The sequence below is a fragment of the Cajanus cajan genome, chromosome 8 (assembly GCF_000230855.2).
Source record: "Cajanus cajan strain Asha chromosome 8, NIPB_CcT2T_4, whole genome shotgun sequence".
In the NCBI taxonomy this organism is placed as follows: domain Eukaryota; kingdom Viridiplantae; phylum Streptophyta; class Magnoliopsida; order Fabales; family Fabaceae; genus Cajanus; species Cajanus cajan.
In genome coordinates, this window is record NC_138524.1 from 9,207,076 (window position 1) to 9,268,023 (window position 60,948).

General features: G+C 30.0%; 7 protein-coding genes and 1 long non-coding RNA gene across 15 annotated transcripts; 3 read left to right on the top strand and 5 right to left on the bottom strand.

Annotated features, from left to right (window-relative positions):
* Positions 1-4,391: 4,391 nt before the first annotated feature.
* Positions 4,392-9,890, bottom strand: LOC109798793 (aspartic proteinase 36). Of its 2 annotated transcripts, XM_020359190.3 has the most exons (10): positions 9,439-9,888; positions 8,981-9,110; positions 8,594-8,844; positions 8,173-8,400; positions 6,909-7,071; positions 6,686-6,762; positions 6,473-6,569; positions 5,653-5,719; positions 5,194-5,265; positions 4,392-4,829 (listed from the first exon to the last, which is right to left on the bottom strand). In XM_020359190.3, exons 1-10 carry the CDS (start codon positions 9,651-9,653, stop codon positions 4,669-4,671), a joined length of 1,461 nt encoding a protein of 486 aa, XP_020214779.1. In that variant the 5' UTR covers positions 9,654-9,888; the 3' UTR covers positions 4,392-4,668. The 2 variants fall into 2 exon arrangements, with proteins under 2 accessions (XP_020214779.1, XP_020214780.1); XM_020359191.3 differs by lacking the exon at positions 8,173-8,400 and having other exon boundaries at positions 9,439-9,890.
* A 12,976-nt stretch (positions 9,891-22,866) lies between these two features.
* LOC109798617 (cyclin-dependent kinases regulatory subunit 1-like) lies at positions 22,867-24,759 on the bottom strand. 2 transcript variants are annotated; one of them, XM_083062443.1, is made up of 4 exons: positions 23,833-24,759; positions 23,649-23,739; positions 23,468-23,528; positions 22,867-23,118 (listed from the first exon to the last, which is right to left on the bottom strand). In XM_083062443.1, the coding sequence occupies exons 2-4, from the start codon at positions 23,699-23,701 to the stop codon at positions 22,966-22,968; spliced, it is 267 nt and encodes an 88-aa protein (XP_082918569.1). In that variant the 5' UTR covers positions 23,702-23,739; positions 23,833-24,759; the 3' UTR covers positions 22,867-22,965. The 2 variants fall into 2 exon arrangements, with proteins under 2 accessions (XP_082918569.1, XP_029127236.1); XM_029271403.2 differs by having other exon boundaries at positions 23,649-24,759.
* A 1,071-nt stretch (positions 24,760-25,830) lies between these two features.
* LOC109798872 (uncharacterized) lies at positions 25,831-30,279 on the top strand. 2 transcript variants are annotated; one of them, XM_020359292.3, is made up of 5 exons: positions 25,831-26,110; positions 26,851-27,825; positions 29,026-29,073; positions 29,343-29,779; positions 29,874-30,279. In XM_020359292.3, exons 1-4 carry the CDS (start codon positions 25,931-25,933, stop codon positions 29,754-29,756), a joined length of 1,617 nt encoding a protein of 538 aa, XP_020214881.1. In that variant the 5' UTR covers positions 25,831-25,930; the 3' UTR covers positions 29,757-29,779; positions 29,874-30,279. The 2 variants fall into 2 exon arrangements, with proteins under 2 accessions (XP_020214881.1, XP_020214880.1); XM_020359291.3 differs by having other exon boundaries at positions 29,343-30,279.
* Positions 30,280-32,411: 2,132 nt separating this feature from the next.
* On the bottom strand, positions 32,412-33,865 carry LOC109799097 (recQ-mediated instability-like protein). Its single transcript, XM_020359596.3, has 4 exons — positions 33,648-33,865; positions 33,464-33,575; positions 33,278-33,339; positions 32,412-32,804 (listed from the first exon to the last, which is right to left on the bottom strand). The coding sequence occupies exons 1-4, from the start codon at positions 33,765-33,767 to the stop codon at positions 32,691-32,693; spliced, it is 408 nt and encodes a 135-aa protein (XP_020215185.1). The 5' UTR covers positions 33,768-33,865; the 3' UTR covers positions 32,412-32,690.
* A 4,787-nt stretch (positions 33,866-38,652) lies between these two features.
* On the bottom strand, positions 38,653-42,072 carry LOC109798533 (GDSL esterase/lipase At5g22810). 4 transcript variants are annotated; one of them, XM_020358860.3, is made up of 6 exons: positions 41,759-42,072; positions 40,908-41,175; positions 40,663-40,793; positions 40,064-40,297; positions 39,666-39,921; positions 38,653-39,114 (listed from the first exon to the last, which is right to left on the bottom strand). In XM_020358860.3, the coding sequence occupies exons 2-6, from the start codon at positions 41,143-41,145 to the stop codon at positions 38,921-38,923; spliced, it is 1,053 nt and encodes a 350-aa protein (XP_020214449.1). In that variant the 5' UTR covers positions 41,146-41,175; positions 41,759-42,072; the 3' UTR covers positions 38,653-38,920. The 4 variants fall into 4 exon arrangements, with proteins under 4 accessions (XP_020214449.1, XP_020214447.1, XP_020214448.1 ...); XM_020358858.3 differs by having other exon boundaries at positions 40,908-41,178; XM_020358859.3 differs by having other exon boundaries at positions 40,908-41,313.
* LOC114915917 (uncharacterized) lies at positions 39,791-41,501 on the top strand. Its single transcript, XR_003804143.2, has 2 exons — positions 39,791-39,930; positions 40,034-41,501. It is a non-coding gene; the product is annotated as an uncharacterized LOC114915917 (long non-coding RNA).
* Positions 42,073-43,807: 1,735 nt separating the features above from the next.
* On the bottom strand, positions 43,808-49,291 carry LOC109799093 (putative phospholipid:diacylglycerol acyltransferase 2). Of its 2 annotated transcripts, XM_083062699.1 has the most exons (7): positions 48,288-49,291; positions 47,660-48,195; positions 47,157-47,379; positions 46,469-46,749; positions 45,758-45,929; positions 44,912-45,177; positions 43,808-44,688 (listed from the first exon to the last, which is right to left on the bottom strand). In XM_083062699.1, exons 2-7 carry the CDS (start codon positions 48,058-48,060, stop codon positions 44,217-44,219), a joined length of 1,815 nt encoding a protein of 604 aa, XP_082918825.1. In that variant the 5' UTR covers positions 48,061-48,195; positions 48,288-49,291; the 3' UTR covers positions 43,808-44,216. The 2 variants fall into 2 exon arrangements, with proteins under 2 accessions (XP_082918825.1, XP_020215181.1); XM_020359592.3 differs by having other exon boundaries at positions 47,660-49,291.
* An 8,415-nt stretch (positions 49,292-57,706) lies between these two features.
* On the top strand, positions 57,707-60,684 carry LOC109798924 (UDP-D-apiose/UDP-D-xylose synthase 2). Its single transcript, XM_020359359.3, has 9 exons — positions 57,707-58,113; positions 58,202-58,294; positions 58,372-58,479; positions 59,067-59,181; positions 59,273-59,406; positions 59,511-59,612; positions 59,740-59,832; positions 59,930-60,065; positions 60,144-60,684. The coding sequence occupies exons 1-9, from the start codon at positions 57,850-57,852 to the stop codon at positions 60,254-60,256; spliced, it is 1,158 nt and encodes a 385-aa protein (XP_020214948.1). The 5' UTR covers positions 57,707-57,849; the 3' UTR covers positions 60,257-60,684.
* Positions 60,685-60,948: the final 264 nt, after the last annotated feature.

Consider the following 60,948-nt stretch of genomic DNA (forward strand, 5'->3'; position numbering starts at 1 on the left):
CATTAACTTGAATTAATGAAACGAAATATCAAATAATTTTCAAATGTTTTAAAATTTATAGATTTAATTTATGCATTAATAACTTTAAATTCAACAGTTAGATTGTTAAAATTTGATGTAGAACATGAATTATTGAACAGAGTAAACGGATTCCTCCCCTTACTCTTAGATTATATATACAAAATTTTATATTAATCCAAGTTGATTTGATACTTTATTCTTATAAAATAAAATTGATATAATATATATATTTCAAAATATACTAAAATATGAACACTTTGATTACCTTTAAATTCTTGTTCAATTTTAACAAAATTTAATATACACATATAAAGTGAGATAAATTTTCAATATAACGATTAGATTTATAAAATTCACAATTAATTAAAATTATTGAGCGGTTGTAATATTTAGTAAAAATTACACTGGTATTATTATATCCCTCCTCATATATATATATATATATATATATATATATATATATATATATATATATATGTACTTATTCCAAGAATAAGTTATTAAATAATTTATGTTTTATACTAAATTTTAACGATATAATCATTGAATAAGTTTTTAATATATAGATCATGTTTGTAATTTTTAAAAAAAAATTAGAAAATTATTTGATACTCAATTCAAATAATTCAAATCAACGTATAAAATATTTTCACGATTATCGGTCAATTTGAATTAATGAAACAAAGTATTAAATAATTTTTAATTTCTTTAAAAGTTTGCAGACTTGATCTATACATCAAGAACTATTAATTTAACTTTTGAAGTATGTTTAAGTGTATATATATAAAGAGAGTAGGAATTCACTTCCTCTAAGAGTAAGTCTACTTAAATTTATTTCACTCAATAACTGATATTATACATTAAATTTTAACAATTGAACTGTTCAATTATAAGTTTTAATGTATAGATCAAATCTATAAATTTTAAAAAAATAAAAATTATTTAATACTTCATTTCATTAATTCAAATTGACAAATAAGGTATTTTATAAGTTGATTTGAATTATTAAAATGAAGTATCAAATAGTTTTTAAGTTTTTAAAAAATTGTAAACTTGATCTAAACACATAAACACAAATACACAGATACAAACATAGACACATAAACATGCGCATGCACACGTACATGCACATACACATGCCCACGCACACAGACACATAGAATATAAGGAATCCATTTATTCAAGTAAATCTACCTTAACTTTTATAAACGTAGAAAACTCAAAATGAAAATGGATGTGCACCTATTTAATATTTATTAAACTACTAAGAAAAATTGTTTCGGTATTTGACAAAAAAAATATTCCTTGTAAATGAAAAAACAAAGAAATTTTTTTTCACATGCATATTTACAACTTTGGAAATTTACACCTCATTTTGTCTTTTACAAGTTACAACAATGCAAGTCATTTTCCCACATAAAGGTCACAACCCTCACTTAATGAACAATCATTTATATTTAGAATTTCCTCACAACAATACCTTTCTCTTACTACAATAAGAACATATTTAGGTTTGAAAGTATTTTTAAAAAAAAATTATTAAAAAATAAAAAGCATTTTTCAATATAAAAAAATCTAAAAATGGCACATGCAGCTTTTGCCATGCTCACCGGCCAGGTTTTCGGTAATGCATGCTGGACAAAGAATTCAAGTTCGCACCAATCATTTTCAAGTCCATGTTGCTTGCGAAGATCTCTCTCACTCAAAATATATATCATTACACCGTTAGTAATATATTTTAAATTTTTATATTTAAATGCTGCAGTTGTTTGTTCGTTACACTCTTATTCACCCACATTTTATTTTCATACTATGTATACTTATTAATTTTAAATTTAATTTAATAGTTATTCTAAAATAATTATTTATCAATAGTCTCAAATTACTCTTATTGACAAACAAAATACTTTTTCTTAATTTATTTATGTATTTAATTCATTATTTTAAATTTTATTTCAAAATTAAATTTTAAGAAGATATTAATAATTTAAAAATAATTTTATATCATAATATAATTTATTTATTATACTAGGAGAAATACAATAAACCTATTTATTTGCCTATGGAAGTTTATCTCTGCACCACTCTCTCTATTTATACTTTATAATACACATCAAATTGTTAATTTGTGTTATATTTAAGACCTGTTTATTATTATTATTATTGAAGCTTGTCAGATTGTGGCTGGGTAGAGATACACAGAGATTGAATGAGGAAGAAGTAAGTGCTCTTTTAAGGGCAACTTGTAAGCGTCCTCATGAAAGTGAAAACTATATCAAACAGGTAACTTTGTCATGTATTGTATGTGATGTGATATGAGTGTTTTTCTGGCAATTAGTATTTTACTATTTAGCAGGTTGTAAGTCAGCGAAATTCAACACTGACAAGTATGATGGAGGAACCAGCATTGATTCATGCTCGTGAAGAAATCATTCAACATCTTTATAAATCATATAAAGATCCTAAGAAAGGAATTGTGCATTTGGGAATGATCAGGTACTGTGATTGATGTGCAATTGCCTCTTCTGTACGTGAATCCAATTGATTTTCTTCTCTCTTTCTCTTTAGGGATTTACTTCGGGCTTTCCATATTTCAACTGGGAATAAGCCAGAGAGGATTATATTCTACACATAGGAATTGGTTTAAACTTAATGTTATGTGTACTGGGGAATGGAATACCCCTTGGGCCAGTGCACAACTTGAAAGGGTATTCGACTACAAGGAAAGTCGGACAGTCATCACTATCGAAGCCACGTCATCCTAAGCCGAGCAACCACCCAAAAGTCACGAAGGCTAAAGGTCGAGTATCAATTCGGCTAATGCATAACCCGAAAGGGTATTCGGCTATAAGATAAGCCAAATACTCCCTATTATTGAAGCCACATTACATTAATTTTGGTTAGATAATAGAGGTCCATGTCAGCCTAGATTAAAGTATAAAACTCAAGTTATTAATCCCTTAATTAAAAAGGTCTGTCAGACCCAAATAAGTCACTATAAATACAATATTGATGAGACAGAAAGACAGACATGATTATTTAATACTACAATATTTATTGTTCTGTACCGAGTATTGACTTGAGCGTCGAAGTGTCTTTGCAGATACCTTTCCCCCTTTTCGGGACAAGGATTCAGGAAGTTATCACCTGAGCTTAGAAAAAAATCAAATGTCAGAAAACATCAACGTAAGAGTATTTCCGAGAAGAAATCATGTATTGTGCTTGCAATGTACATATTTAATATAAGTTTAATTGTACTTTTTATCATCTAATTTTCAAAGTTTTGCAACAATATTAGTTGATTAGTGATGTGATATATTATTAATTAATAGAATATATTGATTGTTAAAGTGAAACGTTGACTACTAATATAAGTTGATGATACAACATATTAATAATTAGCATTTTAAGTTAATAATTGATGTATCACGTTAATGATGAATTAATGATAATAAATACCTAATTGATGAAATAATAAAATTTGCAAAAAAAAATTAAAAGTTTGGTCACAAACTTCTCAAAATTATGAGAGATAAAGGTATATTAATATAGGGATGCGTAGCAAGTTTCAGAAATTCACAATTATCATTATTTATTTTTTTAAATGAAAGCATGCTACCTTTGTACTTTACACACTATTCTAGTACAAACCATTAAAATAGTGTTGGTAAATTTTAATCATAGAATTTGGTGCAAGAGAACTTAGTTGTTGTTTGTAGTGTAATTCAATGAATTTGATATTAACCACGTACAAAATACGAACTTCAAAATTATATATTTTCAGAATTTTGGTGAAAATCTGTTATTGTATAAATTTCTGTCTCTTCACTCGACTTATTCAAGCATCACGTCATCTGTGATGAACTCATGTCACTTATTCATCTATCACTATATTGTTAGAAGTTGTATCTTTCACTCATTCTAGTAGGAGAAATATTATCAGGAAAATAATTTGTAAAAAAAAGGGAACATTTTAATTTTCATAGCCGATCAAATTATTTATATTTTTATTAATTATTAATAAAGCATAATTTTTATTTTCACAAGTTTTTAATTAATACTTGAACTTATTTATCAATCATCGAGAAATGAAAGATAGAAGAGCGCGAGAGGAGACAAACAAGAGAAAGAAAATTTTCAAATTCTTTATTCTTTTTTAAAATTTTACAATTTTATGTAAGTAAAATATTTTGATAAATTATTATAATTTTAATTTCTTTATAAATTTTCTCTGTAAATGAAATACTTCACCACAAGACATTTTAAATTCACCAAAAAAAATAAATTATTCTTGTAAAATTATTCATCCAAACACACAGCTAGGAAAATTAATTTCTCTAGAACTTGGGAAAAATTGAAAGAAGCTGGCATAAGTATAACTTGTATTTGCGATTCAATCAATAATCATGTTAATTTACAATGCTACCAAAAACAAAACCCTGAGAGACATGGCTAACCAAAAAAGTGGTAAATAAGCACCTGAAGCTAAAACAGACAACCCTATTGTGCAGAAGAAAAAAAACCAAAAACAAAAAGAAGCGATAATCAAAGTAATAATGTGTGGTCTTGCCGATTGCACCAATTATATGCCGGCAAGAGAATATACATAGGAAAAAACAGAAAATGTGTTACAATTCGACATATATGTTACAAGAATAGTGTTATGTGCATGAAGAGAGCAAGGAACAGTGTCTTTATCAACATGTGAGGTCCATCACGTGAACAAGTGCTGCCATTTATCTCTCCTGCATCCACAAATTCACTTCTTCCCCTACCGGCTGATGCAGACACATTAACCGGCAATGAACCTACATTTATGAATTTATATTGAAAAAAATATATCAGAATATAATGTAGCTTAAAAAATATATACAACACAAACTTGACTTTGATTCTTTCCTATCCTAAAGATACCTCGGAATTCTCAATAAGCACTTATAGGAGAAAGAGAATGAGAAGGTAAAATGAATTAATTATAAGTTAAAATCAAATTTTGGAGAAACTAAATAGAAGAATTTATATAAATTAAGTTATACATATTAATTTCAACTTATGAGAGAAATTTAATTCATATTATCTTTTAAGTGTTTATTCAGGAAAATTTGTCTAAATTGAATCTAGAATCATATGTTGTTTGCAATGTGCCTTCAATGTAGTCATTTTGAAACTTACAGTCATAATTAGCCCATCCAATGCGCTGACCAGCAAGATCATAGACAAATATTTTGTCTTTTAGTACGAGGTCTGATGCAAAAAGAGGATGCAATGTTGTCAGTATCATAATTTTGAAGAAAACATAACATGATAGTTACCCAATCATAAACGAGAACAATATTTGAGTCGATATTCTGGCAGATTGAGAATATACACACACTACAAGTTCTAGAATTTAAGCCCCAACAGCAGCAAGAATGTAAGGATTATAATTTGATTATATACTATTTGTGGGCATGTATAAAAAAAATAATCAATATAAGGATTTCCTTTCTAAATGTAAGCTTTAAGATCCAACTATTGCTATTTGAACTTCAATCACATGAAAAACTTGTTTCGTGCATCCTTTTGATATATCACCAAAGTCCAAAAAACAGCATGGATATAGGACCTAAAGTTTCCAAACTAGCATTATACCTCCTAGAATAGTTACACTTTGACCCGGGATTTTCTGAAAGCCAATACACCAAACTGATCCCTCGCCCTGTAGAATTACGCAAATTAGAGAAAGAATAATAGTAAGATGTATATGAAAAATAAAGGCAGATATTTAGTCAAAGCAGCAGCCAAAAAATGACCAGAAGAACAGGGAAGTAGCTCTGAGATGTGTCCTAAATAAATGATAAAAGTTCAGTTGTAGAAATGAGAATTAGAAGAGACATAGCAATTTCCTTCTCAAACCCTACCTTTCATGGAGCATCCAGAAGGGAGTTAGCAAGGCATAAAATAATAAGACAAACAAATATAAGAAAACTACAAAAAGAACTTAACAGAAGTTGCTAGCGCAGGATAATTTTGCTATACTACAACAAATGATTGGATATAGGTTTAATTATCTTTTTAGTCTCAATAGTTTCATAAACTTTACCTTTTAGTCTTTATGGTTAAAAACATTCTATTTTAGTCCCTATACATACCAATTTTATTTCCTTTTTAGTCACTGGTGTCTATTTCTATAAGGACTAAAAGGAAAAATTTTATGCAACTATAGAGACTAAAAGGAAACAAAATTGGCATATATAGAGACTAAAATATAATATTTTTAATTATAAGGACTAGAAGATAAATTTAATGAAACTATAGGGTCTGAAAGAGTCATCAAACCTTGGATATATCATATATGTACTATTAATATCTTCGTAAATCATGTATTCAATACATTTTTTTTTTAGATAATGTATTCCATGCATTAATCCTAGGATATTGAATAAAATAAAATTAGTGTTTTAATACTTACAATATAATTCTGCGGCATAAGGTAGTCCTGTGGTCTTAAAACCAGAGATGCACCACCAGCAAAGTTCAGACTTACTTGCGGGAAAATGTCAACATTACTAAACACAATATAGCCAGAAAGAGATAGATAGTGTCAAAACCTTTTATATTTAGCATCCATACATGAAAGGAATGTCAGAAATCAACAAAATATCAATGAACAGTTCAACTTAACCTGGAGGTGGTTATTAAGTAACACTGATTTCCCCTGGAAAGAACACTGCGTACAGATTGTGGAATAGCAGCTGTAATCTGCATCACCAATAATTTCGCTGTTATTTATTGATAGTTTCCTAAGAAGAAAAAAATAATGTCACTATTGTCAATCACACATGAAGAATCAACGCATTATCTTTATTTATCAATTGGACGAAAAGAAGTTACCTAACATAACTCACCGCATTGACAAAGGGATTGTAAGCCTCTTCTGCAAGGTATGCCAAAGTTGTTCCGGAATCAACAATGGTACCTCTGTTGTTTGATGTAGCAAAAACTGCAGGATCAATTGGTAGAATTTGGCCATTAACAGAGATGCTCTGAAGATTTAAATTGTAATGGGGCCTGAAATATTTGCCAAGAAAGCAATTAGTCTATAAATAAATACCATTCTTTCAAAGCCATTTCAATACAAATAAATTTTTGTAGTAATATGTTTGAATTAAAAAATTCTTATTCAACTTCTGCATAATATTTAAGTAAGCCATAACGAATGCAAATTGTTGGTAAAAGAGAAAAAAAAAATGTAACCATATAATAGATAGTAAATCTAAAATTGTGCCTGAATCACTATTTATCTATAAATTCCTGGTAAAAAAGAAAACTCTTATTGTACCAAATGACACCAATTAAGAACTACGCACCCACTGGAAGGAAGGTTGACTTAGATGTTTAGCTGTCAAGCTATTCAATAATTCAAGGCTTAAATCAATAAACCAAGTTTCACCGACTTGAGGTAAAGATTAGGCTTTATACAAGTAGAAATCAATTTAAGAGTATCACCAGCTTAAACAAGAAGTAAATGACTCTGATTCATGATGGAACATGTTTTCCTTCTGGGTTTTGATGGCTGATTTCAATGTTTTTGAGGCTTAACCATTAGCACAATATAAAATAAATAGGATCACTTGATCAACCACTAACCCATTAATGAAAATTCCTTGACCTTACACAAGGCAACTTACCAAGAGCAGGCACCCAAGTACATTGCAAATATTGAAAACATTCTATCCATCCCATAGTTCTACAGCTGTAAATTGGTAAAGCGAAAGACCATCAAAGTGCCAAATACTTATCTTTAGGTGAACATTTTCACAATCATATTCCTATCTGGTGTGCTAGATATTATAAACTGAGATTTTATTTATTTGTCTTATTAGGCTCCTACGAATAAGGGCAAGAAGCTCCATCTGCTTAACAATTTGCCTTTTCAATCTCATACAAAAAAATCAACAGAAGTCAATACTTCAGAAAAAATTTCAATATTCAACTCAAATATATAATCCAAAGGATAAATATCATTTTAAAATTTCACAAAATCCATTAATATAAGTTGCATTTACAAAAGAATCCAGGCTATAAAACAGCATGCATACAGAATAAGTGGACTAAATAATTGATATGAAGAAATTAAAATGTAGCATATACTCTAATTAATGAACGTACTGTGATGGAACAAGTGGACTAAAAACTATGTTTGGCTCCACAATCTCACCAAGAACCAATACGCCACCCCCACTATTATCTCCTTTCAGGCAATGTGAGAACACTCTTGGCGCTATTCCTTGCGATGAGAGCTGGGAGATGACAGACAACCCTTGTTGCCCAAATCCAAATATCCCGTCAACCGCTCTATCAGACTTTGTTAAGTCCCCAGTTTGCTGGTTGCTACAACTGCTCCATAGCACATTATAAGGCAATGCTTTTCATGTTTAAACTATTAAATACAAAAAGGGGGTAGGGGAGTTCACTAAAACATAGACATGCTACTTTTAACCATTTCAGATTCATGATACAACAACAACAACAAAAGTCTTATCCCACTAGTTGAGGTCGGCTATTTCAGACTCAAACCATAATTGCTTACCCAAAAACTACGGATGCCGAAGAATTTGTTGTCAAGGATCCCTCAAAGATACTGGCAAAGTGCATCAAGTCCGACACATAATAACCTGATGTCCCACTACCATCTCCATACTGGAATGTGTAAGTGCACTGGTTGCTCTGACCAGAACAGCTTGCATCTGAGGACTGTACTCCATTCCTACACCTTCGGTCCGAACAAGATATCAATGAAGATGTTGATGAACTCCCAGGGTCAAAGTAATTGAGCTGAATCTGCAACCAAATCCAGCAATGATGATATTCAATTACTCACTCACAAATCCCAAAAGTGTATCCTTTATCTTATTGTTATACTAACTGTGTACTGAATCAACTATTTAATAAATAGGGAATAAGGAATCAAATTTACTGGGAGGCCACTTGTCTGGGGACAACCATTGCAGGACCCACAACTAACCCAGAGAACATCACTGCCAGTGTCAATCTGCACATAAAATTCCCTTGGAGGAGTACCCAATTTCACCTTTGTAAAGTAAAGCCTGGAAAAACCACAAATTTAAAAAAAAAAAAAAAAAATTGAATCAAGAGTACAAAACACAAAGGAAAACAAACATAAAGAAATTCAAAAACCATACATTCTTCTACTTTATACAATTACAAAGAAAAGTAGAAAACTCTTTTTTTAAATTAAAGCATAAAAAAAGTTCATAATTGAGAGGCACATGAACAACCAAACCACTCAATCTTTTTTTTTTTTTTTTTTTCAATTTAAAACACCAAAATAACTCATTGGATGACACCCAAGAGAGAAATTGATCGAAAAAGTAGATAAAAAAGCAAAATTGAAAAAAGGGGTGATAGAATTACCCGACTTGTGAGGGATCGAAGGTGCCTTTGACAGGGAAATTGACAACGTAGTTAGTAGACTGCAACATTCTACGATGTCTGAGGCTGTCCCACGCTCTGAGCTGACTCAGCTCCACCCCGTGATCCGAAGGGAAAGCTCTTTCCAGCGTGAGGGTCACCGGGGAGGCGGAGACCGCCGCCAGAAGCGCGGCGGCGAAGAGAAAAGCGGCGGCCATTTGGTGTCGGTTGGAAAGCGTGGGAGAAGGGAAAGCAAAGTGGAATTGAGAGAGTGATGCTAATGGAATATGAGAACAAAAAGCAACGCAGCGCAAAAATTGGTGTTGATGTTTGTGTACTTCATGATCGTGATTCTAGAGAGAGAGAGAGTGTTGTATTCTAAGTTCTAACTTATAACCTCAACGAACGAACCTGCAAGTTACAGATTGCAAGTTCCGTTCAAATAATGGATTACGTAAAGTTTCTACTGCTGCACCAAGACTCGCGCATTTACTGTCAGCGCTACATTCCTTCAAATTATTTTTTTCTAATTTATAAATCATATTGTATACGTCTCATTATTAATTAGTTAATTAAATATATCGATTTATATTCATCAACTAGTTTATAAAAATTAATTTTGTGACATATTCTTAAATTAATTACTTAGTTTATAAATTTTTATTTAACATGAATTAATTCTATCAGGCACTTGAGACAGAATTTGTTGTTTATGATAATTTACTCAACAATAAGTCAACAACATATAGCAATAGTTAGAGTGGTAAAATAGATTAGTTTGATTTGATTAGGTTCATTATGTTATAGATTTATTAAAAATGAATTGAATTTAACTGATTTATCAAATAAAATTGAATTAGATGTTTTGTCTCGTCTTGTCTGATGGCCTAAAAAAAATTTAAAAAAAAATTAAAATTTGTATTTTTTTAGATATCTCTTATAATATATTTATTTTTCAGCATTTAAATGAGCTACATAAATTAGAGTACTTGAATAATAAAATAAAATTTAAATTACAAAAAATTTGATTTATTATATAACAAATATGGAATTTACTGTATAATAATATAAATATAAAATAAATTAAATACATAACATAACACTATACAATAAATTATAAATTAATCATATAATAAATATTATATAATTTAATTATACTTAATATTAAAATAATAATAATAATAATAATAATAATAAATTAATAATTAGGCGAACCACCCGGTGAATGTATCCCAATTGGACAGGCCGACATGTTAAAGAGAAGCGATGAGATAAGTTATCCAATCCAATCTACCAATTTTTGGCCTACCAACGTACCATCCTAGTTGTAGTAATTTGTTAGTACATGCTAGGCAATTATTCAAGCAAATATTCAATGTTTAAACTAATAGGCAATTATTTCTCTTAAATAATTGAACCAAGCACACGCACTTTCTACTCGTTGATAAGTGCATCTGTGTATGAATAATTTTAGTTTAAAGTGTCAAATTCAACTCTATGATTTAACTTCTGTCGTTTATGTCAAATTAACGGCAATTATTGCATTAAGAATTTTAAAGATAATTTTAGTGCGAAAAAATCAAGTAAAATTTAATGAATTTTATCCAACTTTATAGTAATGTTATAAATTTTAAGATTTTTTTAAAAGATTTTTAAATTTTAGATTTTAATTAAGATTTTATAATTCAAATTTTAATACATTTATATTATAAGATTTTCAAGGATTTCACACGGAAATATATATTTGCAATATTATAATATTTAATTAAAAAAAATAAAATATAAATAATAAAGAAAAGTAAAATTAGCATAAATTTTTTATATTTTGATAAATAATTATCTCTATCTTTTGATAAATAATTGATTTTAATGTTCCTAATTAACATTTCTTCACACATCTAAAATTATATCAGCCTTTAACACACATATTATTTTCCATGCACGTAAGTTTAAACAATAATTTAACTTATAGCCTTCATTAATTAATAATATTGAAGATAAAAATTCATCCACTAATTTAATTAAAAATTTATTTAAATATCATTCTATGTGAAAAATTAGATAGAGAGTCTTTGTCTTACATCATGCTAATGCTACAAAGTTGCACCTTATACAATAGTGAATTCTGCCCTTTGACAGAATAATGGTTTTGCTCCAAGCCACCAAAAAATTAGCCACAACTAGCATGCAACACACAAAATAACATCCATACATCACTACAATTTATTTTCATCAATAAAAACAACATGCAACCATAGAAAGGGCCAAAGATCATCATTTTCTTCCATATGAAAATTTCACCTCATCAAACTCAAAACTTAAAGAATTTCATCTTCAAATTCAATCAATACAGCCACAAATAATGTATAATTCAAGCAAGAGTTAAACAATTCATTCAACAAAAAAAATTCAAGAGTTTTCCCTACCTCAAATTGTCCAGAAAAGAGGTAAAAAGAAGGAAGAACGAAATCCCCAAAGAATTTCGCATGATGACTTTGAGTCTTAGATTTTCAATTTTAAAGACTTTGAATCTCTACACAATTACTCAATATCACTCAATGGAAGATCGTAGAACTCTCTTGTGAACTTATAAGAAGAAGGAAGAAATTTTGAATTCATATCTCATCTTTCTAGATTTCTTAAAAAATTAACTTATAAAATTCAAATCTTAAGAAAAACTTTATATACCTTTCCTAAAACTTGGTCACTTTTAACTTTGACTCAAAACAACTCCTAAAAAACTATACTCATAAAAATTCTCTAATTCTTAAAATTTTACAACTATAAACAATTAATTACAATATTAATTAAATTAATAAAATCAACAATTACTAACAAAATTTACGGTGTTACAATTTTTTTTTAGATAAAAAATATTATATGGTTACAACAAGTTTTTACTTTTGAATAATTTTGAGTGTAGGACAAAATTTTGCCGCATGGTTTATTCAATAGTGAATTTGTATAGTTATCATATACTCCATCCTTTAAATTGTAGTCATTTTGGAAACTACACATGAAAAAAATATATTATTTTTAATTTTCTTAAATAAAAAAATATTGTATGGTTCCAACAAGTTTTTACTTTTGAAAGAATTTGTGTGAAGGACAAAATTTTGCCCTATGATTTATTCAATAGTAAATTTGTGTACTTATGCATATACTTCATCCTTTTCTTCCTTTAATATGTCTCGTCCCATAGTCATTTTCAGAAACTACATGTTAGAAAAGTATTTTACTTTATTTTTTTTAACAAATTAAATATATACTAAAGAAATCTAAAAATCCATTGGCTTGTGATCATCAAGACATAATTTTTTTAGAACATTTCATTAAAATTTTAAAACTATAGATACTTATTTATAATTAAGTTAAGTTATGATAATTTAAAGAGTAATTTAACATTTATTTTTTATTTTCGCTGCTTGTTACATTGAAAACGTTTTTTATTTAACTTTTTTATTCTTGTTAAAAATGGAAAGAAAAATAAATATTGTATGCTAATTATAGATGTCGCGTAAATGTCTGGTTTCAAGGAGTTTTTTTTATATATTTAAATTTGATTAAATAAAAACATGATTTAAATGTAAAGATAGAAGTAATTTTCTTTAATGTTTGAATAGATTTTAATTTTAAAGAAAAATATTTTATATTTAAATGTAAAGATTGAGAAGTAGTATTTTTTTTATGTTTAAATAATAAAAAATTCGCTATCATCAGAAAGATTTTCCTTCTTGTACAAAACTCAAATATATGATATCTTATTTAAGAAAATAATATATATATATATATATATGTATATATATATATATATATATATATATATATATAAAAGACAAACCATTCATTTAATATATTTATATATCAATGAAGTTTAACTAAATTAGTTTAAAAGAACGTGTGAGTATTATAGAAAAAAAATGTAGATTTTTTCTTTTGCTATATTTATTTTATCGAAAAAACTGGTCAAATACATTTAAAAAATATAAGAAAAAAAATTATTGAAAAAATCATAGGCTTTTAGACTCTATAAGGATAGAGAAAATCATATATAAACAATCATAAATAAATTGATTAATCGAATATATATATGAATTTACGTTATATAAAATATTGTTTTTTTTATTGTAATTTTATGTTAAGTCAAAAATTGAATTTTTATTCTTAATTAAGGAATTTTCCCTCATTAACATATATTTTTTTAATATAATTCATATCTAATTCTTATACTATTATTTTTTTATCGATAACAAAAATTGTAATGACAAAATTTAACAAATCTTACATCTTATTTAATAATTATTTTTATTGATTATATATTTTTTAATAAACTTTAACAAATAAGAGTGAGTGTATTAAAAGAGGTACATTAAAAAAATTGTATCGCTAACATTTTCTATACCTTAATTCCCTATTAAATTAATCTTAATGATTACATTTATGAAATACTTTTATATATTTATTAAATATTATAAAATCTACATCATCTATAAAATACGAAATCCAAGATTATACCATGTCTATTTATATGCTTACACCATGTCTGTTTTTATTTGTTTAAAATAGTGTATAATTGAGCTTAGGTATGACTTCATATTACCCTATTTCACAAGAGATAGATTTCTCCCCATCAACATATTTTTAGCATCACAGGTTCACCTAGTGTCAATTCAATTACCATTATTAGGCTTTTAATAAAACTTATTATAGTATTGTAGGCACTTTATTTTTGTAGCAGTTAGCATAGTGAGAATGAGTTATCTACTCAATTTTCCTTGTCTAACAATAAATAAATAAACAAACAACTTGATTGTGGCACTTGTGACTTGTGATACATGCTCGAGTTTATATAATTTTTTTTTTCCCTTGAAACATTTTAGTGTAATACGTAGTTTTTTAATTTCAAGTTAATTATTATACAATTGTTAAAACTTATATTCTTGAAGCGAATATTAGACATTAAATCAAGTTAAAGGACCGAGTGTAAGAAAATATCAATTCTTCTTTATTCTCTATATATTTATGTAAATTTATTATAATTGAAATCAACTCAATTATAACAAATCAAGACGACATAACTTCTAACTTTCTTGTATATATCAGTAGCATTTTGTAAATTTTACATTTTTAGAATTATATCAAAGTGATTACTCTTTCTCTGCTGATTTTATATTTACTGAGATATAATTTTTCTATATTTACAAACTTGAAAATCAAACTACTGACTAGATAACTAAAAGAAATATAGTTATGTTATACAACGTGTTAGTATATTTTACTTATATTTATACTATAATTTTTAATGAAAAAATTATTTTATTAAATTATTTACACACTTTTTAACCGATCACATTAATTTATGTTAGTACAATGACATAACAAATTAAATTGAACTTAAAACTTCATAGATCTACCCTTACCATATCATTATGCCTTACATATCCAAGCTTAATCATTAAGTCATCTTAATTTTCAGAGTTGGCGAAAATCTCCATGTAAATTGCTTTTTTAATTATGTGTTGCCACTTGTCATTCATTCACTAATTAAAATAATTAGCTTTTAACTTGTTCAAGTTCAATTGCTAGGTCACAACCACAATTATTTATCTCTCATATTAATTTTCTTTTCGATAGTGCTAAGAGTTTAAACAGTTGTTACAACTCTTACTCGTTTTCAATAATATCAACAACAATAATAGTATATTAATAAATATTTAAAAATATTAGAAAAATAATAAACGAAAATTTCATTTCAATTTTATGTTAATTATTTTATAATGTACTAATAAATTTTTCTGAAATTTTTTGAATAATGTATTAAAATAAATATTAATATTTTTTTTTATTATCAAAGAGTTTGAATACATAAACTTTGTGTGAATAAATTATTATAAATTTGAACTTATTGTATCAATTAATTGGATGTTTAAGTTATATTTTTTTACTGTAAAAAATTAAATTAAACTTTTTTTAACAGAAAATTGAATTAAACTAAACATCTGTTGATCAGTACAGAAATAATTGTTCATTTAGGTTTATTTTAAAGAACTTGTCATATAGCAAAGTCTGAATTTTCTTGTGAATGACTCCAAGCTATCTTTGAAGAGGTTTTGTTTTAGAGATACAAAGTTTGGTTAATTTGATTGTATCAAATTTAAATAACTAACTCAATTAAGTGAATGGGAAAAAATCACAATAAAACTAATAAACTATAAATAAATAAATAATCATTAATATATATTATCCTATCCATCTAGATAGGATAATGCCTTTTAGATATATACATGTTATAAAGATTTGAATGGATTTCTATACGATGATTATTTGAATTTTTTACTACTAAAGTACCGATTGACGTGCAATCCGCTACACTATGGATTTTAAAACGGATATTATAAAAAATGCACCTATCATTTAAAATTTTAAATAACATCCAATTTTGCAATCTCGACCTTGTTTATTACGATGTTTGTATTATGTTTTAATTAAAATAGAAGGTATAAAAATATAAAATGTTAAAAATAATTTATAAAAATAATAAAAATAAAAAATTGTATACTATTATTTATATATAAAATATTATGCATGATAAATTAATTAATTTTAATTCTCTTAAAATACCATAATATATCTCTGTATATCACTGCATTGGAAAGAAAAGACATGGATAAAGTGATTATCAATGAGATTAAATTTATGGAAGAGATTGATCCCTTCGAATGTAATAAATTAAAGACCAAAATTTTGTAAATAAAAGATATCCGCATTTAATATTTCAGCGTAGCTCAAATAATATAAAGTGAAAAAGAGAATTATATAATAATAATAATCTATACATATATAAAAGAGATACCGAAACATGTAACTGTTTTTAGTCTCTATTTTTAGTGGACTACTATACCCCTCAAATGTAAAAAAAAAAAAAAAAAAAAATTTAAATAATTATATGTAACCTTCTTATAATATGTTATTTGTGTATAATTATTAGAAGTACGAAATGTCTCGGCCCCTCTTATATTAATAATAATAAATAAACAAATAAAAAAAAAATAAGACACCGTATGAGTATGCGGTGCGGAGAATAGAAGTCATTGCATTGCAGATAAGTACCTGTACGACAACCTTTATTCTTATCACTGCAAAGTACCCTCATACCACACTTTTATTTGTATTTTAAAAAATAACTTTAACATCTGGATTTCAAATCATACTATTGTTTAGTACTTTAATTACAGCTTTTTTTTATTATTTATTTATGATATTAGTTTCTTAAATTTAGAGTAAATTTATTTTTTTTTAATTTAAAAATGTACTTTTCAGTTTTTATTTTTAAAAATTTTGTTTTAATTTTTTTAGGTTACTAATAACAAATTTAAATTGTATATAAGTTGGAGTTCCCTTTGTACTCTTTTTTAATATTATATTTTTTTTTTATAAAAAAAATAACAAACTTGAAAGTAACAGATTAAGACAAGTATGCATCATCAACTGAACTTAATGTAATATTTTCATTAATAAGAACACCAAAAATATATTTATTTGATAATATTTGATAGACTCCTTAACAAAATTTAAGTATAAGAATTAAAATAATTTTTTTTTAAAATTACAGGATTAAAAAAAATAGTTTTAAATTTGAAAGATTAAAAATAAATATACCTTAAATTTAAGAAACTAAAAACATATTTAAGTCTTTTCTTAATATATGTTTAGTATTATTTTTTTATTAAAATTAAAATTTATCTTATTAATATATATTTATTTTCAATGTAAATTAGTATTTTAATTTATGTAATATACTAGTTAAATGTTTATTATATATAACTAAAATTTAAAATAAATTATATAAATAAGTAAATAATATGTTTGAATATATAAAATTTGAATAAAAATATTTTTTCATATATATAAATTATATTTAAATTTATGGTAAATAATTTATATTATAATCATAACATCATACTTTCTTAATTATATTTATTGTGATAAATGTAATTAAGTAATATATATTTTGTGTTATTTTATTAATTGTAGCTTATGTATAATGGAAGTTAGAGTTGTGGTAACTTTAAATTTAAGTTATAAAAGATATAACTTAAATGTGAGAGAGTTAATCTGATGATGGGTGAGGTATACAAGACAAATTTTCATGAATAAACTTCATAAGTTCATAACTTTATAATTTTAGAGAGAAGTGCTCTAGGGCCAATGTAGTCTGATCTTTGATCCGATTCCACCGAAAAATCCTTTTTCTTCTTGGATCTTCAGTTGGTGTGGTAGAAATTGAGATTCAAACTCAGGAGTTGAGAATCTTAGAGAGAAGTCATCATATGAGAGTTTGGGGTTCTCGAGTTTTTTTTCCCTTCTTCCTTATTTTTTAGAGTTATTAAGGTAACGAAAGTTTGTGGATTGAATATTGTTTGATTTTTGAAGTTGTGTATGGTGTTTTGTTGTGTGGGTTTATGCTTTAGTGAGCACTAAAGTCGAGGTTGAAGATAGACTTTTCGTATCCTTTGTTCTTGGTGTTCTTAGTAAGGAATCAGGGAATTGATGATATTGTAAGTGCGTCTTGTTGCATGTTTTATTTTCTTTAAATGTTGAGCTATATGATGATTGTAAATGTTCATTTCAAAGTTGCATGCATGAAATTCTAGTGTGGGATGAGAAAATTTGGAGTTGTTGAGTGCTTGACTTGTTGTTGTTGTTCTTGGTGTATGCATGTTTTTGGGTAGTCTCATTCAAAGCAAGAACACACTCACTCAAAGTGAGCAAGTGCGACCATTTAAAGGAGACCTCTAACTTGGATCGTTTAAAGCAAAATTTGGTCGCTCCGAGTGAGTTGTTGGTCATTCTGAGCGAGTTATTGGTAGCTTTGAGCTAGTAGTTGATCATTTTAAGCGAGTTGATGGTAGCTTTAAGCTATCTGTTGATAGTTTTAAGCTAACTATTGGTAACTCTGAGCTAGCTATTAAGTGCTTTGAGCTAGTTGGTAAGTGCTTTGAGCTAGCTTGTGGGAGCTCCGAGCAAATTTTTTTCGCTCTAAGCAAGCTCTGAGGCACTTGAAGCACCTATTTCCCTTTCCAAATTATAATTTTCTTAACTTTTCTTATTGAGTTGGTTGTTTACATAATGTATGATGAATATTGAATGTAGTTCATTATATATTTGATATATGATGATGTATGATAATGATTCAATTTATCAAGTTGAAAGTTATATGTTGTATTGAGTTGTTTAGATTGTAAGTTGCATATTGTTGTAAGTTGCCTACTGTTGCAAGTTACATATTGTTGTGAGTTGTTTATTTATGTAAGTTTCTTAAGTTTGTATGATGTTTTAAGTTGTTAAAGTTGAAATTTATTTATAACTATAAGTTGACTAAACTGTTGAAAAGTTGTAAATTGAGTTGTATGTTGAAATATTGAGGTGGTTGTGTTAAGAATATTGTAGACATTAAGTTGTGTTGAGTTGATTAACTAAGAACTAGAGTAGAGGTTGTTTTAAAAAGTTGAATATCTCGTTGTGAAGTTATTGTGTTGTGGTGCTCTACAAACTCAATTGTAAATCCCTTATTAAGAAGTTGACTTTTGAGGTGAATAGTTGAGTCTCCTTTGGGACCTTAATTGATGTGGTGATGGGATAAAGTTGAGTCATATTGTCTACAATTGACCCCAGTATAAGAGTTAGGTCAAGTTATACCAATTATAAAGTGACCAATGTTGATTTGTACGTGAGCAAGATCAAGACATGTGTGTATAAAATGACTAAATTAGAGCAACGTACAAGGTCAGGGGCCAAAATCCCTAATTTTAGTATTGAAAGGACATAATATTTGGAAGTAATTGATGAACTAATCTCATATGTTGCTTAGTTATATTGGCTAATGTCGTGGTAGACTCACACCTAAGTTGTTTTACCTTAACAGAAATGTTAGATTTCATAGTTTAAGTGATGACATCCAATAAACCATGTTGTTGTGGATTTTTATCCAAATTGGTTGTTGATCTAGTTGGATTGTAAAGATTGAATTGTTGGTTCAGTAAGGTTAAGCTGCTTAAATTGCTTACCGGTGTTGTTAGAGATCTTTTAGTTGAATGTGTGATGACGCATATAGTTTTTATGTTGTACATATGATGTGTTGATATATTTGTGTTGTTCATGTGCTATATTAACATGTTGATGAGTTGTTTAACTATGTTGTAAGTTGAACAAGTTGAGAATGTAGCATATGTGGAAAAGTTGATATTGTTTTATGTTTTATAAGTTGTGAATTCATAACTTGATGTTGTTCATGTTGTAAGTGGTATTTGATGTCGAAAGTTGTAATTAATGTTGTGAGTTGAATTGAAGTTATAAATTGTTGTTGATGTTGAATATGTGATTTTAAGTTGATTATATTGGTTGAAGTTGTTATTCCTTATTTTATTGATTATGTTGTTTTCTTTCACAAGCTTACATTATTTTTTTTGTGTTGTTAGACTACAAAGATTATACTTAATATACAAACATGGTAAGATTAGGTCAAAGGGCTATGCTTGGTAGATGGTTATACTAAAGATGACCTAGTTTTGATAATGTTACTCTGATACATTATTGTGTTGAATAGAGTCGCTTGATTGACGATAGGATTTTATGCTTTTAGTATTTTGTACAATGATGTTGATGGTATATATGTACACGATTTATATGTAAGCAGTAACTATTTTAGGTTTTTTATACTAAATTTATTTGTTACATGAATGACCATGTACTGTTGTATTAGAAGCCTAGAATAATTGATTAGCTTATATGTTTTTCGTTGCGTAATGTTATATTATACTAAGTGTTATGACTTATCAGATCGTTACAGTAACATAATATTATTTTTATTTATTGATAATTTATTTTTTAAATATTAAAATTTATTTCATAAATAATTTCAATAAATAAAAATTAAATTAAATATGAAGTTAAAAAATTCTTAAAATCTCTCGTTATAAAAATTCCTAAAAATATATTATGCAAGATAGTCATTCATATTTATAAATAAGAGTTAAATGTAATACGTATTTACATAACTTTATTTATTTTTATGTAATTATGATATTGATAAGTATTTATTATTAAAAATAATAACAAATTTTCTTTGAACGTACATAAAATAATATTTTTTCTATTAACATAGTGTATTTAAAAAACTGTACTAACAACTAAACAAGGAATTATACCCAAATTTTCTTCATGTTCCGATCTACATTTTTTTTAATAAGAAATTTATAATCGTTGATTTTTTTTTTTATGAATAATAAATGATGACAGTCTATTACGATTATAACTATCGAATGAAGTTTATATTTATAAATAGGTTACTTTGTTTTAGAAAGATAAATATAATAAATTCTTCTTTCTTTTCTATTATTGTTTTATTTATTCAGAAAGATAAATACAATAAACTCTTCATTTCTGTCTTTTATGGTTTTATTTATTTCCTTTCATCTAAACTATATTTTATAATTTTTTTTGTTGATTTTTAACATTTTTACAAACAAATATGACATTTTTTTAATCTAAACCATTATATATAAAATTATTTAAAATCATTGTTATTTAAATATTATGTAATTTCAGTATTTTTTACTGATTCAATATTTTAATCTCAAATATTTAAGATAAAATTTAATGACTAATTTAATTTTCTTCTTGATGCAAATAGAAAATAATAATTGACTTTTATGCTTCAAGTCATTGACACTCTGTTGAAGGAATATCTTTGGTAATGGTTGTTTCAATAAAGTGCCCTTAGCTCGTGTCCAGAGATGCCCAACTTTCTCCACTAACTCATGATGAATGTACTTTCCTTGCAAGATAGGTGGATCCCCCTCTTGCATCAATAATCAAATTGTATATCTCAAAATCTTATGATATCAAAGTATCAAACATTTGTCTCTCAATAATGGGAGCATTTAATAAATGAATTAAGAATGTTCTGGTTAAAAATAAAGACAAACACATACATGCTCATACATATTTACTTATACGTCTCCCAAGTAGTTTACATAAAATTGCATCAATATCAATGATTCTATGTCTTTTATACAAATTTTTGGTTAGGCGCTAGAAATACTCAAATATATTTGTGAACACTTTATTTTTGATTTTGCGAACATCCATGCACTCTTTTGTTTGTGTTCCTAGTACTTTGTTTTGCTTTGGACTTTTCTTTGGTCATAGACGAGGGCTTTGTTATCTGAGAAAAATAATGTCTTTGGTTGGTGGGGTCTATAGACTGTTCATCTTTGTAAGACTCCACTATATATATATATTTTCAGTTGTTTGGTTTCCCTCCAATCCTCATTCAGAAAGTTAAAGAGAAAAACTTTATTTTGGTCGTTGGAAAAAATAGCACTTTAGTAAGTTAGTTACTTAAATATAAAGTTAATTAGAATTTATCTTTTGCACAGTTTCAAAATTTTCATTATCAACTCATTACTAATCCAAATGTCACTTAAAATAGTGTGTATAAGACTATGTTTAAATACAAGTTATAAGCTTTTTTAAAAGTTTTTTTTTAAATAAATATTATTTTCAGTAGAACTTTTAATTTGTAGCTAAATAGATTTTAAAAGTGATAATCATTATACCATTACAAGTGAAATTAATGTCAATCTAATGAGTTGAAATATAATCATTGCAGAAATAAAATGAAATAAAAAAAAGTTATAAATCATTATCATATCACACGCCAACATATGATAAACGGTTAACTTTTAGAATAATTGTTTTATCAATTATATTAATGATGATTTTTATTAATTAATTATATAATTTTTTACACAAAAAATTTAAATTCTAACCATAATTACAAGTCATCAATTTTATCATATATGACAATTTATAATTTTAAAAAATTATCAGTGAACATGATTCATATAATATTTTAAAAGACAAAATTGACAATCAAAAAATAATATAAACTTGTAAAGTGTGACTTTTGCTCGTTAAATATTATTTTAATTAAATTTAATTATTAAATCAATTTTTAAAATTTTGAAATTATAATATTTTCTTTTTTTACTTATTTTTGTTTTATATTAACTTTAAAAGTTTTATTATAACATTAAAAGATGCGACATTTAACTCAATCAATTTGAAAAAAGAAAAAGAAAAAAAGAAGAAGAAGATATTATTTTAGTTTATTCAAAATTCTGTATCACTTGAAGTTCGTGTATTAATACAATATTTCATTTTAGAATATCTTCATATCTTTAAAATAAATGTTGGTCATATAAGATCATTTTGACAGAATTAACTAAATGTGATATCATTATTCTGACCATACAAATTAACATGTTATACTCAAGTAAAAGGAGGAATAGAAAAATTAAATTTATAAGGATTAAATCGTTGAGATTTATGTCTAAGATAATAATATTGATACACAAATATGTTTTTCAGAACAAAAATAAAAGTTTATTCTAGGATATAGAAATATGCCTTTGTCGATTTGCCGTAGGAAAAAAAAAAGTTAAAATTAAAAATTTGAAACTATTTTCAACTATCTTGGGCTTGGGCCTGGGCCTGGTTTTCCTGCTGCTGCTGATAATTCAATGGCCTCCTGAAAAGCATAATTTGTGGCTCGGGACGATGAATTGCATAATGAACCCAACCACGGCTCTGCTTAACCCCAATTGCTCGCCACTCGATCTATAACATAAAACCAAAACACAATACCAAAATAGTCTCAAATACAATACAAAATAAAATATAATAACAACCTTAAATATGTGTTTAGATTATAATTAGAAAATTAAGTTAAATTAAAATTAACTTTCTAAACCGTCTTTAAAAAAGCAACACTTTTTTTTTACTTTTGATTCGATTAATGTTTACTTATGATTTACACTCAATGAATTGAAAAAAAAAAGTTTTAAATGTCTAATCAAACATATCCTAAGTAATTAGATTTGCATATGAAAATCACATCACCTAAACTTTTCATTGGATAAACTTTACACACAATGCAGAAAATTGAAGGAAAAAAGTAATCACTAACTTCGGAGAGAAGTCGATTCCGGGGAAGCAGCTTGGCCACTTCACGAGGCAGAGACACGTGTCTGAACAATAAAAATTAATATAAAAAATCCTCAAATTTAAGTTAATCAGAAAGAAATAGAAAAATCAAATCTCATTTCATATTTAAGAAACTCAGGTATCTTGGACTGATCTGCATGTACCTATATTCATAAGTATCATCGAAGTACTTATCAGAGTAAAGAATATGAGACATCCTCGAAAACTAGGATTTGTGACTATGCTCGATTCAATCTGCTAACAGGCAAAACAAACATTTTCAAGGTAAACAATTGAATAATTTGAAATGACATGGAAAGAGAAAATGAAGAAAGATATAGTACTTACCTGAGTGAGATTGCAGAGTAGAGTGTGCGGAGAAGGGAAGAATATATTGTACTATGATATTTGACACAAAAGGAGTATTGCTTGGTTATGCATTTATTGAAGATCTCAACGTATTAGGATTCTATGTGATTGCTTAGTTGCATGGATAATTTTCATAATTACAAATATGTTGAATTAATTTCTTTAATGATTGATATGTACTGTATGTTACAGATTTTTTGGATTGATTTTCCTAGATTAATTTTTCAAATTACATGTTAATTAAGACAAATTAATCATGTAATTTTATTATTTGATTCTAAGATTTTGTTTCTCTAGTTTGGTGAGCAATCCTTTTTTCATGTTGGAATCATGTATTTTGAAAATCATATTTAAAAAAAAAAAATTAGAATGTCATAAATATGCTTGATATATCTAAAGTAGTTATATAAATAAAAGTTATAATTTTAAAAAAAAATTCTCTCCTTTATAAAGATGTTAAAATTGATCAAATCATTGGTTCACCTGATAAAACTAAATTATACTCTTTATTTTAATATCTAAAAAAAAATTGGATTAATTTGATTTAATCTAATGGACTAAATGAATTGGTAAAAATTAGGTTTGAAAGATATTAAAGTTATTTTCATTTGATATTTTTTTATTTCTTTTAAATTACATAAAAATTGGTAAAAAAAAATATAACTTGTATAAAAGTTGGATTAAAATCTTTCTCGTACTTTATCTAATAGGTTAGGTTATCCTAACCCATTTAGTAATTTAGTTCTTTGTAAAAATATTGGATTCTATTCTTGTGAGATCTATTTGTTAAAATAATCTCTCATAAAAAATTAAGCTTTAGTGAAATATAATTAAAAATAATTATTTGAAAAGTTAGATTCTTAAAAAACTTGAGAGATTTCCCTACTAAACACCTAAAATTGGCACATGAAAATTATCGATAAAAATACATATTCTGAGTTTAATTTATCAATAATTGTCAATCATGAAATTATCAAATACATAATCTAAATTTAATTTGTTTATCTATAAAAATTATATTTAATCTATAAGTCTATTTATTATTTTTATAATAATTTAACACTAAAATAAGAATAAAAATATTAAATTTTGTATAAATCAAGTTTAACATATTATAATATAAACATATTTCTGATACTTAATTTGACATTCATAATAACAAGTTGTTTAAAGATATTTTTGTAATAACAAACTTAAATATGATATAAATGTATCTTTTAATAAACTTACAATTTTCACTCTTAATAGAATACATCATATTTTTTTTAGAAGATAATACAGCATACTTAACATTTAAAAAATTATAAAATTTATATATATATATATATATATATATATATATATATATATATATATATATCATTTAAAGACGGTTTGACCTAATAAAAATTAACGCTCGTAACTGAATCAAGAAACTTCATAACTTATGCATGGGTCATGAAAATTGACATAAAAAGAATTAAAGAATACGTAGGCTCCTCTCGTTTTTTTTATTTATCATTTTTTAGTAAATTTGTATCTTTATTTATTTATTATTTTAAAATTTCAAAATAAAAATTATTTTTTATTAATCACACATTTATATTTTATTTAACTTTTATTTAATTTAAAGTTTAAACATCACAACTGATATGTCTTCATTATGAAAAAAAAATGAAAAATAAAATAAAAATTAAAATCATTTTACAAAATAAAATAAAAATTATTACGTTTTTTTTTTGTATTTTAAACGAGCAATGTAAAAGAATGGAGATAATATTTTGAAATATTAAAAAATAAAAACGTTTTTCCAATGCGTTAATTAAGTGTTGACTTATGTTGTAAAAGAGTTTAATAGTTGGAAATTAATGCAGGTGAGAGAAACCTGTCTAGTGTCAATGAATTTTATTTCACTATGATGATGATGATGTCCCATTCACTCACAAAAAATAAAAATAAAAATAAAAATAAAATATATATTGTTTTTCATTTTTAGTTTTTAATTAGTTAATGGTTACACTTAAGAAGCGTCCCTGTTCCCTCACTCTGAAACTCCGTTGGTTTATTTTGGCGGTGAACCTGAAAAACCCTAACTCCGATGGAGAAGATAAGTGATGAATACAGTTCAGAAGAGGAATGCATGGCGGATTATAGGCGCGGAGGGTACCATACAGTTGAAATCGGAGACACATTCAACAATGGCCGCTACGTCGTGCACTCCAAACTCGGTTGGGGCCATTTCTCCACCGTCTGGCTCGCTTCCGACACTCTCAATTCGGTGCCTCCATTTCTCGCCCCTTCTTCTCGCTCTTTATAATTCCCTACATTATGCGTCGTTAGAGTTTTTTCTACTTTGGTCACTCCGTTGAGTTTAGCTGCTTCCCTGTTAAAGTGAAATTTACTTTGTTTCCATTTTTTGTTGCGGAGGGAATGGTGAGAAGAGACTTCACAAAACCTTTACCTTAGGAAAATTATGCGACACTTTTGTGTTTTAGAGCTTAATTTCTATGCACCGTTGGGTAAAATGTTTTACACTAACAAGTAACAGGCAATTAGATATCACGGTAGGTTTATCCTTTTAGGTAATTAGTGTAAAATTCGACAAACTTACTATGTATGACAAGTTGTGATTGGATGTCTTTACATTGTTAGGTGTTTGGATAAACTTTTATTGAAGCACTTTTAGAAGAAGAAGAAAAATATAGAAAGAAAAATCTAAATAAGTTTTTGCGTAAGTTAAAACTAGTTTATATATAAGTTAGAAATAATATTTTAGAGAAGCTAATAAGAGAGAGCTTCTATAAATTTGTTTATGCATAAGCAAGCTAATTTTAGTTTATAGAGAAGCTTATCTCATTTTTCCTTCCAACTTTTATTAGCAAAAATGTGTCAAGTGAAAATGAAAATGTGACACAAATTAACAAACCAAACACCCATCGTAATTCACTTCTTGCTGTTTTTAAATTTTGAAACTTGAAGTTTTAGCTCTCTTAATGTGGGAAAGTTTTTTGTTTGTAGCGTTATGTAGCCCTTAAAATTCAGAAGAGTGCGCAGCACTACACTGAAGCTGCAATGGATGAAATCAAGATTCTCAAACAAATAGCTGAGGGGGACTTGAATGATAAGAAATGTGTTGTGAAGCTTTTGGATCATTTTAAGCATTCAGGGCCTAATGGCCAGCATGTGTGTATGGTTTTTGAATTCCTGGGTGACAATCTTCTCACCCTTATCAAATTTAGTGACTTTCACGGCCTTCCTCTCTCCATGGTTAAAGAAATCTGTTTTCATATTTTGGTGGGCTTGGATTACTTGCATCGTGAGCTTTCTATCATACACACTGATTTGAAGCCGGAGAATGTGTTGCTTCTGTCACTGATAGATCCATCTAAAGATCCTAGGAAATCAGGTGCTCCAATCATCCTTCCAAACACTGAGGATATGGCTGTGTCTAATAATGAGACTAACCAAGACAATAAAATTTTGAATGGAGATCCGACAAAGAACCAGAAAAAGAAAATGCAGAGAAATGCCAAGGTAGCTCAAGGCTGTGTTGAGATGGGAAGTTCAGAGGAAGCTGTGGATTATAAAGGACCTGGGCAAGAAGATTGTGGCAATACTGTGAAATCAATTGTGGAATTTTTTGAAGATAAACCTAATGGTTCTCTGATTAAAGATGAATCAACAGAGAATTTTGAAAAAGATGATTCACAAGGAAGTCAAGGTCATAGGAGAGGTAGCCGTTCCATGAGAAAGAAGTTGCTGGGAGCTGTTGATCGTAAGTGCAAGCTGGTTGATTTTGGTAGTGCTTGTTGGACTTATAAACAATTCACAAATGATATACAGACAAGGCAATACAGGTGTCCTGAGGTTCTTCTTGGATCTAAATACTCTACCCCCGCAGATTTATGGTCCTTTGCTTGCATTTGCTTTGAGCTTGTCACTGGTGATGTTCTTTTTGATCCTCACAGTGGTGACAACTATGATAGAGATGAGGTAAATGCACCTGTTTTGTACTAAAAAAATGCAGGGTCACTTTATTTGTGCTATCATCATTTGATGCTTGCAATATTTTTTCCCCCATTTTTTGGACTTTGAAAATTTGTTTTCTGAACAGAGTTATATTTCTTTTGTCCTTAACATATGCTGGTGAATGCAGGAAAGCATACTTCTGCTGACTTTAGATATTTGTTTTTTGAAAAGAAAAAAAAGGCAAATGCAATCTTTTGGAAACAATTAAACACCACGAAAAGGCCGAGTAAAATATACTTATATCTGGATAGAAATTCGAAAATTATGTTGCTGAAAGCCTTGCCTAAACTATAGAATTGTAATTACTAATTTGACAATATGAAATATATTATGTGCCCTGGGGCCTGGAACAATAATACAAAGGGACATGCCTGTGATAGTTGAATAGAATTTTTCCACCTAAACATGTTATTTCTCTTTTACTGTTTACACCAATTATATTATCATGCTTATGTCTTAATTCTTTTTCATTTATATCAGCATTATTTGGAGTTCGACTTGGATTTGAAAAATAAGAAAAATCATTGGGAAGATTGCTAACTTCTGTAAGCAGAATAATTTTAATTAAAGAGTGAATTTTGTCCTACACTCCTATTAAGGATATTAAACTCTACTCATCTTTGCTTTCTGAAGAATGAAACAGAGGCCTTAGCTTCCAGTCTGTAAAGTCATGCTACTGCCTACTAGATCATGACTTTTCTTCAAAGAAAGTTGCTTGTGTCCATAGGCATTTTGGAATCATCAATTGGCTATTCCATGACTTAATAATGTTCAAAGAAGTTGTAACAACATTCTCAATATATTTTGTTGTTACACTGCCAGTGATCTTGGAAACGAGGCTTCATTATTCTTCTTTGATAATTAGTGAAAATTTTGACAAATAATGCGATATAATGATACATTGAATCACTGGGGCTATAAGCCCCTGCTGTTCCTTATTAAAAGTATTTTTTTTCCTTGCTTTATACCTACTAAAAATGTTGACAATTATTTGTGGTAAATCAAATACTTTTGGCTCAATGTATGTTAAACATAGATATATCTTAAAGCTTCCCATTCTCTTGGAAACAAATGTTACAAAATTTGAAAATAATGATGTGGCTACCTGAATTTGAACTTAAATCAAAAGATTGTTTTGATGATATTTAAACATTTGTTTTACAGGATCACCTGGCATTGATGATGGAGCTTCTTGGGGTGATGCCTAGCAAGGTAGGAATGTTATCTGCTTTGCAATAAATTTTGAAGTTTGTTGGTATTGTCAATTTTGCATGTTTATATTCAAGAAACAATATTCAAATTTAAACTCCATTTGAGACCATTTTCCAGATTCTCTTGCAGTGCATCCGTTTGTTTTTCAATGAGTTATTCTGCTTAAAAAACCTGAAAATTAGGGTATTTTACTAATTTCATTCTGAAAATTGGTGAATGCTGATATTTTCATTTGTATTCAACTGCAAATGAATAAATACTTCCTTCAGATTGCACTAGGTGGCCGCTATTCCCGAGAATTTTTCAATAGCCAAGGGGACTTGAGGCACATCAGCAAGTTGCGATTCTGGCCAATGGATAAGGTGCTGATGGAGAAGTATAATTTCAGTGAGCAAGACACAAATGACCTGGTTGACTTCCTTGTTCCATTACTTGATTTTGACCCAGAAAAGAGACCAACAGCTGCTCAGTGCCTTAGTCATCGATGGATCAGTGCAGGTCCTCAGACTCGTGTGCCCTCCATAACTACTGTGCAACCGGATGCCATCAATGAGGAATTGTCTGAAAGGAGGAAGAGGGAAAAGGCAGAGAAGGAGGCAGTGGAAATTGATTTGATGAATATAGCCATTAAAGGAACTCCAAAGCCTCTCAAAGACCCCCAACCTCTAAAGTCAAACAAATAGATACAAATTGCCTTGTCTGGGTGGTATATGCAACCTGTTTTGTTTTCATGGTTAAGTTTTGCTGGTCCTTCGAGCTTGATAGAATTGTTACATGGGACATTATTATATGCAATACAGGTCAGGCGTTGAGCTTATGTCTTGGGAAGCTCTTCCTGGGCGAAGACAGTTGGATTTCTGGTGTATTGTTGAAACCTCACTTCTTTCACCTTTACTGGTATTACAGGGGTAGCCTCAAATTCAATTTATCAAGTTCGCTGAGTTATGTAAACTTTATGATGCTTTTGGAGTGATTGGAACTTCTCCCAAGATTAGAGTTTTGTCTTTCAGAAATACAATTCGTTATAGAGTGATTGGAAATTCTGAATGACAAAACTCTAATGTAGGGAGAAGTTCCCATTTTGAATGAGTTGATCCCTGATTTGTCTGCATCAGACTTTGTTGCTTGTTGAGTTTATTGGACATTTTAACTTTGGTTACGGTTCATTGTATATAAAGAGAGATTGAATATTTTCCTGTGTTAGAATTCCTACGTGTCTCAAAAGTTGCAAAAAAGTGAGTTTAGTGGTTGATTGCGAAAACAATATTAACAAATTGGTTAGCACAATTCATAAAGGAGGATGGAGATAGTAGGGGGAGAAACCCAGCAAGATTATGTCGTGAAGTCACTATTCTAGTCTCAAATGTGAAATCGTGCTGACAACACTTTCTACTAATAGTTCAAAATTATAAAATCATTTCAAATAATAATAATAATTCATTTAGAAGATTGTTAGAAAGTAAAGTGGGTTAGCATTTACAAATGTTTAGTTATAGAAATAACTCTCATCAAACTTTGTTGTCGAATTTAACTTGCTATCTGAAATTATAACTCAAAACACAGCATTCAATATGCTAGCTAGCACATAACAGATATTCGTACTATTTAGAAGAACCATGGAGAGCAAGTCGATTGTGTAGAAAGCCCGTGTATTATAAACGATATTTTGCATAGCGAATTGTTAGTGCGCTGCTCGTGGAATGAATAAATAGTAATACCGCCGTGAACAAGACCAGTACTACAAGAGGAACTCGATCTTTAAGTAATTTTATCTGAGGAATAATTTTGGAATTCTATGAAATTTTATTTTAGGATCAAGAGTCAAGGCTAAGATTTAAAATTGACTCTCTTTTTTGGTATTCTCTTTAAAAAATCATGTATAAAATTATCAGTTTAAAAAATTTTCATTTATCTAGACTAAACTCTTAAAAGGTTGACCATAGCCACCACCAGCCATCAACCCTTTTCCCTTTTTTAACTAACTATTTAACCTTAAGAATTCTATTAGTCATGACTATTGATATATAATACTAATAGAAAATGTATGGAGATGATGTGAATTGAAGTTGGTGGCATATTGTTGGTATCATAAGGGGGCAAATAAAGTTTTTACTTTAATTTAATTTAAAGATGGTTAGACCTTTTTTATTTTCAAATCATTTAAATTTAAAGATTTTTTTCTTAAACAACAACCTTAGCCTCACTAAGCAGTGTCTATTTGTGTTAACTACCATGGTTGCTAAGTAGGTCCCAGTCCAACAGAGAATGATGGATCTTTTCCTGACATGGAAAGAAATATGCCAAACAATTAGAGGTGATTAATATAAATAATATTTCATTCATCTGAAAATTGAATATTATTAATCAAATTATTAACTAGAGTATTTGTTCTCAACCACCCTAGTGGAGAGATGTCCAGGATTAGTGTTTCACCCTACATCAAATATGATTGTCTTCTAAGAATAATACTTATGAGAAACTAAACAAACCTCAACTATTGAAGCTAGTATTGATTATCCTTAGATTACCATGTTACTGATACCAATAATTATTAGTTTTATCAACAACTAATTTTCGCTGAAAAATTTGAATGACCGTCTTTAGTAAAATATTTTTTTCCGATAATTGATATTTAAAACTATGTACAATTTAGGTTAGAGTTGAAGTGTATATAGGAATTACATACACTCTTGAATAGATGTTCCAGGTTTGTTTTAACTCGCAAAACATGGGGAAAATTACAGGCTTATTGTGTATGCGATGTTCTCATAAAAGCTTTGTTAGTTATCACTTCTTACTGATTATATTCAATGGAAGTATTCTAAAGGGAGAAGGGTGCATTTTAGATGATAAAATATAGTCAAAATTGATTAGAAAATCAAATTTCAAAATTTATTTTACATGTGCGGGTATTTAATCACAACTCAATCATTGATTCTATAATCAATGGTTATAATTATACTTGGTCTTTCAAAATGCATCCCTTCACTTGAGAAAAGTCAAACCCATAATATAACTCGAGAAATTCATAACATAGGTGATGAAGCAATTTATACAAGAAGCATCGAGAACAAATGGATTGGTATTACAAATATGTATATTTCATAAACAATCTGATGGAGAGTGAAGAGGGAAGAAAGAAAACCCTACTGTACTGCTCTAGGTGTGTAGTACACTAGTACCTCTTTTTACTCAGTTTAGATACTAGCTAAAAGGATAATATTATTACCCAATGGCCAGAATTGCATAGGTCTGCTTTGAGGATCAATAAAAAAATCAACAAAATAAAGATAAAATCCCTAAACGTAAGATAAAGATAACCAAATCCAAACCAAATGTAAAAGATAATGCAAACTAATTACCCTATATTATTAAAAATAAAATCCCTAAATATAAAATTAAAATTAAAATCCAAAATAATACCGACTTCGATCAATGCAGAAGTGATTTTACAATGCCCTTTGCTGGTGAATTTCTCATTGGATAAAGAAATGTATAGATGTGAATACCAACCCAATCTTAGAAAATTCTCTATTTCTAACTTGCCAAAAGAAGGGAAATTACAGATGTCAGAAGTCAACCTCAATACACATTCTCTGTTTAATCATGTACTCCTATCAGGTAAATTCTTCAACAAGAGGTTGATAGAACAGCTTGTATGCCTCCACAACTTCAAGATACCACATAGCGTCCCGGTCAGGTGATGATGAAAGATCAACAATCTTGTGAACCTGTTACAATGTTCAGCTCAAATTAAAATATTTTGCCTCATAATCTACATGTCTATTTGGATAAATTTCTCTATAAGCACTTTAAAGAAAAATATGAAGAAAGAAATGAAATTAACTTTTTTATAAATTAAAATTAACTTATAAACTAAAAGTTAAAATTATCTAATACACAGGTCAAAAAACATATTTCAGAGAAGTTAATATGAAAAAATTTTCCAAATTAATTTTTGCATGAATTAATTTTAGTTTATAAAAAATCTTATTCCATTTTTCTTTTTTATTTCCTTGAGTTGAAAGTACTTATGAAAAAATTTATCCGATCATCCCCTATACTACTATATTTGCTTAAACATCACTAAAACAAACTCCATTAAGTATGCAAGTGTGAATGGCAATGAATGGTAGCAATTTCAAGCTTAATTCATTAATTTTGAAAACACCTCAAACCGAAATAACAAACACGTGTGCATTACCTTGATCATGGGAAGTTCTCCCGCACGTGCGACGTACCCTCCAACCACCATCACATACATCCCTGAAGCGATTCAGTCGAAGACACAACACACACACACACACATCAATTATAAATTTTGATAAAACCCCACATTCAATTGAACGAAAACAGAAGAAACCCCGATTTTGGGGGGGGCGAAATTTACCGGGTTTCCAGTGATGGTGGCGAAACTCGCCGGTGAGGGAGAGCTCGATGAGGCCGGTTCCGTCGTCGAGAAGCAGAGGAGCACCGTCGGCGGAGGCGGAGACGAGAAGGCCCTGAGAAAATGAAAGAGGGTGAAAACGGCGTCGTTTAGGGAATGGGGGCGGAGAGGAGAGGGAAGTTGAAACCTGTAACCAAGCGCGCTGGAAGAGGATGGCGCCGAGGGTGAAGCGGTTCTGAGAGGACACTTCTCGAACATGCTTCAGCTGCGAGCATAAGAGCTTCAACGCTGCCAAGCTATAATCCATCACCACCTTCACTTTTCTTCTCTAACACCATACCTGTTTCATTTTCAGAGGTACCATCATTGGTCCGATTTAACGCTATGGTTCAAAAGAATTTTAAGGTGACCGCGAAAAAAGGCTACTTAGAAAAAAAACAATTTAATAAAATTATATATATATATATATATAATTATGTCATCGTAAAACTTTTTTACACTGGCAACCAATTATATCTTTTAATTATGTCATGTCACTATAAACACATTTACTTTTAACAATAACATGGCACAATTAAAAGATATAATTAGTTGTCCGTGTAAAAAAACTTTATATTTTCTTTTTAGATTTGTTCCTGTAGTATCCATCGCCGATAGCAGTGACTAAAAAAAAAAAAAATTTATACTGACAGTGTATAGGTGATTAACTCTCTTTTTCTCTCTCTCTCTATATATATATATATATATATATATTCAATGATAAATACTCTTTAATAGCAAGACTTGAGTATTGGATTTTCCATCGAATATAATATGATTTTAAAGTTACATTATTCTATTCATGGTTCTAATTTTTAACATAATTTAACGGTGTCATAATTTTTTTACTTAATATGTAAAAATAATTTAAATTGATAATATATAAAATTAAACTAAGATAAAGTAATAAATCGCATTTTCGGATAAAGGAATCTAAATTTAAGTTTTGTGAAAGAGTTCTAAGACAATTATAGTAATGACTAGTACATAACTAGCAAAAAAAAATTTAAAAATTAAAATAGTAAACTATTCTCCAATTTCTTACTGCACATTCTAAGGCTTTTGGTCAGGGATTATAAGGTATGTCTTATGACGTCCGAGTCAACCATGTTCATAAATAAAAAGAAAAAAAAAATACGTACTTGTTGAGAAATGTTGATTGAAAAATCATTAGTCGAAACTCTTTAGCCTTTGATCTTTGGTCTTTGATTTGCAAATAGTGATTATACTTGCAAAAGAGACTTTGAAGCCTAAGTCAACGAGTGATTAGAATGTTCAAGTGTTGTGTGTAAAAATTACGTACCTTCTAAGGATAAGATGCATGTATATATGGGTAAGAGAATGTTACCATTAAGAATATGATCATTTAAGTGTATTCAAAACTTTTTATTATCATGTAACAGTCAAACATTACTTTTTGTTAGGTTTGATGGAGGAAAATGTTTAGTCAAGCCAAGAACTCCTCGACCTTTGGGAATACTATTTGGTTAAAACAAGCAATATTATAGTCATGTTAATGTCTCTTTAGACCAAGGACCGACAAGATCTCAGTCCTAGGACTTACCCGGTATATAAGTCCCCTAAGTCTTCGACTCCTAAGAGAAGAGTTCAATGTATGGCTAATTTGGCAAAAAGTTTGCTTTCCTGCCTAAGAAATTTTGCAGTTTTTGTTGTGAAACATTCTCAAGAATACTAAGAGTTGCGTTGTCTTTCACCGTTGATGATAAAAAGATCTAACGGTTCATATAAATGTGATGCTTCATCACCCTAATCGCTCCACTCATATAAATAGGGCCCTTAACCCTTAAAGAGATTCACTAGCAAACTTCCGGCTTCCAAAAACTTGGAGCTCTAGCCTTCTTGACTACGTAAAACTCGAAAGCCAAGTACATATTAGGTATGCCTTCTTTCCCAACTTTTATGAGTTTCAATAATAGTTTAGAATCTCCTTTTCTTAGGCAAAATGGAAGTTTATACTTGGGTTTAGGTATTTGGCCAAGAGCTCGTACTAAGCCAAGGTTTGTAGTACAAAGGTTTTATTCTTGGATTTTAGGTTACTTGGTCGAAAACTCATACTTGGCCAGAGTTTACAATACTAAGGTTTTATACTTGGGTTTAGTACCAAGATTTTATACTTGGGTTTAGGTTCTTAGTCGAGAGCTTGTACTCAACCAAAGTTTGCAATACCAAGGTTTTATACTTGGGTTTAGTACCAAGGTTTTATACTTGAGTTTAGGTACTTGGGCGAGAACTCGTACTCAACAAAGGTTTCTCTTCTGCCCTTCCGATAACTTTAAAATGAACTTGTACAAAATGTCGATGTAAAACGTTTATTAATGATATTGGTGTACCTCATTAAAACTCTTTCCGGTTAAAACTCTTTCTTTTCATAGGATAAAAGACCGACGGTACAAAAGAGTACAACACCTCATTACAACCTTAAGACTCTAATAAAAGATTAACTATAATAAAATTTGGGATGTGACAAATTCCAAGTCCTCGAAATCTCTTGACCGGATAAGTATTCAAGTTTGTATTGCTCTAATTTTAGACTTTGAGTCACTCTAAAAGGTCTATTCTAGTTTGTCGACAACTTTCCTTCAACTAAATCCCTCTTAGCTTCATCTTGAATTCTCCATATCAAATTGCCTTCTTAGAAGTCTCTTCTAACTAGCCAAGAAACATGTCGTGGGTTTTCCCTTCTAAGACTTGCTTCTTGTTAGATTTGAGCCCAGTCACAGATGATTTCAACTAGGTCAAGTTCAATTTGATGGGAAAAGCCATCATCATCTTGGTACAAAATTCTTTTGGGAGAAGCTTCTCCGATCTCTACGGACAATATTGCATCAATACCATAGGCTAATCGAAAAGGTGTTTTTTGAATAGTGGAATGTGGAGTACACTGATAAGTCCAGAGTACCTCCGACAACTCCTCAACCCATTTACCCTTAGATCTGCCCAACCTCTTCTTCAATTCACTTAAGATAACCTTGTTAGCGGTCTTGTCTTGACCATTTGTCTGATGATGTTCCATAGAAGAAACACGATGCTGGATCTGGAGCCTTGCAAAGAACTTATTAAGTTGTTTATTCGTGAATTGCTTGCCATTATCGGTCACAATGATATAGGGTACTCCATAACAGTAAATAAGATTCTTTCAAATGAAGCGCTACACATTCTTTGTTGCGATTTAAGCTAGTGGTTCTACCTCTATCTACTTGGTGAAATAGTCAATTGTTACCAACAAGAACTTGCGCCAACCTTTGGTGGGAGAAAATGGTCCCTAGATGTCAATACCCCACATGGCAAATAGCTATGGAGATACTATACTATTAAGATTTTGGGAGGAGCGTGAATTAGGTTGTCGTATTGCTAACATGGAATACACTTCTTCACAAAATTAGCTTAATCGTGTTGGATGGTTGCCTAGTAGTATCCAATCGTAAGTATTTGAGCTACCGTGCTCCTCTCCCTAGTGTGCATGTGGTTCAACTCCTCAAAGATATACTTGGCTTAGGCCTTGGTGATAAATTTGAGTAAGGGAGCCGAGAATCCCATTCTTGAAAAGCTCATCTCCAAGGGCGTAGAACTTAACTGCTTGTAGGTTGAGTTTCTTAACTGTCGAAGGGTTTTCCAGCACAAGGTTATGCTTCAAATAATTTAGGATGAGATCATCTAGCTCTCCTCCCCCTCAATCTGCATGTATTCATTACTAGATATACTAGGCTCCTTTAGGGTTTGTTGGGTGATGGTCTTATATTGGTCAGGGTGTTGAGTACTTATTAACATAGATAAGACATCAACCCTAGTATTTTCCTCCCGAGGTATATGCTTAATTCGGAATCTCGAGAAGTCTCCCTTTAGCTCATCAACCACGTGATAAAGGAAGTCACTCTTGCATAACAAGTATTTAGCCTCATCTCCAAAGCCAATCTTATTCCCACAATAAGGGCTTCAAACTTTGCTAGGGTGTTCGAATCCTTGAATCCGAACAGAAAAGATTGTTCAATGGCCAAGCCTCCTAGTCCTTCCAAGAGAATTTCGGCTCCACTGCCCCTCTTATTAAACGATCCATCCACAAACAATGTCCACACCTGCCCTCTCAGAGGTTTAGTAGTCATCTCATTGATGAAGTTGACAAAACACTCTGCTTATGTAAGGCCTCTTGGTTGGTAAGCCAAGCCGAATTCTAACAACTCTATCGACCAAACAATCATGCGTCCAACAAGCTCTAGTTTTCTAAGGATCTTAGCAATAGGATAATCGGTTTTGAACTCTACTTGGTGACTTACAAAATGTGGCCTCAACACTTTTATTGTCGTTACCAAAACTAAAGCTAAAATTTTCACCTTCTAGTATCCTTGCTCGAAACCCTGTAGTACTTGATTGATATAATAGATGGACACCTGCCCTCCTTCTTTCTCTTGGGAAATAATAGTACTGAAGGATTCATCTGAAGCAGACAAGTAGAGCAAAAGTGGTAGATCTTGGATGAGCTTCGCTAAGATAAGGGGTGCCAACAAGAGTTCCTTCAATCCTTGGAAAGTAGTCTTGCACTCTGGTGTCCACTCGAAGGCTTTCTTCTTTTTCAACAATGTAAATATAGCCTTTACCTTCTCAGTCAAGCATGGCAGGAAACAAGAGAGGGAGGTTAGCCTGCCAGTAAGTCATTGAACTTTTCTCAGATTGGCCAAGCTCTTCATTTTAGTAAGTGCTCAACACTTGTTAGGGCTAGCTGCAATTCCCCTTGCAGTTAACATGAATTCTAGAAACTTTCCTCCACCTACGTCGAACACACACTTCTCAATACTTAAGTGCATATTGTGTTTTCTTAACTCAGATAACACCTCGACAAGATCGTCCATGTGCTCAACCACACTATTAAACTTGACTACCATGTCATTCATGTACACTTCAAAGTTTCTCCCAATCTGCTTGCGGAAGATTTTTTCCATCAATGATAAGTAGCATCTGCATTCTTGAGCTCAAACGGCCTGTGGGAACACTGTTCGGTCAAAATGAGCAACACTAAGATCATTTTAGTATCCCTCTAGGGTTGAGGACCGACAAGATCTCAGCCCCGGGAGGACTTATCTGGTAAACTACACACTCCTGAAAGTTTCTTATTATCCTGCATGTCACGAAAAAACAAATTTCTAAACAGGGTGTTTTATTATGTTGTGTACCAAGCACCAGCACATGAATAGTTTAAGCTGTTGAGCACATAAAATACAGGTTACGCGTCAAGCTTAGACGACATTACATTAGTCTCAGTTCAATAACAAGGAACATAAATGCACCTATTGATATATGCAATTTAACATATAGAATCTCCTTTAGTCTTTTGCATAAGCCATCTTCATACTACAGCAGCAACCACAAATGTAGGAAATCCAAAGTGTGACCCTTAAAAGTGTTTGATTAGGATATAAGAGAGATGCCAGCAGCAATCAACTGATCCGCCAAAAACTTGTTTGCAGCCTCTGTGGGATGAAAACCATCCCAAAATACATACCCAGATGCATTGGCACATGTTCCTATGGACTTCTTATTGCACAATATAGATGTCTCTATCAACCCTGTTCCACAACAAGCCTTCCTTGCTTCAAAAAATCCTGTGATAACACAATGAAGGCCACACATTGGAAACAAATTAACAATCCTGTTTCATAATCCATTAGATGATTAGTTCACTAGTCAAAGCATAATTAGATTGCACAAAACATGAATGTCGTTCCTAAGTACTTTTTGTATTATTTTTCAATCAGAATTTTGAAGTTTCAATTCAGTATCTTACATTGATCGTTGGATCTTTGATGCAAACTTTTATTCATCTAAGAACTATATCTAAATTTTGAAGTGCTAGCAATACACTATTTAAAAAACTTTAAACAGGGTATGAGACCCATGTGCAATCTCCAATTCCACACACCCCTCTGGTACCATCCTAAGAAAGCGAATCTGAATTCAACTCTACCTTACAAAACTGACTTGTAAAGTGAGTTTTGTCCCACATTTAGATACTTTGTTTTGGACATATCGCTCTTCTATATAGGATCTCCAATCAAACAAATTTCAACTTATTAGAAAATGTCTGTTCAAAAAAGTGTATTAGAAAATGTGTTCTTTAACATTTCTACTAATTTTATAGAATTAGATTTTGTACCATTTTCAAAAGGCATTGTGACCAAGTCATAGAGAGGCTGGTAGATATCAAGGACCACCAAATTGAGGCCTGGAAGCATATTTTGCAAGTTCTGAGATGTGGTGTTGAGCTTTTCATTGAAGTTAATTGCATCACTGTTTAAACCAGTCAGACATTCGTTCTTACGAGCACCAAAGAGGGTGATGGATGCAGGCAAGCAACCTATTGGAGGTAATGATGTCACACCAATCCTCCTTGCTCCCAGTGCATATAAACCCTATCAAAGGTATGGTTATTAGAATTTAGAAATGCATATCAAAATCAGCAAAGTTCTTTGGCAAAGGCAAATAACTCTTTTTTTCTGTGGTAATTTTTAATCAATGATATAGGGCAAGAAGTCAAGGTTGAGAAAGGCATGCCTGGATGAAGTTGGAATAGCTTGTCATGAGCATGTCTGTGAATTGTTCAGTTGAATACACCAGGTTAAGCAGCGGATTTATGTAATAGTTCTGAACAAAATCACTGCTACCAGCACTAATAAGATATATAGCATCAGATATAATTGATGAAGCCCTTGATTGCCCTGCTGCTTCCACCAATCTGTTCTGACACTCCTTGTAGTATTCAAGCTGCCGGCCCAAAGGAATTGCATTCTACACCCGGGAAAACACACATTAGCACTTACCAATGGCACGATGTTAAGAGTCTCTTTAGATAAATTTCTCCGAAATACTCATAGGAGTAAAAGTAGGAAGAAAAATTGAAATAAGTTTTTCCATAAATTAAAATTAGCCTATACATAAATTAAAAGAAGTTTTTGGAAAAGTTAATAGCTTTAAATTAGCTCATGCATAAGCTAAAATAAGCTAATTTTAGCTTATGAAAAAGTTTTTTTCAGTTTTTCTTTCTGTTTTTTTTTTGTTTTTCTGTAAGTGTTTTTGGAGTAATTTATCCGGACGACCCTAAATAAAGAAAAGAACAATGGGTTTTTGAGTTTAAGAAATTTAAATGTAGTTACATATAGTTTTGATGTGGAATCATAGTAACCAGAAGCAGCTGAGGCAAAGTTGGCACCATTCAAGAGGTTTTTCCCTTTGGTCTTTAAGTTGAGGTAAGCTGGTGGATAAGTGGTAAATCCAATGGTTTCAGCTGCAGTTAATGAAACAAAGATCAAATCCAAGTTGAAAAACATGATGTTGGTAACAGGGAATTAGTGAGAAGATATTTTGCTAAATGAGAATTTTGAGGAAAAAGAGAAGGTACCAGTGAAGTCTGTGGCAAGCTTTCCATTGCAGAACCTTCCTGTTGGATTGTGGTTCTCAAAGTCTCTTCCATAAGGAGGGAAGTTTGCTTTAACAACAGTCAATTGGTAGTTATTATTTCCCACATCAACAACTGAGTCTCCAAATATGAACAATGCAGGGACCAGAGGCTGTCCATTAGTCACACTGAAGACCACAGCAAGAAGAAAAGAAGCCAAGAAAAACCTTGAACACCGCATTCTTTTCAATTCCTCTTCAGCAATGAGCTTCTTCTTCGTTCATGCAAAAATACAGAGAAATCAGACTCTGAGATAGGTTACAGTTTTGGGAACTGATAATCGGACTTTTAAGTCTTTTGCTTTGAATCTGGTGCATACAGTGTATATGGTTTGGCATGGCTGCATTCCCTAGAATTTTCATTAATGATCCAACTTAGTGTATAATACAAGTCAATATAGAAAATGTATTCGTTCACATTCTTACAACTTCAAAACATCATTTGAATTCTTTGTTTGAGGAATTTGAAAAGGGTGTTGCATGCTCGGATAATGTTACCAAAATTCACTGTTGAGATGGTATTATTTAGGTGGCAATATGATATTAACTATCTTAGCTGTAACCTCTTAATATCATTCAATCTTGAGGAAATGTTACTAATATTTCAGTCTCAATTCTCAAATGAAACCATTTAAAATAGAATCAAAGAGATCCATAAGGTGTGAGAGCACAATAAGGCTTGAAACAAATATCTGCATGTTACTAACAAAGCTGAGAGTATTCCCAAAACCAAGAACAAGATAAACAATTATAATAATAGTAGTAATAAATTTGTTACTTTTTAGTATAACTAACCAGTAAGTACAAGTCTTGTACTATTGACACACGATGTCTTCAGCTGTTCAGGATCCTAGCTTCCTACTTTTCAACCATACCAAATTCATACAACAGGTTGCAACATGAACTCAACTAAAAGGGAAAAAAAAATTGGAAGAATGGAGAAAGGGACGTAGTTGTAACTTGTATTTGGACATATTAATGTGGTTGGTAACCACTTGGTTTTGTATTGCGTGCCTTATTTACTCAAGTGGCAGCACCACTATGACCAGTGTGATCACAACCTTTCTCTGCCAACCTTCTGTTCATAGCACTGATATAGAACTTTTTCGGTGTCTTTTCCTCATTTGACCATTCTCTTGGCTTAATTGCTTCTCTTACGCCGGGAAGTGGGGTTGAAAATTTGGTGGGACAATTTTTTTTAATGATTTTTTCTAGCACTATTCACTGTGATGCTCTTTTTTCTTAAAAAGAGGCCGGACTACAATTATTGCTTGAGCAATCACCAAAACTACATTAGCAATGTTGAGTTGTTGACCCTTTGATAAATTTAAGGGATAAAATGGCTTTCTTCACTCTAAAATATGTGAAATATGGTTTTAGTGATTCATTTTAAAATGTAGTTTTTTATTTTGCATTTTTTGAAATACCCTAACTTTCATTTTTGAGACCATTTAAATTATTGAAAGAGTGTGATATCCCTTGATTTATTTTGCATTATAATAATTGACATTGTATTATGGTGAAAATCTAAAACTTAGCTTGGCTACCGAATGTCTTATCTAGTTACCCTCAATTGTTTTTGAAGATGGTGTAGTCAGCAAATGCATCAATACCACTAATATTAGTAGAATTTTGTTAGCTATTAAAACTTCAATTGATAGAATTTTATTAGCTATTAAAAGGTGCTAGATAGCGTGTCTTTTAGGTTTTTGATAACCCTAATTCTTAATAATGATTTGAATGATACTGTGTTGTGCAATGTTGTTGGTGAGAACAATATAAGAAGTGGATAAAAAAATATTAGATATTTAAAAAAAATAACCAAAATAATATTAAAAATATTTAAATTTTAATCTTACAATGACTAAAATTAAATAATTTTTTTTTTAAATATTATGTGTAACGTTTATTAAGTAAGTATTAAGTAACATAAATTGTAACACATTCTTTTATAATTAAAAAATGTAAAGATTAAAATATTGTGCATTGGAAGTAGGGATTAAAATCAAATTTTACATATTTTGCATTTATCTCAAAAAAATCAAATTTTAAATATTTTGAAGTGACGAAAAACATTTTTAACCTTACATTACACATTCATTACACTTTTACACGCGTCACTGACATGAATTTATTTATTTTTTTAGCATTTTTTAAAAGTATTGTAAATGTGTAAAGATAAAAATTTCATTACACATTTACACGCGTCACTGGTATGAATTTTCGGAGTTTGCACGCATGCTATATTTATCATAATTTATCTTTTTTTCTTCTTGCATATATGCTTAACTAATTATGAGGTGTCAAACGGGTATCCATTATCCAAAGTGATGCCATTGTCTGCCACTTCACCGTGAAACACATGAACACATCATCACATTAATGTTTCTTAATACTAGGCAGAAGAAATCAATAACTTTTTATTTTTCGAAAAAGAGAACCTTCTCAATCCATTAATGCTGTATAATGACTATACTGTCTTCTATTGTCTTTACAAGATCCTAAAACAAAAACGTTTATTGCATTATATAAAATCAAACTAAAACATTTCTAACATTACTTATTTTTTATAAAAAAAAAATACTTATAATTAAAGACATTTGTTTTAATAAGTAATTGGAAGAATAAGAATCTCTTGATTTTTTAAAAATAAATAAATATACATTTAGGACATTTAACGTTGTCAACCGAATTAATCAATTTTCTCAATCTTAATAAAGTAAGTTATTGAGTCTTATAAGAAAGTACGAAAGGAGTATGATTGTTTATCGTGTTACAAACATAATGAATTTTTCTCCTACAATGTTTTTTTTAATTAGTTAGGTTTTAAACATCATATACAAATATGCAGAATTCTTTAACCCATTCAAGTGAAATAATAACAGGATGTGATTTGTTCAATCTTACAAGGAGTTAATTGTTTCAATTGGAAGTGCACATGCCTGACCTTCAATTGTAAAGTGTGTTCCGTGTTGTGTAATTTAGCCTTCATATATTATAGACAATTTGACATTATCTTTTTGCTTCTAGCCTGTCCTTGCATCCTACCATGAGTCCATCAAAGTATTAGTAGCAGTTCAATGGCCATGAATCTCATAAGCCTCAATTCCTTTCTCTTGATGGCAAATGGTTACACAAGTTGTTATCAGATTCCACCAACATACCTGTTTTGTTAGTGAACATCCTCTATTATGTTTTGTTAGTGAACATCCTCTATTTCCTCATTCACCTTGCACTTTTCTTTAGCTCTTAATCATAGTCTGAGATTTATCCTCTGAGACATATTCATTATATCTGAAAATATCAAATCTCCTCCAATATCCTCTCCTGTGGCTCCAGCAGCAACTAGTAAAACATCTTCAATTAAGGCAACATTTAGCATAATGTTGGAACTTGCTCCAGTCTCTAGGCTTCTATCAACAAGACTGCCTGGTTGTTTGAGCGGATACTCTCTTGTGTATGTAGCCATGCCAGATGGATTGAACCGGGTTTGCCTGCGCCATCCTTTGGCACACATGAACCCTGAGCTTACAATAGGCACACTCTCATCACCATCCACAGAATTTTGTAACAAACTTTCTTCTTCTCCATCTGATGAAGCATCAGTTTGGATAGGAAGACTATTGTACTTGTGAGAAGGGGACAAATTGTGTACATGTGATCTTTCAGTGGGAATTCCCACAGCATATAGACAGTATATTTCCATATCCGGAGCATCAGGTAGTCTGAATCAGAAATTTATATTAAGTTTTTAAAACTAACAAGTCAAATGAGAATGATTAAAAGTAGTAGTAGAACCAACATCTCATAGCTTTCAATGTTTGATGCTTAACTTACTAAACTTAGATAAGGAACTTTTCAATAACTACGAAAAGTTGCGTCAAAAAGAGTGTCAATGAAAAGGAAAAACTAGTCAAAAATATTTCATGAATATACATACATACTTACTTGGTCTCAAGTGGATTAGACCAGTATTTGTAATGACAATACTTAGGATCATCTAAGTTGTCTGCTATCCCGTGAGAAAAATGAGCCTCAGCACGCTTCATCATTTTTGGAGCCACAAAGTTAAGCAGATCAAAAACTGTTTTTGCAGTATAAGCCTTTTTCTTAGCAACTTTTTGGATGCTTTCTCTGCTCATCTCATCATAACCAGTCCACACAGCCTCACATGATAAGTTAAAGTTAGCAGAATCACATCCCCATGAAATTTCCTGCTGATGATAAGACATGAATAATTGTTGTTCTAAAATATATATAATTACACGAATCAGAACAAAAAAAGTGGCAAATCCAAATGGAAACTGAAATAATTACCATGATATGATTCAATCGATAATAGGATGCCTTATTGAATATGTACAGTTTTATACATTTATAAAACAAATAATATATATTTAGTCTTGGGTGCTCAAGAATAAATGAACTTTGCATTGGGAAATTAAAACAGGCCTCTTCTAATGGTAGAAGGGTATACATAGAGCATGGAATTTAAGAGTCATTACTTCTGTTCTTCCATATCAGAGATACTAGACAGTGGAAAATTGAGAAAATTCTTTTTTTCTTCTGAAAAATAGTGAGTGACATCATATTAAGAAAAAGTAATGTGTGTAACTATGGTATCTCTGAATCAAGGGTAATGAGAAGTGAAGCAGGTAACTGTGAGCCTGCCTCACCAAAAGAGATTAAACCTGCAGAATTCATAGGTTTATTTACATGGAGTCTTTCTGCTTATCACTGCTTTTAAAAGTATTGTCACTTGCAAAGTGCTTCACATATCCATCCCTTCTGTACCTGATCACAGTTATTCCATTCTTCAGGACACCAATCCAAGTCACCCCAGATGGTTTCACCACCTTTTGGAAGCAATGAGATGATTGAATCCCAAGTTCTAAACACCCGCATTACATGCTCAAGTGTTTGACGACCAAGGTAATCCAAATTTAAAATGCCAGAAGCCACAGCTCTGCAAAAATTGAGTCAATAATTGTTTATGGATATGGTTATGGTACAGATAATATATATGGTACAGATCACAAATTATGAAATTAACCATTTATTTGGGTAACCAATTTTGACATCCCATAGATACAGCCCTAGTTTTCAATTGTTTATGAGACAATCCTAAATTTTCAGATTCAAATAGTCCTCTCTTTTACCTTTGATTTATGGGAACATATAAATAGATGTAATTGCTTGAATAGCATAATATCACTCCACAAATTTATTACAAAAAAATTACATTTTGGTAAGTTAAAACTTGAAGCACATGCATGTACATAAGCAATGTTCCAATCTTTTTCATTTTACTATTCATAATACTTGTAAAGATTTTGTGGGGTCCAACCTTTTCTCTTCATGATAATCAGTTGCATCTTATTCAGTATCCTGCATTTGCTTTCATTTTGCTAAAATCTGTATTTTAGATTCCCGTTGATTTTAGAGACAGCATTCAATCCACTAAGATGCCAGATTGAAATAAAGGATTTTGTTGAAAATACTGACCTGACAAATGCAAAACTGCCTTCAGTTGAAAATATATTGCTAACTGCCTTAGGAACACCAAGAAATGCAGGGCTAATATTCATGATTGCTTTGATGTACCTGTCACACCAACCCTGACCACCACCACCTCCCATGGGAGGAGGTGTCTCAACCCATTTTAGAAAATGGAGGAAATAAATAGCCCCCATAGATTGTGGTACCACTACCACTTTCTTATAGCCATTTGTGACAAACATAAGCTCAATACTACTCTTCAATCTACTAAGAGCTTGGTCCCGAATCTGCTTTATCAAATTAAAATTAAATTAGCTGAAACTTGTTTCTACAAAGATGCCAACATGCATAATTTCTACTTAAATTTTGGCTATAGAAACCAAAAGGAAAGGCTTGGAGGGGGAAAAGGTTCCAAAAAGAAAAGGGGTGAGATTATGAGGAGATTCTTTTCAGGAAACAAGGGAAAAGTCACAGGAATATGAAAACCTGTCATGCAGTTCCATACCACATCCTGTTATTGCAATTCATCATTCATTTCATCTATAGTTTTGCTAATAGTAAATGAACAAAACATCTTATTCTCATATAAGGATCATTAGAGCAACAAGAACTGAACAATGACATTTTGAAGTTGAAATCAACCAACATTATACCATAAGGTGTTGAATAAAAAAAGTTCAATTAATCATTATACCTCAGTATTCTGGAAGGAAAGTCTCCAGTCATAGGCAGCCATGTACAAGTTCTTCCCTTCATAACCAATTTTTGCCAAATTTTCTACCAAATCAGACCAAACAAGATAACCAGAAGCAAAATTTTCAGCAGCAACAAACCCAGGCACTGCCCTGACTCTAATGCCTGGCGGGTCCATCCCAGTTTCATCATGCAAAGAGAGATGCTCTAACCAACACAAGGGCCTAAACACCAGCACAAAATAGAAAGTGCTTATACTAACATGTATTATTGAGTAATTGAATTCACTATTCACAACTAAAATTCCAGCTTGGCCTTACCAAGTTTCAAAAGGTCAACATAATTAATAAATTCACTTAGAATCTGTTGAATACATGTTTAGAAAGATTTTTAAGAGTTTCTCTACTATTTTCAGCATAGAAGTTCTGAAACCCTTCTGAACTGTATTCAGACAGGCTATTACTGAGTTAAGATTATGAACAATGAACTTCATTTTAAACACACCTTTTGATGATTTGAGCAAAACCATCACCCCACAACCGTCTTCTGAAAAGGCCTTCAGCACAAGACCTTCCTTCCCAAAGCTCCAACCCACCAGTCACAATGCCAGGTACAAGAACAACTGGGTGAAGTGCAGTAACTCCCTCACGGCTTAACCTCACCCCAGGTGACAGTGGTGCCTCAAAGCCAAGCAATGTGGCTGGCAAGGAACCATACAACAAAGAGAGAAACCACCAAGTGGTGCACATGTACCCTATCACCCAACACCAATAATCAATGCACCTCCACTCCTTACACTGCCTCTTTTGCACCTTTCTTTCCACTTCAATGGATTCAAAACCAAAGGAGGGGGACTTCACAGGCTCCACAAAGCACAACTTCTTCAACCTCCAAATTGAAACCATTCTCGTCCAATAACTCTCTTGATAAGGTTTTCAGTTTTCACTCTTCACTATCAATATTCACCCATACACATTAATTGAGGCATGAGTGTCAAAGATAGTTCGATTACAGCCGGTATTTAAATAATACTTGACCATCTGAACGAGCACATATTTAATCCTTAATTGTCAAGTTAACCATGTCAATAAAAATAAAAATGTGTCATGATAAAAGGACATTCTTTTCATACCATGTTGGGAATGGAAGATGAGTCAAAAAATGGGCTTGGTTTGGAGTTTTCACTAAGACACTTGTCTTGAAATCTACATGCAGAAGTGCATCGGGTGCCACTTCACAGACTTTTTTTGTGGTGCTAGTGAGTTCCAAGCGTTTCTATTGCTTTCACGTGGATACTCCTTTTTCTTAGTTTCTTTGACCCTTTTTTGGAATGGAAGACAGCAGAGAAACACAAAAGGGTTTGTCTTGTGGTAAAGAATGGCAAGTCCTGAGAGAAACAAGAATTGAAAAAGTTGAAGGCACGTGTTGTTGTGTGAGTTTCTAATCATGGGAAGAGAAAACATGCACACACTACGAAAAACACACACATGAATAGAAAATAGCACAATGAGGAAAAAATAAAGGTACATCTGATCTAACGACACACCAAGACCATGGATGTAACAGCAAAGTGCAGACAAAAAGAGTTCATATTTGTTTATATGTATGCACTACCTCAATTTGTTTAAATTTCATGTATTGCAAGAGAGTTTTGGCTGCAAAAAATAGGAATTTGCTTCGGAAATATTAGGTTGAAAAATGTACAAATTATGTTGACTTATACCATTGGTCAAACCCAGAAATTTAGTTATAAAAATCGAATTTGAGGCGTATTGTATGCTTTAAGAAAAAAAAGTAATTTTTACACTTATTCGGTCACAAATAAAAAAAAAAAATATATATATATATATATATAAAGAATTTGTTTATTTCGAGAATAAATCTATATAAATTTATTCTGTTCAATAATTCATATTTTACATTAAATTTTAACGATTCAATCGTTTAATTTAAAGTTCTTAATATATGAATCAATTCTATAAACTTTTAAAAATTTTGAAAATCATTTAATATTTTATTTCATTAATTCAAATTGACGGATAATCATAAAATCATTTCATACATTGATTTGAATTAATGAAATGAAGTATCAAATGATTTTCAATTTTTTTAAAAATTTATAAATTTAATTTATATATTAAGAACTTTAAATTCAAATATTTGATCGTTAAAATTTAATATAAATCATAAGTTATTTTTTAATAAATAAAAAAAATATTAATAATGAATTGCAATTAATTGACAAGATAACAATATTATAAATTATTAGTAAATAGTCATTAAATTCATTTTTTATTTTATTAGGAATATTTTAAGATTAAATAAAATGTTTACTTGTAATATCATAATTTATATCAGTTCATTATTATTATTTTTAACCATATCAGTTTATTATGTAAATAAAAATATTACATATATATAATAATCGATTTCATGAAGCAGTATTTTGTCTTTTTTCTCCTTAAACCAATCCTATTTCCAAAACATTGTATTATACAGTGCCATAGGAGGGTGAAGCTGTGAAGGGCAGAGAAACACGCATTGAACAAATGGACAAGTGGACAAAAGAGACTCTAAATCGAATTTGGTGTTGGGACCATAATCTCATCTCATTTTATTTATTTTCTTTAATAAATTCACACTATTTTTATCATTGTTTATAAAAAAAAATTTCAAAATACCCTTCCGTGAAAATATATTTATATAATTTTGTATAAAACAGAAGAAGACGGGTATATATATATGTTTATAAAAGGTGAGGAGATATAATACTACAAACTAGAAATAAGTTTTTGAATTTGTTTTTTTTATGTATCTATTGATGTTATACAAAATAAAAATATATTTACATTGAATCTTGAAAACGAATATCATTTTAGTATTATTAAAATAGTTATAATACAAGTAATAATTTTTATTAATAAACAAATTAATTATAATATAAATTATCGATAATTTTATATATAATTAATTTAATTATTATTAAAATAATGATTCGCAATTCAGTGAAATTAAAATAGATTTTCGGTTTGTATCAGGTTCAAATAGACATGAAAATAAATTTTGCAGTGGAGGGTTTTCTTGAAATGAACCTCTTCAAGCCAAGATTTCATCACCCTATATATTAACACGCCGTTACAATAATAAGCAAAGACATTATATTATTACTGTTAAGGCTTAATTAGCTCATGTGTACTATAAATAAATAAAAATAAAAATAACCTTTGTGCTAACCTTAATAAGATTGGATTCGGCTATAGTTGAGTTTGACGTGAATAATAATTTTTAATTTGAATTAAATAGATAATTATGATCAATATATATAATTAAAACAAAGTTAAATAAGATAACTTTATTATTTTAAAGTCTATAATTAATATTAGAAGAAAAAAAAAACTCAAATAAGTAATGTGATGTTTTTGTGCTACGAGGGTTATATCCGGCCAAATGTGATTATGATCGTATGATTAAATTTTTTCATTTAAAAAAATTACAATAATAACAATAAAATCATATCTAAATCTTCATGCATTTATTTCAACCTTAATAATTCTTCCATTAAGATATTGTGTAATTATTATATATAATTTATTTATTTTCTGCCAAAATTTATATATGACTCTAAATAAATTATAAATACAAATAAAGTAATTATTCATATGAATTATATTTTGTCAATGAAAATATTAAAGTCGGTTAATAATTTTTCTATTTCTATTTTTTTTTTATCTCTGCACCATATTTAAATATTTTTAAAGTAAAAATACTTGGTCCAAAATACTAGAAACTATTTATTTTTAACATTTTTATTTGTGCTAAACTTTTCACTGTTAAAATGTTATCTCATACTCTCACACACAGATACACGCATGTTATTTAATAGTACATGAATAATCAAAATTTAAAGTTAATTTGATCACTTAAAAAATCACATGTCTTTGTTATTTAATTTTAATCATTCTAATATAATTAAATAATAAAATTTTCATTTTCATTTCTCATGGTAATTCAATTTTTTTTAAAAATTATGAAATAGTAAACATGGATTAATAATAATAATAATAATGATGGGATAGTATTTTATCTTAAATGTCCAAAATTGAATTTTTCTAAAGGTCAAGTATGATAAATTTTTTGGGTTTAATGGTGGTAAAGTTATAAAAACAAATTAAGTTGTTTATTAAAAAAATGTTTGGGAAAAAACAACACAAAATCGTGTGGAAAAATCGTGTTTATAGCATCCAAGACGACTGTGTGTTGATCCGAATTTCCGTCAAGCCCATTAGATGCGTCCAAAAGAGCCCTTTTAATAAAAATTCATGGTCCAATATAAATACATATCCATACAAAAATTGTCATATAGTTTTTTTTTTTATAACCAAAATAAATTAAGGGAAGTACAAGAATAGTTCAACCCATTACAAAATACAAAGTTACCTAAACAAAAATTGTCATATAGTTGACCAACAGACCAGAAAAAGGAAAGATTATTGTTGAATTGGAAAAAGTCCTCTCTCAAGTGAATAAAAGAAGAAAAAAAATTACTAGTGAGTGTTGTTAATCTAGATTGAAGCAGAATGTTTAAAGATAATAAAACAATTCAACCTAATTCCTTTAAGTCTGTTTTATCATTGGCTAATTAAAATCAGGTCAAATTGAGTTGATTTATTTAATTAAAATGGGTTAGACATTTTTATCCACCTTGTTTAAAGGTGAATTAGTGAGTTAGTGAATTGAACTATAAAAAAATAACAATATAAAATAATAAAAATAAAAAACTAAATAATATTTTGAATATCTCTTTTAACATATTTCTATTTCAATATTTAAAAGATTCACATAAATTAATATACATAAATAATAAAATAAATCTCAAATTATAATAGATTTGATTTGATTTGTTACACAATAAATCTCAATTTTGTTAAATAATAAAATAAATATGTAATAATAATAATAATAATAACTTTTTTCAACAAATTTGTTGTACAAAATATCTCAAAATACATATAATAAAATAAATCAAACGTATAACATATTTGTTACACAATAAATTATAAATTATTTACATTATAAATTTCATATAAATTATTTAAACTTAACATTAAAATAAGATAATAATAATAATAATAAATAAATAAAAAATTAGGTGGGTTAACAGGTCAACATGTCCTGGTCGACTATTTGGCCCAACGAACGAACAGATTAAATGTAATGAATTAAGTTAATTGGTCAAGATGTCCAACCTAATCTGTTATTTTTTTTATGAGTCTATAGATCGTACTCCATTTTATCATTCCTAAATTTATTCAAAATTTTATATTCAAATTCTATTAAAATTATTGTAATTTTTTATAAGAAAACTTCAAGTATTTTTTAGTTCATTTAATAATAGACAGTAAAAACTAAAAAAGAATAAAAATTATATATATATATATAAATAATATTTTTAATTATAAAAATTAAAAGATAAAATTTATGAAATTATAATATATAAAATATAATTAAACAAACATTGTAAAAGACTTGGATATCATATTGTGATAAAACATTCTATCCCTTGTTAAATAGTTTCATCACATGATCCCGCTTGGTTTCTCTTCTCATTTACGAGTTAGGAAACATTGTGGGTAGGTGTGTTGCTCTTCCTAAACATTATTTAATTTTAATATAATTTCAATTAATTAAAAATAGTTTCAGGTATAATTCTTAAAATAATTATTAAAAACTATAAATTTACTATGACAATATTATTTGTAAACAAAACATTAGGAATGATATAATAAAGGTTATCAAATCTTCCTGCAAGATTTGATGCTCAATGATTAAGCCACTTATTAATTTCCATCTTTATCAACTGATTTTAGATGAAAGATATAATTTGACCTTTAGATTAAAATATTGTAATAATTGAAGAAAAAAATAACATTTGTGTTTCGCGTGCAAGGTGCAACCATTCACTGTGTCGGTGCAAAGTTGCGAAGTGACGATAATATCCCTGTAGCTGTTTTGTGTCTTGTTGACTTCTGGTGCTATTGTTTATTTGTTATCATTGGTATTTTTATTTTAAATAAAAATCTAGACTAACACAAAACAATATGATACAAGGTAAGGTTATAGTGACTTATAAACTTTTTTAAAAAATATTTTTAATAAAATTATAGAACGTTTATAAATATTTATGAAATTAAAAGATAAAATTAAGTAATAATAGAGACTAATAGAATATATATATATATATATATATATATATATATATTTTGAAAAATATATTTAAAATTATAGAATTTAAAATATAAATTAATAAAATTATAAGAATGGAAAGTATAATTAAACATTATATAATGAACCCCAAGCGTGTGGTTCAGCGGTAGGGGTTGATCCACGCTTAAACAAGGTCAGAGGTTCGAATCCTGCCTTGTGTATGCAGATGCAGCCGCGTTAAATCTTGGGGCCAGCTATTCCACCCTTTGAGGTGTCTCCGACTTAGCGAAGAAATTAGTCATCACTGGATACTCCGGGGACGAAAAAAAAAAAAAACATTATATAATGAAATCTTCATGATTATAATTATTTATTTATTTATTATTATTATTTTTGTAAAGTATGATGCACGTGAGAATGAAAGTGAGCCAACTCAACGCCACACCACTGGCTCCTTGACATTCACGTGTTATCCAAGATTTGAATTATGATTTGTGAAGGTGATTGACGTTGACGTTTTTCCATTGCAACTAAAGACCAGCAACTCTTGTTTAATCAGCTCGTTTAACGCGTTCTTCTTCTTATTATTAAAATTTGTTATTTTTTTATCTATTTATCTTAGGATAATATATAAATTTTGACACGAAGAAAATGTGAGAAATTAAAAATAAATATGTAAAAAAAATAAGATATCAAAATGAGTTCGCCGTGACATGAACGTGAAAGGAAGAATTCATTTTTTTAGTAGTTTTATAAGGGTTAAAATTATTTGTTTTTGTTTTTGTCGACCCAATTCTTTCAAAATTGCTTTAAAAAATCGCTAAATTAAAAATGAATTGGTTAAGTTGGAGCCGTTTTAAAATTAAGTTAAGATTTGAATAAATAAAATTTAAAATTATAATTATAATCAAACATAAAATATACTTTTGGAGCCCATATCCTCATGTGTGCTCACTCATGTTACATTGATTTTTTTTATTATCAAAATATGTGTATAGTGACATCTTGATTGGTGGTCTATCATGATTCATAACTACATTGTGTTTGATTGATATGAAATAATGTTGAAGGAAAGAGGAGAGTCAAGAAATAAGAAGCAAAAAATTAGTATTATTGTCGAGTACACATGAGTTTTGTCATGTGAGAAGTTTGAAGTTATGAATTCACATATTTTTCACTTTTTTTTCTCAAAATTGCAAGGAAATATACATGAAATTGAATAGAGAAAGTGATGTGTTACTCGTGAACATGCTCTATTGTGTACGATTTTGTATGTTTTGTATTTGATTAGCGACAAATGTATTTGATTATGCAAGTGACTTATTCGATTCTATATATCTTGTATTTGATTGGTGATGATTGTATTCGATTACGATTTTGGTGTAATCAATTATAAGTTTTATTTGACTACAATACCAAAATATGTTTTTATCGAGTACATGCATCATGTGTAACAATGTGTGATTTTTAGTTTTATTGATTAATTATATGTTATATGTATTTTAATTATTTATGTCAAGTGCGAAAATCTTCATCGTATCAAGCATGCTTTTGTGGTGTCATACATGACTCAAGTTAAAGGCTTTTTATCATAATGATGTCAAGTGCAAGATTGGTAACACCAAATATGGATCAGTGAAGAGTTTTGTGACTCGATGATGTCATATGTGAGACAAAAACATTGAACATGATTGCTTTAGGAACTCTCTGACTTGATCACGTCAAATCCAATATGAGTGTGTTAGAAAATATGACTAATACAAGAGGAAAGTGAATTGGATTTACAATAACTACTTTCAACTTTTCTTAAAGTTTTCAAGTGAACTAATTGATTGAAACAATGGTGGAATAAATATGTTGAAAATCAACCAATGTAAATCTGAATCAAAGTACCCTACGTGTTGTGTTTTTAACACAATATATAGATTAATCAACATGCATTCAGATTGAACAAGTAAAATTCAAGTAAAGGTAAAAAAAAGTTTACACAAAGATTTATATTGATCTAGTCACCACCAATATGACCTACATCTAGTCCTCAGTCAACATAACTGAGTATTTTCACTGGTCTTTAATATCCATAAGGTTTATAATCACAAATCACATGTATTACACTTCAGAGAAAATTAAAAAAACACACTTTTTGAATCCCAAAAAGTAATCCTTATAGAATCCCAAGTAATTCTTATTGAACCCCACTACAATAAATCTTTCAATATTGAAAAACCTACTCAATAACCTTTCTACCCTAAGAAACCTATTTAGGAAATACAAAAAGAAAAATGAAGGATATTACATGATGTACAAAATAAATTGAACAAATGTAAAGACTAAATCATCCAGTCTCAATTCTTCATGTAGATCGATGATGATGATTCAACTCTCTTGATTCATGATAGAAGTTCCCACAAAAGATATCACACCTCTTTTATAAAAAAAACTTAGCATAAAGCTCACTCAGTCGATTATTTTGTTTTTTTTTTGCAAATCTAGAAACTCACTAAGAAAACTTTAATCAAATATTTATAAGAATAATTGATTATTTCAAAATCCATTTTTGAAATAATTGATTAAATATAATTTTACATTTTAGTAAAAAAAAATACATAGAGAATCATTAATATTTAAACCTTATAAATTGTTTTAAAGTAAGTTTAGTGACATCAACAAGGTGATCACTAATTGTTCACTTCAACACTTGTTGGATGGTCACAATTTTGTTTATAAATTATCATCGACTTCAATTCTTAAGTGATGTAGGACTTTTAAGTATATCGAAACAAGTCTCCAATCGAGGCTAAGGGGCAAAAATGACTCGAACCTTCATTTTAGGGCCAATGTTTCAACCGTAAATTCATCGACATCATTAAAGTTAATTATTGTGTCTGAGATATTATCCACTTTGGTGTTCGTTTGACCGTTATGATTTTGTTCTTAAAAAGACATTTTGGTAGATTAAAGAGGAAGTGTATTTTATAAATTACCCTTAACTTTGATTCTTATGTAATGTGAGACTTTTGGACATACTGGAACAAACTCCAAGTTGAGCTTAATGGATAAGAGTGACTCAAGTTTTTCTTCTAGTCTTGATGTTCAAGTGGACCATCTCAGTCTGTATTATATCGAGATGTGGTCTAGTATATTACTTATCCACCCACTTATGCATCAGATCACCAAATAACTGACTCAATCACTATATTTCTAAAAATATTTTGGCATTTCATCAATCAAGGTTTGTATTACGCATCAAATATAATCATTAATGATTGTAATTTGAATATCTAAATATATTATCCAATCATAAGAAAAAATTTTCGCCAGATTCCATGTTTCCTAAAATACATAAAAATACAATAAATAAATATATAATAAAGACCCTAGAATAACAAAGAAATCACATATTTTTTAATAGTGTGTTTGGATGGAGAATTTAAATGGAGTAATTCATTTATTTGAAGAATTTCAAATTCTTTGAGGTGAAATACCTTGTTTGGATGGAAAATTTATAAGGAATTTGAAATTCAAGCATTTGTAAAATTTCTTGAAATAGTAAAATTTCAAATTCTCCCAAAAAAGTGAGAATTTGAAATTCTTCCTATTTTTTCTTCTTCTTATTTCACTTATATATTTTATTTTATTTCTTATCTCTTCATGTTTTTAATTATTAAATATTAAAAAATATTTTTAAGATTATTAAATATTATATAATATTAATTATTTAAAATGATTAAATATTTAAAAATTTGCTAATATTTATTTTTATAAAACTTAATTTAAAAATTCTCAATATATAAATATATTTTTAAAATCAATTTTACTATGGTAGAATCAAATTATCATATCCAACCTAATAATTTAAAATTTGATAAATTTGAATTGACTTATCCAAATAAAATATTTTAAAAATGACAGAAATTAAAATCAAAATAATTCAAATATCAAAAATTTAAAATTTCTTAAATTTATAAAATTTTTAATCCAAATACACCATAAATGTTTCAAGCTTGGACTACGATTAGGTCTTCCACGAATGAAGCATTAAAAGAAATGTATTAAATGAGAGCAAAAGAATTTAACCATCATAAAAATAAATATAAGTTAAATAATTCATAGTCTAAATTTATCTAGATTGCTTATGATATTATGAATTATGTAGGGAAGCATGCAGAGCGAGTAGTGAGTAGACCCCAAAAGCGCGCGTGGGATGAGAGCTACGGAACGAATGAACGTACGCAAGTCGGGAAAAGAAAGAGAAAGAAAAGCACGTTGATATTTTATTTTATTTCTGTTTATTCATTTATTCCCACCTTAAAATATTAAATCGAGAATTAATTAATTAATTCCATTTCTCCTCGCATCATACACCGCCTTACGTTCCATTTCTCTTGGTCGTCGTTGTCTTCTCCTCCTCCTCCCTATTCTATATATCACCCACTCTCACTCCCGTCAAAACCACCAATTCGCCATCGCATCACACGAAAAAAAGCCCAATGGCGCGAGTGGATCTGGACGGAAAGCCCATCAAGCCCATGACGATCTGCATGATCGGCGCCGGCGGCTTCATCGGGTCGCACCTCTGCGAAAAACTCATGTCGGAAACCCCTCACACCGTCCTCGCCCTCGACGTCTACAGCGACAAGATCAAGCACCTCCTCGAGCCCGATTCCCTCCCCTGGGCCGGCCGCATTACCTTCCACCGCCTCAACATCAAGCACGACTCTCGCCTCGAAGGCCTCATCAAGATGGCAGATCTCGTAACGATACTCGCTTCTCTCCTCCTCCTTTCACACCCACACTAACCGATTTTCCTTATCCTTTTCCTTTTTCCCTTTTCCGTTTCAGACTATAAATCTCGCTGCTATCTGCACCCCCGCGGATTACAACACGCGCCCTCTCGACACCATTTACAGCAACTTCATCGACGCGCTCCCCGTCGTACTGCCTCTTCTTCTCTTGATTCTCTTCGTGCGCGTCAATCTTTCGATTTGTTTATCTTTTTTTTTTCTTTGTAGGTGAAATACTGCTCGGAGAACAACAAGCGCCTTATCCATTTCTCCACTTGCGAAGTCTACGGAAAAACGATCGGAAGCTTTCTCCCTAAAGATAGTCCTCTCCGCAAGGTAACCGTTCTTTTTCTCTTCTTTCGACCGTTTTCTAATTTTCTTTCCGCCGAGAGCGTTCCAGATCTGTGCATTACGCGTTCTGCTTTTGCATTTTGCGTTTGCGTCAGTTTCGAATTTGTCGGTGACGTCACGTGATGTGGATTTTGTGATTTGTCGGTGCCACACGCAACGAATCTGTACGATTTTTACCGTTAGGTTTTAGGCTGTGGTTAGTGATGATGATGATGATGATGATAACATTCTTATTATATGATGCTGACTCTATATTTTTCCCTCGCGTTTCGGTTGTCAGTTGGAGGAGGTTGACGTGTTGTGGATTTTTTTGTTAAATTTGGTGCTGCGAATTTTCTTGTTGGATGATGTTTACTGTGTATTTTTCGCTTGTGTTTCGATTGTTAGTTATAGTGGATTTTCATGATTAGACGTCATGTTTCTTCCTTCGTTAGAATCAGTTTAGTGTTGTATTTTGCTATCGTTTGTCGCTATCTGCTTTTTCTGCTTTTGAATTGGGAGAAAGGTTGGTTGTTTCTTTCTTGTGATGGGATGGAGCTGAGTTTTGATGTTTGTTTGCAATGTTGTGTTAGGATCCGGCGTACTTTGTTCTTAAAGAAGATGAGTCTCCCTGCATTTTTGGTCCAATTGAAAAGCAGAGGTGGTCTTATGCCTGTGCAAAACAGTTGATTGAGAGGCTGATTTATGGTGAGATTTTGCATTTGCGCAAGATTTTTTTATATTTTTATTTTATTTCATTTTAAATTTTGAGTATTCACACTGATGTGATTATTGGCAGCTGAGGGTGCGGAAAATGGCATGGAGTTCACAATTGTGAGGCCTTTTAATTGGATTGGACCTCGAATGGATTTCATTCCTGGCATTGATGGTCCAAGTGAGGGTGTTCCTCGGGTTCTTGCATGCTTTAGCAATGTCAGTTGCTTTTGCTGTGGCTTTTGTTGAATTGAAGTATGTTGATATTTTGGTCAAGTTTTGAAAATTTGTTCAAAATTTTCTCTCGTTTCCTTTGTTTGCAGAATCTTCTCAGAGGAGAGCCCCTCAAGCTTGTGGACGGTGGCCAGTCCCAGAGAACCTTTGTTTACATTAAAGATGCTATTGAAGCTGTCTTATTGATGATTGTAGGTTCTCATGACTTGTCTTTATTTTTGTGACTATTTGTATTTTAAACACATGTCATGTGATTTCTTTCATCTTAAATTATTGTTTTTGTCGGCTGGTCCACTAAGTGTTGTGACCTGTTAACAGGAAAATCCTGCCAGGGCCAATGGCCATATATTTAATGTGGGCAACCCAAACAATGAGGTTACTGTTAGGCAGCTTGCTGAAATAATGATCAAGGTGAAATGATAAAGTTCTGTTATTATTTAACTCTGATGTTAGAATTTAGGCATAGTGTTTTGGGAATTCAAGAATCAATGATTATTCCATTTTACAGGTTTACTCAAAGGTAAGTGGAGAACCACTTCCTGAAACACCTACTATTGATGTCAGCTCAAAAGAATTTTATGGTGAGGGATATGATGATAGTGACAAGAGGATTCCTGACATGACCATAATAAACAAGCAGCTTGGTAGGTTTCCTCACCCATTAACCCTATTTGTCCTTTAAGATTGTAACATCACCTGTTAATGGTCGTTGCCTCTCTCAGGATGGAATCCTAAGACTTCACTTTGGGACCTGCTTGAATCCACTCTGACCTATCAACACAGGACATATGCTGAAGCCATTAAGAAAGTCATTGCAAAACCCGTTGCAAGTTAAGCTTACATAGAGATGGTGATGTGCTGCCTTTGAGAAGGGCGTTCTTGCCCAAGTGTTCTGCCATATTTTACTGGTTGATTTTATATAAATGGTAAATTTTCCTCCTTTTGGTTTCGGTAGTCAGTAGGCAATAGCCCACATAGGCCCACGCCTTAATGTATGTTCCTGGAGAAGTAGGAATATATATAGGGCAACTTGTGCTGCTATGTAATTTTAATGTAGAGACTTCGCGCTACTATACATGTTGAGGTCATTTTATATATATACTAGGGAAGACGTTTTTCTGTGTTTTTTTAGGGGTCTCTCAATTATTGCTTTGTTGTCTTTCCAGGTCAGCTGTAAGTTGTATCATTCTGTTTGGCCCTCTTAAGCCATGTGTTCTTAATTATTTGTCATTAATTTAATTTATGGATATTTTTTGTTCCTAATTTCCCCATTGTTGCAATCTGAGATTTTTGCAGTACCCTCACTCTGTTCATCAAACATTTTTTTTCCTGACTGCTTGATTTTTAATAGTTATTAAATCTTCAAGTTTAATAAAGTTTAGTACTTTCATGACATTTGCTAGTAAAATTTATAAAATGAAAAAAAATGTAGACAACTTCTCCGCTTCCATGTTCACCGGACTTGTGGGCTACAATAGTAAATTAGTACTAATAGTAGACGAGTATCATATATTTCCGCTTTGATCT

Coding starts and splice junctions, on each gene's coding strand:
- LOC109798533 (XM_020358860.3), bottom strand. CDS start 41,145: ATGCGGTGTTCAAGGTTTTTCTTGGCTTCTTTTCTTCTTGCTGTGGTC. Junction 40,794..40,907: donor GCTTGCCACAGACTTCACTG/GTACCTTCTCTT, acceptor CATTAACTGCAG/CTGAAACCATTGGATTTACC. Junction 39,115..39,665: donor CACAATGCCTTTTGAAAATG/GTACAAAATCTA, acceptor GTGTTATCACAG/GATTTTTTGAAGCAAGGAAG.
- LOC109799093 (XM_083062699.1), bottom strand. CDS start 48,060: ATGGTTTCAATTTGGAGGTTGAAGAAGTTGTGCTTTGTGGAGCCTGTG. Junction 47,380..47,659: donor TTTGCTCAAATCATCAAAAG/GTGTGTTTAAAA, acceptor GCTGGTGTTTAG/GCCCTTGTGTTGGTTAGAGC. Junction 45,178..45,757: donor AATGGAATAACTGTGATCAG/GTACAGAAGGGA, acceptor TATCATCAGCAG/GAAATTTCATGGGGATGTGA.
- LOC109798872 (XM_020359291.3), top strand. CDS start 25,931: ATGGAGAAGATAAGTGATGAATACAGTTCAGAAGAGGAATGCATGGCG. Junction 27,826..29,025: donor ACAACTATGATAGAGATGAG/GTAAATGCACCT, acceptor TTTGTTTTACAG/GATCACCTGGCATTGATGAT. Junction 29,074..29,342: donor TTGGGGTGATGCCTAGCAAG/GTAGGAATGTTA, acceptor TACTTCCTTCAG/ATTGCACTAGGTGGCCGCTA.
- LOC109799097 (XM_020359596.3), bottom strand. CDS start 33,767: ATGGATTATAGCTTGGCAGCGTTGAAGCTCTTATGCTCGCAGCTGAAG. Junction 33,340..33,463: donor CCACCATCACTGGAAACCCG/GTAAATTTCGCC, acceptor GAATCGCTTCAG/GGATGTATGTGATGGTGGTT. Junction 32,805..33,277: donor GAGAACTTCCCATGATCAAG/GTAATGCACACG, acceptor ACATTGTAACAG/GTTCACAAGATTGTTGATCT.
- LOC109798617 (XM_083062443.1), bottom strand. CDS start 23,701: ATGTCTCATATTCTTTACTCTGATAAGTACTTCGATGATACTTATGAA. Junction 23,529..23,648: donor GATGATACTTATGAATATAG/GTACATGCAGAT, acceptor TTTATTGTTCAG/ACACGTGTCTCTGCCTCGTG. Junction 23,119..23,467: donor GGAATCGACTTCTCTCCGAA/GTTAGTGATTAC, acceptor TTTATGTTATAG/ATCGAGTGGCGAGCAATTGG.
- LOC109798793 (XM_020359190.3), bottom strand. CDS start 9,653: ATGGCCGCCGCTTTTCTCTTCGCCGCCGCGCTTCTGGCGGCGGTCTCC. Junction 6,763..6,908: donor ACAATCCCTTTGTCAATGCG/GTGAGTTATGTT, acceptor TTGGTGATGCAG/ATTACAGCTGCTATTCCACA. Junction 5,720..6,472: donor TTATGCCGCAGAATTATATT/GTAAGTATTAAA, acceptor GTAATTCTACAG/GGCGAGGGATCAGTTTGGTG.
- LOC109798924 (XM_020359359.3), top strand. CDS start 57,850: ATGGCGCGAGTGGATCTGGACGGAAAGCCCATCAAGCCCATGACGATC. Junction 59,407..59,510: donor TTCTTGCATGCTTTAGCAAT/GTCAGTTGCTTT, acceptor CTTTGTTTGCAG/AATCTTCTCAGAGGAGAGCC. Junction 59,613..59,739: donor AAGCTGTCTTATTGATGATT/GTAGGTTCTCAT, acceptor ACCTGTTAACAG/GAAAATCCTGCCAGGGCCAA.